This window comes from Vigna unguiculata, chromosome 3 (genome assembly GCF_004118075.2).
Source record: "Vigna unguiculata cultivar IT97K-499-35 chromosome 3, ASM411807v1, whole genome shotgun sequence".
Lineage (NCBI taxonomy): Eukaryota > Viridiplantae > Streptophyta > Magnoliopsida > Fabales > Fabaceae > Vigna > Vigna unguiculata.
The window spans coordinates 37,824,165-37,896,253 of NC_040281.1; the positions used below are offsets into that span (position 1 = coordinate 37,824,165).

General features: G+C 30.9%; 4 protein-coding genes across 4 annotated transcripts; all 4 read left to right on the forward strand.

Moving 5' to 3' along the window:
- The first annotated feature begins 2,226 nt into the window (after positions 1-2,226).
- On the forward strand, positions 2,227-7,458 carry LOC114176676 (rhamnogalacturonate lyase-like). Its single transcript, XM_028061786.1, has 17 exons — positions 2,227-2,395; positions 2,598-2,727; positions 3,710-3,791; positions 3,906-4,027; positions 4,163-4,213; positions 4,355-4,474; positions 4,553-4,669; positions 4,810-4,945; positions 5,075-5,251; positions 5,427-5,582; positions 5,686-5,792; positions 5,891-5,984; positions 6,068-6,209; positions 6,300-6,462; positions 6,572-6,688; positions 6,777-6,903; positions 7,004-7,458. Exons 2-17 carry the CDS (start codon positions 2,615-2,617, stop codon positions 7,247-7,249), a joined length of 2,070 nt encoding a protein of 689 aa, XP_027917587.1. The 5' UTR covers positions 2,227-2,395; positions 2,598-2,614; the 3' UTR covers positions 7,250-7,458.
- A 7,933-nt stretch (positions 7,459-15,391) lies between these two features.
- Positions 15,392-29,140, forward strand: LOC114175414 (rhamnogalacturonate lyase-like). Its single transcript, XM_028060180.1, has 17 exons — positions 15,392-15,471; positions 15,540-15,902; positions 25,278-25,353; positions 25,437-25,558; positions 25,702-25,752; positions 25,883-25,996; positions 26,090-26,209; positions 26,390-26,525; positions 26,613-26,795; positions 27,174-27,332; positions 27,423-27,529; positions 27,619-27,712; positions 27,821-27,962; positions 28,047-28,206; positions 28,303-28,419; positions 28,510-28,633; positions 28,712-29,140. The coding sequence occupies exons 1-17, from the start codon at positions 15,392-15,394 to the stop codon at positions 28,946-28,948; spliced, it is 2,385 nt and encodes a 794-aa protein (XP_027915981.1). The 3' UTR covers positions 28,949-29,140.
- Positions 29,141-50,301: 21,161 nt separating this feature from the next.
- Positions 50,302-52,685, forward strand: LOC114177535 (probable mannitol dehydrogenase). The gene is made up of 5 exons (XM_028062918.1): positions 50,302-50,611; positions 50,690-50,803; positions 51,310-51,823; positions 51,947-52,097; positions 52,270-52,685. Exons 1-5 carry the CDS (start codon positions 50,514-50,516, stop codon positions 52,473-52,475), a joined length of 1,083 nt encoding a protein of 360 aa, XP_027918719.1. The 5' UTR covers positions 50,302-50,513; the 3' UTR covers positions 52,476-52,685.
- A 15,357-nt stretch (positions 52,686-68,042) lies between these two features.
- On the forward strand, positions 68,043-70,298 carry LOC114177536 (probable mannitol dehydrogenase). The gene is made up of 5 exons (XM_028062919.1): positions 68,043-68,184; positions 68,264-68,377; positions 69,021-69,534; positions 69,626-69,776; positions 69,899-70,298. Exons 1-5 carry the CDS (start codon positions 68,087-68,089, stop codon positions 70,102-70,104), a joined length of 1,083 nt encoding a protein of 360 aa, XP_027918720.1. The 5' UTR covers positions 68,043-68,086; the 3' UTR covers positions 70,105-70,298.
- Positions 70,299-72,089: the final 1,791 nt, after the last annotated feature.

A 72,089-nucleotide genomic window follows, 5' to 3' on the forward strand; every position in this document is an offset into this window, starting at 1 on the left:
TAGTGTCACCGAGACCTAAAAATGATAAATTTGTTTTGCGTTTGTAACATTGTATATTTTCGTTTTTGGAACCGGGTATTTATGTATATGATGAAATCAGCGTCCATCCGATGATAATATAGCAAAACTTCACATATACAATTTTAATTGACTACTAATTATAGCAGTATATTTCCATTACAATTTTTTTTTAAAGCACATCAATAAATTAAATATAAATAATATATATTATTTTTCTCAACTCTAATTTATGCAAAAGTTTTCAACGCAACGGAATATTTGTTTACATAAGATGTCTTGAATAGCAAGGACCAGACAATAAAATATGATATGCAAAGAAACCAATGATAAACCTTTTGAGCTAATGGTGACCCCTTCATTCATACTTACGCACTTTTTTTATTATAGTGTAAGGCTTCGTGCCTAGTCCAAAACCTGAACCTTTAATCCACCAAGGACAAATCTGTTGGCCAATGTTACTTTCTTAATAGAAAAACACAAAAAGTTTCATGTCGTGTGCTAACCGCTAAGTGGCTCAGCATTCTAGAGCACACCAAAAAGTTCTCTCTGCCCCATTATTATATTTCTTTTGTAGTTGGTTCAATAACAAATCATCTCAACTATGTTTCCTCAGATTAAATAGTCCATTCCAACCCTGTTAATCACTATAATATATTATATACATACAGTAGGCTTTTAATTATCTCTCTAAACACTAAATGTGCTTTAACAATGTTCACAAGTCTTGGTTTAAATGCTTAAATTTCAACTACCATTTTCTTCATCAATTTATCAAATTTCAAATACTAATGGCAGCATCCCACTTTCAATTCATGATCATATTTCAACTCATATTTTCAAACATTAATCTTTTGAACGGAGCTTTGGATTATAGACTTGATTCTATAAATGGAAAAACATGAAAATTAAATAAAGGTTTAAATGATTTTACAGAACCTCCTAGTCCTAGCCTAGGTATCTCCGCAAACAAGAAATATAGTAGTTCAGAATTGAACAGTGGCATGAAGAAAAAGGCATCACGGGATGAAGTTTTGTTGGTAAACCGTGTCCAACAGGGAATAGTGGGTGCCATTCACACATGTAAAAGGGCACCATCACTTGAAGGTGGATTTGGTTACCAACTTTCTTTGGGAGGGGTTCCAATAACCATTTTTCTCAGCTTCAGAATGACTTTTGCTTACATTTTTTTTATATTTTCCCAAACTTTGAAGCCTCTCCCTTTTCCTTATCAAGTATCAACTCTTCCAAAACAATTCCTAATTTAATTAGACTATACCATTCATCATCTAGACCTGGGAAGAAATACATGTAAGTTAGGCCTTTAATCTTTCTATCATTGTATCATTAAGGATTAGGTACACACCAAACTCCGACAATTTACCACGAGGGTTATGATCAGAGTAAATGTTCTTCGGGGCATGTCTAATATCAATCACGTCTCTGTTTTTTTCAACATTTTGGTATAACGGCACAAACAACTTCATTAACCGAAACATATTTTATTTACAATAACTGCACATTTTTCGTCAATTTTGGCTAGTCATTAATCGTCAATGTTTTTGTTACTAGGAACATGATAACATTTCTGCTCGGATTCTTATTGTGAAAAAAAAATGTTTTTAAATCTTACCAACCATCGGACAACTTGCTTTTTAAGGATAATATATATAATCATTACAACAAATAAATTTTTATAATTATAAAGGAAAGAGAGAAAAAAATTATAGATATCAACTGAAAACATAATTTTCTTTAAGACAAATTATCATTACTCATTCTTATCCAGCCCAATATAGATAACATATTTTTAAGGATGATGTATATAATCATTAGAAAAAACTAAACTTTTGTAATTATAAAAGAAATAAAGAAGAATAATTTTGTTAAGACATCAAGATATCATTACTCATTCTTATTCAGCCTAATATAGATAAGGAAGGTAAATGTTGTCATACTTGATCACTATTTCAATGATCTCATGTGACACTTCCTTTCAATAATTTGTCCTTATGATAGGTTTTTGAAAGACTGTTATGCCCCCAAAGGGAAGACTTGCTTAATGTGAAATTGTGGAAACTGAGGGGCTGGGGTTTACCAAACCCATTTTAGCATTAAAAATTTAATTTAATTTTTTTTTAACATAAAAGAGAAGTTAGAGTTGGCCATTGATTTTGAGATGTATATATAAGGCCATTCGCTTGTCATTTCGAAAATGATAGTACTTTTTTTCAGCTTCCAAGGAAAACATTAGAAACGGAACGGGGATAACAGGATTAGACAAAGTATTCCGAGGGTGAAAAACGCTCGGAATATTGCGCCCTTCATCTCCCATCGTTTTGTATTTCACTACGAAATACATTTCTGATTCTTTAAGGTTCGTGCTTCCATTTCTTTCAAATTTCTCTTTCGACTGAAAATTCCTTTCATTCACATGCATGGAATGATGAGAGCATAGTTTTCTGCAATTTTAACAGAGCAATGTACGAGTTCGTTTTGAATTTTTTTTTATTTTTAAATTTGTTCATACGAGGCCTTGCATGAAGTTGTTTAGAAATGAAGGTAATGTGTTTTTGCAGGTTCGCCTTATTGAGAGATGAAGGGGAGGGTGGCGGGTTGGAGGAGCCAGAGGGTTTTCTTGCTTTTCTGGTTTGGAATTACCCTGCGCTTGTTTTTCTTACTCGGTGCCTGTTCTGAGAAGACAACAAGGTTCTAATCTACTCTTCTTTTGCTTCAAATTTTGGTGCATTTTATCTCCTACCATGTGTCAGAGAGAACAAAAAGGAAAGCAAGAGAGATAAGAGAAGCTTGAGACCAAAGTATTAAAAGGAAAACATTCTAAGTTTCATGTTGTTTGTTCTTTTCATTCTTTCTATATATGAAAAGTATATTTAAAAGAGTACCCATATTCAGCATCACACTCCTATAACTCTTTGTGTATTTATTCTTTTTTTTTTCCACAATAACGATTTTTACTGCTCCAACTTTTTAAACACCGTCCACATTTCTTATTTTTTATTTTTGAATGCATCACTAACTTTATCTCATGCTTTTTTTATTCTTAAAAAAAAACATTACTAGTTAAACTAAAGAAACGAGGAGAGAGAGAGAGAGTGTTGCATAAGCAGAAAGAGTCACGGTTTCTTTGTCTTTTGTGTCCCGTTTCTTATCACATGCAACCTTTTAGAATTCTATGTCCTCTGTAAGCTTTTAAGTTAAATCTATTTGTTATTTTTATGCTAACTTTTTTCCCTTCTGAGAGATGACTGCACTACTTTATGTTTGTGGTAATGAAAGGAATTGATTCTTGCACCCACGTCATCACCCCTGAACCATCTGACTTTAATTTCACATGTCTCCTCAATGTTCTTGACCATAACTCACAACCCAACTCAAATATTTTGTACTTTTAACCAATAACATAAAAAACTTATACTTTTACTCTGCATCAATAACAATGGTCTATACATTAATAACGACATATTCTGTCAAAGCATACGAATAAACATTAATGAATTTAACTAAATTGATACGTGAGGTCAATCTCACACATATTAAAATATTTGTACATAGTTTTCATGTACCTTCTTTTAATATTGCCCTGTTGCAAACGCAAACTATAGTTTCATAGCAATGGTTTCACTTCATTTCATAAAGATTTTTTCTTTCCATGCTTGCCTTTCAACTCCAGAAAACCTTTGAGGGAGACCCGCCCCACGCAACAGACAACTTCTAATCCTGGGATCATTCTGACTACACAGAACCGTCAACAGGTGATTGCAAGAGTTAATTTGATTCCCTCACAGGTTTATTAGATTTTCTCGTTTGGTCCGAAACGAGTGCGGCGTTTTTGACTCCGACAATTGTCTTTGACTTTCACTTTTCAGGTGGTGATTGACAATGGTATTGTTTCCGTCAAATTTTCAAGACCTGAGGGTTACATCCTTGGAATGTCATACAAAGGAATTGACAATATACTCGAAGATGACAACGAAGAACAAGATCGAGGGTATTTACCTACTTCACAAGAAATTTTTCAAGTTGATCAATTTTAAATTATCAAGTTTCGCATAAAGTCAAAGGGACTAATACATGGTTTAATTCTTAAATTGACCGAATAATACGTTTTCATATTTGTTTCCAGGTACCTGGATGTCGTTTGGAATACGCCAGGAAAGTCTAGTAATTTTCAGAGGTATAATTTTTTGTCTTCTTCATTATTATCGTGTATTAAATTATTGGTTCATTTATTGGTACACTTAATGACAAGCTAGTAGTAGTAGTAACAATCTGAAGTGATACACGAGACTAACTGATAATTGGAATCATGTTGCAGAATCTTCGGGACAAATTTTACAGTTATAGCAGCTGACGACAATACCGTTGAGCTCTCATTTTCAAGAACATGGACACCGTCCATGAATGGCTCGAGTGTCCCCATGAACATTGACATAAGGTCAAACTCTTTGTTAATGACAGTTATACTATGTTTATAAGCTAATTAACGTTACACCGAACAAACTTTTATACGCAGATACATTTTGCGAAGTGGTGATTCAGGATTTTATGCATATGCAATATTTGATCGCCCTGAAGGATGGCCTGCGGTGGAGATTGACCAAATTAGGATCGTTTTCAAACTCAAATCCAAGTAATGAAATGACTAATAATACCTTTAGTTTTATGCAAGATAAAAAAATTACTCTTTTTTTTATAGTTTAAAATTATTTTAGTTTAAATTTATAATGCTGATTATTATAAAAGTCAACAGTGAAAAAATGATGGGCGCAGGTTCAATTATATGGCGATGTCGGATGAAAGGCAAAGAACCATGCCAACAAGGAGAGATAGAGAAACTGGTCAAGTCTTGGCATACCCTGAAGCAGTTCTATTAACGAGACCAGCGAATCCAGAATTCAGAGGAGAGGTATTATGCGGCACATATTTGTATGGTTATCGTATATGGCAACGTTTGTTTGTCTGTCTTTTCCTTGGTTGGTTCAAAGTTGAAAATGCCCGTGAATGAAAGAAATGATGGTTTTTGTGTTGGGTTCAGGTGGATGACAAATACCAGTACTCATGTGAAAACAGGGATAACACTGTTCATGGATGGGTGAGTGTTGATTCCAATGCACCCGTGGGTTTCTGGGTGATAACCCCAAGCAACGAGTTCCGCAATGCTGGCCCCATCAAGCAAGACCTTACTTCACACGTTGGCCCCATTACCCTCGCGGTATGCCCCACTAATTCCTGTCTTAACCAGTCAAAACAAGCATAGCATCAATTTCGATCCAAGTTTTTCATAGTATCAAACACATGGCTGTATCAAATATTCAAAGAACTTCACCTGTTACATTATGCATGTTTGTGATTAGATGAAAATGTAAAACCATTTTGATTTTGTGTAGATGTTTGTGAGCACTCACTATGCTGGCAAGGAGGTAACCCTGTCCTTTCAAGAAGGGGAGGCTTACAAAAAAGTTTTCGGCCCTGTGTTCGCCTACGTTAACTCTGCTTCACGCGAGGATGGTACACTATCCCTCTGGTCAGACGCTGCGCAGCAGGTACCACTTACCCCTAACACCACCCAACTCTGCTTATTTATCAAAGATTACTAAAGCTCTTGTGTCATCACACATCATTTGATTTTGTTCTGTTACCAATCAGCAAGCCAAAGAAGAAAGAAGTTGGCCGTATGAATTTCCTAAATCAGTGGATTTCATTCCACCCAGTCAAAGGGGGATAGTTTTGGGAAGACTACTAGTGAAAGATAGGTAAATAATGCCAATGCTTTGTGCCCACTTTTTGTTTCTTTGATTTCTTACTACCTATAAAAGAGACTAATGTTCTTTTTATTCCCTTGCTTCACCAGTTACTTCAGAGGAGGTAGACTTCTGTATGCTGACAACGCTTACGTTGGTCTAGCTTTACCTGGAGAAGCAGGGTCATGGCAAATAGAAAGCAAGGTATATTTGGAATTGGCGTCAATGAAACTTATTTTATCTTGGTTAGGCACTAAAAATGGGTTTGAATTTTATGCTACTGACAGGGCTATCAGTTCTGGACTCAAGCTGATACAAAGGGTTTTTTCCTGATTAATAATATTGTGCCCGGTGACTATAATTTGTATGCATGGGTTCCTGGCTTCATCGGTGATTACAGATATAATGTTACAATCACCATCCCAATGGGTAGAATTTTCTTCCCGAATTTTCTTGTGGGTTCAGGTCAAAATTAGTTATGACTCGCCCAACTGAACAATTACTTGTTTGAACTTCTAGGAGGAGGAGTCATCACATTGGATTCACTTGTGTTTGTTCCACCAAGAAGTGGACCAACCATGTGGGAAATTGGGTTCCCAGATCGCACGGCTGCAGAATTCAATATACCAGACCCTTACCCTACGCTCATGAATAAATTATACAACGAACGGCACAGTGACAAGTAATCCAATACACATTAAATTATTACTTAACAGTTGCTTCTTCTGTTTCCCAGTCTTCAAAATTTTCACCTTTAGTAATTAATGTATTGGGGTCTCCACTTTTGACAGGTTTAGGCAATACGGGTTGTGGGAGCGTTACACTGATTTATATCCAAATGATGATCTTGTTTACACTGTTGGTGTTAGCAAGTATAACAAGGATTGGTTTTTCGCTCACGTTTCAAGGTAACGCACTCTTTTAAACACTCTTCCTATTAGATACACAAATTGACAAGCTTTGATGGGTTTTGACTCTAAATTGCGATGTATGCAGAAACGCAGGAAACAAGACATACCAGCCAACGACATGGCAGATTATATTTGAACATCCAAATGAAGTAGTAAGAGGAAACTACACATTGCAAGTGGCCTTGGCATGTACCAATGATGCTGACCTGCAGGTACATGGTTTGAAATCTGACATAGTTAAGCAATTTTCTGCTAAGAGAACGAGTTAATGATTTTTAATGAGATGTGTTTCGTGGATGATGATGATATTAGATTCGTTTGAACGACCCTGAAGCAAATCCCCCAGACTTTGCAACTGGGAAAATCGGAGGAGATAGTGCGATAGCAAGACATGGTGTGCATGGATTGCATAGGCTATTCAGCATTAGTGTAGGAAGTGATCGAATTTTGAAAGGAAGGAACACGATCTATCTGAAGCAGGCAAGATCCAGGAATCCTTTTCAAGGAGTAATGTATGATTATATCCGTTTAGAACGACCTCAATTGACAGTCATGTGATTTTGTCCAACAGTCGTTCACCACAGGGTGAAAATAGCAGTGTATAGAGAATTAGTGACCAAAACTTGGTTTTGTAAATCAGTGACTAATTTGGTAGCTGAATTTTTGCTTAAAAAAATCGGTGATCAAATTTGTCACTGTTATTAAAAAAGTGATAAATGGTGACCAAATTAAGTAATTAAAATATATAGTTATCGATTGAGCGACTATTTTTTCTAATTAGTGATTAATTTAATGACTAAATTTTTCAGTTACTTAAATCAATCATTAATTTAGTCACTATAATCAGTTAATAAATTAGTAACTAATTTGAGTCAATAAAAGAGTAATTAATTTCAATCATTAAGTTAGTCTCTAATTCATTTATGTTATCGGTAAGTAATGATAATAAAAATTATTTATTTATTCATAGACAACTTTTTTAATCTCATTATAATTAGAAATTGTTTCTAGTCATTTTTAATTTATTGAAATAATATTTTAATATTTTAAAAAATATGTATATATATTTTAAAACTATTCTCGAGTATAATTATTCAAATAGAAAATATATCTAATTTACATCCAACATCTTCAATCCACCACCATAAGAAGAGACGCTTGAGTTTTGCATCTAATGTCTCAAGGTCGATTTACTAAATTTAACAAAAATGATCTAATTGCATCATTTTTTCAAAAATTGAACCCTTATTGAGACTTCAAAAAATTGGGGAACCAATTTAAAATATATTTTGATGAAAATTGAGATCAAATGAGTATTTAATAGCATAATACTATTAAAATAAAACATTTAATTATAAATATTCAGAAAATAGATAATTCAATGTATATCATATAGTCTTACAAGATAAAACTATAGTAACATCACTCATATACATCAAGAGGGTGCTTCTACACATGCATCTCCATCTGCCCACACAAATAAAGTGATCATTGCAAAAAAAAAAATACAACACATACAAACAAGGGAGGGTAAGCTAATTTACAAAATGAATATATATATATATATATATATATATATATATATATATATATATATTTTTATATATAACATGTATCCAAATAGCTCTAAAAATGTCTCTAATCCATAAGATGTTATCTATTTGTTGAGATTTTTAGGACTTTTGGAAATATGAGATATATGAAAGATATATGGGATATGTTATACGAAGGAACATGTTTTTGTATTTTATTGATATACCCTATATATAGAGTAAAATATAATAAAATATCAAATATAAATATTTACAATATCTCACTCTTAATCTAAAATAATAATTAATTTCTAAAACTAAAACATGTTTCTAAAACTGAAATATTTCCTAGAAACTAATTTAAATAAAAAAAGATATTACGTAATATTTTCAACATTGTCTACACATAAAAACATCATACAAATGATTAAGACATATCATCATGATTATTGATCAACAGATACTCATATTAAAGATTAAAAAGACACATGCAAGCGGAAAAAAAAACTTACATGCAACAAAATATATAAGAGACAAAAAACAAGGGTCGAAACTTAACTTATGCAAAAGAAGAAATTGATTGGTCCAAATTAAAGAGTTTGTCGCGAATATCACTCTTACGATCTCAAATCTCCAATCAGGTGAACAGAGAACTAGAACTTCTATAAAGATGTTAGGGAGCTATAGAAAAGTGATTTCTAGACCGATGATTTGTTTTAAAATAATGAAATTCGTTTATAACAAAACTATTTATGTTAAGACCTTTTATTATTAAAATAATCAAGTTTCAACTATTTTTAAATAACTATTACTTCTAAAACATCATTTTCTAAAGTTTTTCATGAAATGTCATTTAATTTTATAAAATAGAATATTTATATTAAATTTTAATTAATGTTTTAAAAGCTTAAATTTATAATTATAAAAATAACTTATCTTTTAAAAGGTCCATATGCTTTCACATATGCAAATGCTAGCATAGATTAAATTGCTCATTTTAATTTAAATTTGTGTGTCCATATCAGACAATGAATAATTAAATATTTAAATATGTTTTTAGTCCTTAAATGTTAACGTGAAATTATAATTCTTTCATCTTCCATATTTGATACAATTTGGTCATTAAACTTTAAAAAGAAATAGATACAAGAAATGTATCTACAAGATGTTTTAAACTGATGTCACTACAAGAAATGTAACCTTTTGTGACAAATAAATAGTGCTAAGGATAAATTTTGTCACTATTAATATATTAGTTGTGACAAATTTTTTATTTGTTACAAATATTATTTATACTATTGACAAAATGAAAAAAAAATGTCACATTAAGTTTACTTTAAAATTAAGTTTACTTTAAAATTAAAATATATCTTACTAATTTATAAATTAATAATTATTATTTATTAAAATGCTAAAATCTTTGTTTGAATAATTTATGTAATAAATTTATTTTATATTTAATAAGAAATTAGATGTGAAATATTTTTTCAGTTATTATTTTATATATGTATAAGAAATTAGATGTGAAATATTTACCTATTAATTGTGACTAATTTTATATTTATCACAAATACTTTTCACAATAGTGATAAAATAAAAAAATGTCACAATAATTATATTTCAAAAAAATAAAAACACATGTTAAAAAAATATTACATTATAAAATTAGTTTTTTTGTAATAAAAATACAATCAATATAAAAAATATTAAATATCTATAAATTAATAATTATTTTTTATTATTGACAAATTAATAATACTTTACAAATTTGATATTAGTGGAAAAAAGTATTAAATTTATGTTATTTTAGTCGATATATTTTTATTGTTTTAATAATATAGTTAATAGTGATAAATTTTATATTTGTCATGAATTTTATTAAAATTGATCAAATATACATATCACAAATTCATTACTACAATGTTATATAATAAATTTTTTTATTTGATAAAAATATAATTAATAAAAACTTTATTAAAAATAATCATTTAATGGCAATTATTTTTATTAATTGTTAAAAACCCTTTATTTAAGATTTGAACTCATGACCTTATAATGATAAACAAAGTTAGACCACTCTACCACTCCACAATTGCTATATTCATTTTGATATTTTTTCTTATTTAAATATAGTCTTGTACTTTTTATTAATATTAGTAAATAATATATTTACTATAAATTTAGATTTAGTATGCAAAATATAAAGTGGTGCCTATATTATTTTCTCTATCTCCCTATCTCTTTATGTCTCTCTATATATAAATAAATATATAAAGTAAATAATATTTTCATAGATAAAAATAAATAGATAAATAGAATAAACATAACTAATAACAAAATAAATTTGTGTTACAAAATTATATAAAACAATAATCAATTATCATCTTCAACAATAATATTATTTTCTTCATCCTCTGTTAAATCAATATTTTCATCATTGCTTTCTTCATCGTCTTTGTCAATAACTTCCATAGGCATCATTGGATTTCCATCAGTTGTGGATTGGGTTAGGTCTTTTCTATATAAAGAAAACTCGTGTTCTTTATCAGACTCATTGGATATAAATGAGATTGAGCCAATCTCTTCATTTTCTTGGCATGCTTCATTTATAGCTTCTTTTGGCATATCATACCAATCTCGAGGCTTTGTTTTCACTACTACAAGCCAATTCGGGTCTTTGGTATCTTTAACATAATACACTTATTGAACTTGGCTAGCTAAGACATATGGCTCATTCGTCTTCAACTTGCGCTTACTATTAATAAGAATAAATCCATACTTATCTTCTTTGTATCCTCTCCCTTTAGAATACACATCCCACCAATCACATTTAAATAAAATGACATTATTTCCACCAGAGTAAATTAATTCAATAATATCTGTTAAGATGCCAAAATAATCTAGGTTACCTGCATTCTCGTCACCTTTAACTAAAACTCCACTATTTTGTGATTTCAAGTACATATCTCGATCCTTTACATTAAACCTCCAACCATTTACCAGATAACTTGTATATCGAAAAACACGTGAATGTGGTCCACAAGCCAAGTGAAACAATGACTCATTGTTTATGTTGCCTTCTCTTTTCAAATGTGCAACTTGATAAAAAATAATAATAAGAATGATAAATGTGGTTGAGTTATATAATAACAACTAAGCAAGTTTAATTGATTCTTACATATTTTTTGAACCACTGAAAAAATTCTTTTTGATATCTTTGTTCCAGATTTTGTGAGTTTGTTTTCTCCAATTCTTGTTTATGTAGTCTGATCACAAAAAGACATAATTATATTGAATTACATAAAACCACAATAATATAAATGTGCAATATAAGAAAATTACTTACCCAATAAAAGGCAAAACATCATCACAATTTTGGAGAACATAATTTCTTACTTGCTCTTGTTCGGCTATAGTTAACTCAACATACTTCTTTGCATGCAATGGTTTTCCAACTTGTAGAAAAAATTTTAACTTTGACTTATTTAACTTATGTACATCACCCTCATAATTTCTTCCACATCTATTTAATCTTGTCTCAACCCCATCCAAATACCTCGAACAAAAGTGCACACACTCCTGTGCAATATAAGCCTCAACTATACATCCTTCTGGACGAGCCTTATTTTTTACATATGATTTTAGCCTAGATACCTTTCAACTGGATACATCCAACGATATTGCACTGGGCCAGCAATCTTAGCCTCATTTGCTAAGTGAATGGGTAAATGGACCATTATGTCAAAAAAGGAAGGAGGGAATATTTTCTCTAGCTTGCACAAGGTTAAAACTATAGTTTTTTCTAGCAGGTGTAAAGTGTCTAGACTTAATGTTTTAGAGCATAGCTCTCTAAAAAAAAGACTAAGTTCAATTAGGGCTTCACAAACTTCCTTTCGAAGAACACCACGAATTGAAAGAGGGAGAAAGCGATGTAGAAATACATGACAATCATGACATTTCATCCCATATATTTTCCCCCCTTCAACGTCTATACACCGAGAAATATTGGTATTGATTTCTTTTTTCGAATTTAATTTAGATCAACGTGTAGTTAAAAAGAGAAGTGGACATACCATTAATGTAAAACTCCCAAGTAAAAGAGAAGAATTAACGGTATTGGGTAAAACTTTTGATATCCAATTTCCTCCTCCCTACTTCAAGCTTTGTGGAAAACATGCAAAGTATTTCAAGGCTGAAGCAACTGTATGTATACGTCACAAAGCCCCTTTAAAAGTTAAAACATGGAAAGAGATACCTGAGGATGATTTAACTATAATGTGGAAACATATGGAGGTTAGTATAACTTTATTAATGTGAATGTATTTAATTAATTTTTATTTATGTATTTGATGTATTTTGGCAATGATATATTTGAAACTTTTCATTTTTTTTATCACATTTAGGATGCATTATGTTTGAAGGAAGAGGATAAAGAACATGCAATGAAACAATTGCAAAAGCAATATAGGAATAGACATCACCACTTGTATCAAACATACATCCAAAATAAAGGTAGACCAAATCACGTACATCCTCAAGATTGGAATTGGTTAATAAATAACAAGTGGAATGATTAAAAGTTTAAGGTAAAGTTATTCTCTTTTTATATCTATATGTTAAAGTTGAATTTTAATTTTTTTGTAATTTTATATTATAATACTAAATTATTTCTACATTTATAGGAAAGGAGCTTGAAAAATAAAGCTAGCCGAAGTAAACAAGAGATTAAATCGGTTATTGGCACAAAATCAATTTGTCCAAAAGGCATTTGAGATGGTAAAGCTACTATTATGTTTTATATATACTAATTTGTGCAAATTTTAACTAGGTTTTATATGATTTGTTTTATATGTCACATATACAAGTTTGTTTTTGTTCTTTTATTTAATCTAACATCACATTATCTTTTTTTTTATTTTTTTAAAAGAAAGAAGAATCAAAAAGTGAGGAATGGCCAAGTGCAGTGGAAGTATGGAAGGCTACACGTATGAAATCTAATGGAAATTGGTGTATTCCCAATGGAGAAGAAATTATGGTAAGTAAAGAAAATACTCTAACTTCTATTTTAATATATACAAGTTATATTTTATTATTACAAATTTGTGCAAATATGTTTCTTTATTTGATCTAATCAAATTCAAAACGCTTTTATTTTACTATTACTAAATATTTTAAATGTTAATTATTTTGTCTTAATATTGTACAGGATAATTTGAAAAATGTGGGTGAGGTCTACGAGGAAGAAATTTCGAAAGCACATGTACCATTGGTTAAGCATTTTTCATTTGTACTAGAACAACACCAAATCATTCACAAGGTATGGGAACTATATCAATCACAAAGAAAAATATAGATAGACAAATTGTACAAAATGAAGTGGAGAATGCAGAAAAAAGAGCAAGTGATCTAGAGTTAGAAGTTCAAAAATTGAATAGCATCATTCAAAATCAAGAAGAAACCAACACTCAACTTCATAATGAATTGCAATCTCAACGACAATTAATTGAAGATCAAGAACTTACTTTGAGAACTCAACGTGATCAAATGAAGCAAGATATCGAACTAGAGATGAAACGTCAAATGGCTAATTTATTAGGAAACCTATCATTTAGTGGATCAAATGTTTCCTCAAAATGAAGTAAATTGTATTATTAATATTTAATTTTTTTAATTAATGTGTCTATAATTTCATCTTTATATATTTCTAAAGTATTATTAATTAATTCTTTTATTGATATTAATGGTTTACTTTGTTTTATTTTGCAGGATCAATATCCTTGGAGACAAGATCAAAATCTTTGAAGACAATATATATATATATATATATATATATATATATATATATATATATATATATATATATATATATATATATATATATATATATATTTATTGTTATTTTTAAGTAGCTATTTAGTTTAATTGCAATTAGATCTTATTTCACGTATTATTTAGATTTATTGTTCAACATTTTAGTTTATTATTTTAAATGTAATGGATACTTTGTAATTACATTTTATATTATTTTATTTTAATTGATACCTAATTTTTATTTAATTGATATTATCATTTTTAATAATAATAATAAATGATAAACTATTAATAATTAAAAATAATTATCATATAAAATTTTAAAATATAATAATATTAAGAATAACTATTATTATTATTATTATAATTAATAATAGTTACAACCAATTTATTTTTATTTTCTTTTATATTTGTGATATCTAGTTATTATCACTATTACATATAATACTCTAGTGACAATAAATGTATCACTATTGTCTTATATATTTGTGATATTTTATTATTGTCACTATTGCATAAAATTATTAGTGATAATTACTTTTGTCACAATAAACTTTGATTTTAGTGACATTTAAAATTATTGTCACAAGTACAATAATGACAAAGATAATAGTGACATCTTAATTATTGTCACAAGATGATATTAGTGACATATTTATAATTTTTAGTGATGAATATTAGTATCACTATAGTTACTTTTTCTTGTAGTGTGTTTGAGCCAATTACACTATTTGATATGTTCAAAGTCAAATATTTTTATGTTAAAATGACTATATTCATTATTTTGTAAGTTTATAAACAAAAATATACCTAAATTTAAAACATATACAGATTCTAATTTTTTTAGGAATTACAAAAGTTATTTAATCTATAATTAAAAATTGTTTTCTTTTATGGTTAAAAAAAATGCCACCGCCACTTCCTAAAACAATGAATCCACCACATAAAGGTGTTAATTGGGCTCTTGGCACACTCTTCATTAAGCCCCTTTTAGGGGGCAAAAAAAAGTCTCAGCCCCCAAAGCCCTTTCTCTAGTGGGTTAGGGCCATGGCTAAGGTGGGTTAGGCCCTATAAATAATATTACATTAAGCTAGAGTAAAGATCAAGACGAGCGACCTAGACAGGTCCGCAGACCCAGATAGGCCCGATGAGCCGGACGAGCCCTAAGACAGAACAAACCCAAAAACTCGAACGACTCTGACGATAAGGACAATCCCGACGACCAGGACGAGCCCTAAGACTCGAACCAACACAACAAATCGGATGGGCCCAAAGACCTAGATGTACTTGGCGACCCAAACGAGCCCGACAACACGGACGGACTCGACAACCCGATGATACAAACGACCACGACGACATGGACGGGCTTAACAACCAAAACAGGCCTAATGATCTGGACGGGTCTGACAACTCTGATAAGAATGACTATCTAAACGGGTCAGACGACCCGAATCACCCAAACGGTACCGACGAGGCGGACGGGCCTGACGAACACAACGAGACAGACGAGCCTACAATTCGGACAAGATTAATGACCTAAACAAGAATTACAACCCTAATGGACCCAACGACCCGGATGGGCCCGACGACCTGGACGAGCCCGACGATCAAGATGAGCCAAACTATTCAAATCGACCGGAGGAGCCAAACGACCCGGAGAAGCATTACAGTTCGGATGGGCCCGTTCACGTCGTAGGCTCCGTCAAGGTCGTATGGCTCGTTCGGGTTGTTGAGACTGTTTGGGTTGTTTTGGTCATCAAGTCCGTCCACGTTGTATGGGTCGTCGAGCCCGTCCAAGTTGTCCGGATCGTCAGTCTCGTATGGGTCGTTCAGGTCATCTGGGATTGTCCGATTCGTCAGGCTCGTCTGTATCGTTGGTCCAGTCCGAGTCGTTGGGCCCGTCCGAGTCGTCGGGCTCGTCCGAGTCGTTGGACCCGTTCGAGTCGTCTAACTTGTCCAAGTCATTGGGTCCATCCGAGTCGTCGGTATTGTCTTTATTATCGGTCAGTCTAAATCGTCAAGCTTGTCCAAGTCGTCGACCTCGCCCAACTTGTCCGAGTTGTTGGGCCCGCTTGGCCAATCCGGCTCGTCGGACACGTTTAGGTCGCCAAAATGTTTAAAATATATTTTTGATGTTGAAGATTAATGTTCATGGATTGGTCCTGACCCACAGGGCTTTTGTGAGGTTTTTGGTCCTGTAGACTTCTTTGATGAGAGATTTTTTTCAATGTAGGTTTTATTTCACCCTAACAATCATTACAAGAATATTTTAATTTCATTTTTCAATATTTTAATTCAAAATACTGATATATATTATCATATTATCAAAATAAGTTATAATTTGATATTTATTTTCTTTTTAAGAATCTAATAATTTTCTTTATATATATATATATATATATATATATATATATATATATATATATATATATATAATGAATGGGTTGTGCTCCTGTTAGTACATTAAAAAAACAATACGCGACGATATGATAAAGTAATAAAAAAGTGTTTTATAGATAATTTGTTAAACACGAAAACTATTTATTTCAAATATCAAAAGTACCTATGTTTTACGTAATAAATAAGGTAGATACTTTTAAATTTTAATATAACAATATTATTATTTTATAAAGGCTTAAATAGTCTATATTTTCGTTGTTTTTTTTAATTTGGTTATCATATTTTGATTCAGGGTTTAATTAGGTCCTAATTTTTGTTTATTTGTTGTTATTTTGGTTATTTTTGCTAATGGTATTTAAATAGTTAACGGTACATGTCACGTGTCACTTTTTGGTTTTTTATTTTTTTTAAAACAATAAAAAAAATTCTACAAAATTTTAAAATTTTGAAAAATTGACATGTGTCAAGACACCATTGTGCTTTAGGAATGTCAATGGGCAGGTAGGGTACGGGTAGTAGCTCCCTCGTACCTTATCCGCTGGATAAATATATGCTTTGTACCCGTACCCATATCCGTCGGTATCCATTATGCGGGTACCCGCATAATATTTTAATATCCAAGGATATCCACAGGTACTCGTGAATATTTACAAAAAAATAAAATTAAATATTTAACAACATCTTTTAATCGTAAATTCAAATAAATACAATACATAACATTCATAAATTTTAAACATAGTCCAAATAATCCATTTAAATATTATTAAATGACAATTTACAAATAAATGAATTTTTTTTAAAACTAATTGATAAAAAAAGAATTCATTCCAAATCACTATGTTAATATTTTAATCATGTTTTTTGTGATACCCCTTTTATTCTTCCCCTTCTCTTCTCATTCCATATACATTGAACCACTCACCAGCTTAACATTCCTCTCTTTCTCTCTTCACTGATCTCCCTCACTCTCTTCAACCAGAGAATTGGAACCCTTTTGATCCACATTTTCTTCCTGTTGCAGCAAGCAGGTCTGAAAATCAATACAGAACTTCTCTCCCTAACTAAGTCTCCTTCCCACCCATGTAAGTCAATTTCAATACTCCAATTCTCTTCATTTTCGAATTCTGGAAGTTCCTTTCTGGCTAAACCGAAATTAGGGTCCTATTCTCACTATGTGAACCTCTATTCTAGTTCTTTAGGTTGTGAGTTGGGGTGCCTCACTGTGAGAAATCATATTTGCTAGTTGGTGATCATTTGAGGTAAGGGAAGCTAACCTTTTACTCAAATTTCGCATAAAAATTGTTAATTAAAGCTAGGATTGAATGCTTTGGTGTTTGATTGATGAGTGGGATCAATTGTGTGTGGTAAATTGCGATTTTGGCATGAATTGTGGTTTTGCATGTGAAAACAGGTTGAAATTCTGATGGTTTCTGTAAGACCCGTGAAAATTAATTAATTAATTAATAAATGCGGGTAGAAAGAGCCTTTATGCAATTAATTATTGTTTGATGTGACGTGGAAAAGTACTAGCTTAAGTGTTTGAGGGTACTTTGATTGTGTGAGAGGACTTGGGTTCGAGTCCTATATATGCCTGTTGTGTGTTATTTAATTTATTATCCTTTTGTTAATATAATTGTGAGTACTGAGTGATATCATAATTATAGGATTATAATGGTTATCACTAAATGTGAATTGGCATAGTGGTGGTGCTTAGGCCTTATGAGTGGAAGGTCACGGGTTCAAACCTTGATAGATAGGAATTAATCTTTATTTTTGCTAAATATTAGTTGTGGTTTAGTGTAGGAGTCTGCATTTCTCGCTCTCGCTCAAGCGACGAGGGTTGGGTTTGAGCGACACGTTCACTCGCTCAGGCGAGTGGGGTTCGCCTAAGCGAGGTCAAGAGGAACGTTGAATTCTCGTTCAGGCGAGGTCTTGGTGGTTTGAGCGAAGGTATGGCTCGCTCAGACGAGTTGGGCTCGCCTAAGCGAGATGGTTTGGAACATCCACTGCTACGCACTCGCCCAAGCGAGACAGAGTAGCTTAAGCGAGACTGATAGACTAACTTAGGCGAGGGTCCCTGGCTTAAGCGAGTTGTTGCGAATTCTATGGTTGTGTGTGCCTTATGAGATGGTTTGGTTACTTTTCCAAAATATAGGAAATTATATGCTTGCATGTGTGGGGTTTGGGCTTGAAGGACTAATCTAGGATGTGCTTAATGGTGGGACGCATGATGGGCATGAAACTGTGTAGTTCCCGTCGGCTGCTAAGTGGCGAGGAGTCCTTAGTATGGTGATTACATGTGTCGGACGCACGATGGACAAGGAACTTTTGGTTCCCGTCGGCTACTATTGGGCGAGGAGTCCATAGTATGGTGATTGCGTGCGTGCCATGGTCCGAGCGAGGGAGGCTTGGATGTTTTACTACAGACGAGGAGTCTGTAGGGCAGGACTATGAGCAGGATAGGCTCATAGAGTTGGACCACGAATGGGTTAGTTTCGTGGGAGCACAGTGAAGTCCCAAGACCTAGTGCATTCATATGACTCATGAAGGACTATGAGATCATGGATGGGAAATTTGGAAACGATGAAATATGTAGTGATGTTTTCTTTTGGGATGAGTGGCATATTTATTTCATGTATATATGTTTATATATTGTGCATAGCTCACCCTATCTTGTGGCGATGATCAGATAACTTGTTACCCGGGAGCAGATGATTTGACAGGTGAGCCAGGAGATGCTTAGAGGCGGAGTGCAGGGGCTACCTGGGCTTTTGAAAGAGTTTTCGTATTTAGACTTTTGATGTAAAATTTATTATGTTGAATTTTGGTGGATTTTGGAACAATGTATTTATGAGCATATGAATTATGTTATAATAAAGTTTTTAATTTCCCGTGTTTGGGAAATGGTAGTATATTAAATGAAGTTTATTTTCATTTCCTATTTTATTTATAAAAAAAAAATAGTAATATTCTTTAGGGATGTTATAGTTTCGCCCAGGCGAGCAGCTCTCGCCTGAGCGAAAATACTAAAAATTCACCCTTGTTGTTGCGCGAGGTCTCGCCTAGGCGAGCTGGTTTCGCTTGAGCGAAAGTCACTATCGTCTAAGCGAAAAAACTTAGCCTGAGCGAGAATTCGCTCAAATTTGGGGTTGCTCTCTGTTTGGGGTCTCGCCCAGGCGAGAGTGACTCGCCTAAGCGAGACAACTCTCTAGCTTAGGCGAGATCCTCTAGCTTAAGCGAGTTTCACTGCAGAACTTAGTTACTTCTTTGTTTTAGATTAAATGAAGCTATACTAAGTGAATTGATGTGATATTTGTCCATTCTATGCTTGAGTTTTTATGAATGATAGTATACGTGATGGAATTGTGTGGATTTGGTTCATTAGAGAATGTGATTGAATTAGGATTTCAAGGGAAATTCTAAAAAGAAGGTTTTAGTGAATGTAAGTGTAAGAACTGTGAAAATTAATTAATTAATAAATGCGGGTAGTGAGAGCCTTTATGACATTAAATATTTATTGGTGTGATGTGGAAAAGTACTAGCTCAATTGGTTGAGAGTACTTTGATTGTGTGAGAGGACTTGGGTTCGAGTCCTATGTATGTCATTTTATGTTGTTTGATTATTATTAATTTTAATAATAAGCATAATCGTATTGGGTGATAACATACTTATAAGATTATGTAATTTTTCACGAAACATAAATTGCTTGAGTGGTTGTGCATTGATTTGATGATAAGCATGGTATGGGTTCGAACTTTGGTGAACCTAAAATTGACTCTCTTTTTGCTAACCATTAGTTGTGGCTTGAATGTGAAAAGGCAAGGAAACCCTAATTTTGTACCTTTTGAGTGGGGAGCGAATTGGAGAGGATTGAGAGACTACCTAAGGCAAATTGTGGGAGCACTAAGGGATTTTGTATTGGGCAAGAAGAAGAAGTGTAGCATTACACTTTTGCAAGAGGGAAATCACAGGTTAGGGGAGCTTCTGTGTTTGATTTCTTTTGGTTTATGAACTGATTGTATGCGTATGCTTATAAGCCATGGAATTTCGTGCTATGCATATATGATATGACTTGAAGGTTCATTGATTATTTTTGGGATGTTGTATGAGTGAAATTCAGTATGCAATTGTATGGAATTAATGAGGGTTTGGGTACTGTAATTGCGACTTATGCGTTAAACTTGGTTTTTGGGGATTATTTTGGGTCTGAATTATGTGTACATGTTTGGTGCATTATTCTAGATTGCTTGGCATGAATTGGATGTGGTTTGGTATGTGGTGCTGGTGTTTGCGTGCGTGAAACAATGCCAGAGTCTGCAATTCTCGCCCAAGCGAGTCGGACTCGCCTAGGCGAGATTAGCAGGGACTCGAATACTATTGCTGATCGAGCTTTTCACTCAGGCGAAGAACTTTGGTTCTGGGCGATAGACCATTTCGCTTAGGCGATTGGTTCTCGCTCAGGCGAGAATCCGTGAGTGTCAAGTTTGAATTAGGGGTCTCTCTCGCCCAGGCACGAAGTTAAAGTGTTGGGCGATAGAGTATCTCGCTCAAGCGAGAGTCTCTCGCCTAGGCGAGAAATGGAGGAAGGTCTTGCTGTTAAGTTTAACTTGTCGCCTAGACGAGAGATTTTGGCCTCTAGGCGAAAAGTGGTCTCGCCCAGGCGAGCAAGGCTTGCTCAAGCGAGAATGCCAGGTTTATTTTATGCGTGGTGCTCGCTCAAGTGAGGTAACCTAGCCTAAGCAAGATAAACTGGAGTGCTTAGGCGAGAGCTTGAAGTTTAAGCAAAGGATGAATGGATGATGGGTTTAAAGGCAATCAATTTTGCGGTATTGGATTGATTGGTGTTTGAATGGTGATGCGTGGTCTATAAGGCTTCTAAAGATATCTTAATGGTGGGCTTGCTGGTGTTCCTTGGGTTGTGGCCCGGAACGTATCCTTGAGTTGTGGCTCAAGATAGGGGTTAAGCACGTGGCATTCTATAGGTTGTGGCCCAGAATGACTTCCCTTGAGTTGTGGCTCGGAATAGCGGATGAACACGAGGAACTCTTGAGTTGTGGCTCGGGTTAGCGAGTGTTGCTGGTGTGAGTGTGCTGGTTGTGGCCAGTACGAATGAGTCTAGATGGATTGCCCTCCTCAGTATTTAGCTGACGAGTTTGGTAGTCTTGGGACGTTATGGACTATGTTCGTATTTGGGAACTCCACCTGGTGTTACAGTGTGTGATCTGTAGCATGGTTTTCGCACGTGCTCTATCGGTTATGGTTGATGGGTGTGGCAGTAAGGCGCCTTGAGCAGATGATATTGCAGGTGGAGCTGGTGAGACTTAGCCGCGGAGTGGGGGAAAGCCTGGGAGTTTTGTATCATTTTGATTTGAAATATCTTGTAAACTCTTATGAGAGGTTATATTATTATGTTCAGTTTTATAAACTATGGTTTTTGGTTTTTAATTGGAATTAATAAAATGTTTTAAATTTCCCGCGTCTTTGGGAAATGAGGTTCTATTAATTACGGCTTAATTACTTTTTTCTTTATTTTATTATATAAATCCATAATATCCGGTTGGGATGTTACAGTAAGGACATGAGGACTCGGTTTGGTGGTATCATGACGCTCCAATAACCATTAAGACTCGTATAGAGTATAATGGATTATGTTGGGAGAAGTAATAGGAGGTCCTAGTCTATGGACCCGATCTGTCATAGACGTAGAGGGGACTTACCCTGGGAGTGGTTGGGTGATAACCCCTTGTGCCCAAAACTCTACAGAGTTCGGGAACCGTCACAGGTGCAAGCCACCAAGAGCTCCAATGTCTCTTACATAATCCGGATATCGAGTCTAGAGTCATGAATATGTGTTGTGGTTGTGGTGGTTTGAATAATTCTGATAAATGTGATAAGCCTTGATTGATGTCTAATTAATAAGCTGCATGATTTCTCTTAATTAAGTTAGCTTACCCTTCTTGCATATGTTTGTTATTTTTGTGTCTTTTCTCTTTTGCAATGATCGCCTACATTTGGTGTGAGCAGATAAAAGTGCAGGTGCAGACACACCCCTCCTGGATAGGAGTTGAGTTGTGGCATGAGCGTTTCCAGCAGTAGTATTTACTCCTTGTTTTGCTTAGACGTTAGGTGTTTTGTAACCCCTTTCTTAGTGTAGGCTGTGATTATGTACAGTACATGTAGGACTATTTTGGGATGACTGTATTGATACTTTATACCAGCCTATTCCTATCATCTGCTTTGAATTATCATAATATAATGTTTTGTTTGATAGCGTAAAAACTATGAAAACGGGATGTAACATTTTTTTATTTTTTTATTTAAATTAGAGTATAACGGGTACATGTATCCACAGGTACAGATACCATGATACCCGTACCCGCCCCGTTAACATTCGGGTATTAAAAATACCCGTACTATTTACCTGCGGGTATCCATTTGCAATATTCATTTTCTATCCATTGCGGGTTTTATTCACGGATACTCGCGGCTATGGATTTTTTTGACATCCCTAATTGTGCTAGTGTTAATGTTAGTATCACATGTCAGTTTTTTGTTGTGTTATTTGCTTTTGTTCAATTTAGTCTCATATTCAATATTTTTGTTCAATTAAGTCTTTATGTTCGTTATTTTTGTTTAATTTAGTCTCACTTTTACTCTATACTAACATCATTAACTATTTAAACACGGTCAGCAAAAAATATCAAATTGACCAAAAAATGACGAAAATTAAAATCTAATTGAATAGTGAACTAAAATGAGGACTAAATTGAACAAAAACCACGAAAATAAAGACCAAATGTGTATAAAATATGTAATATATTTTTAAAAATATCACAGATTTTCTCTTTTGCATATCTTCTATTTATAGATATAGTACTAAGATATTTATGTAAAAAAATGAATTCTATTTGAAAATATATATTAAAAGAGATAAATTATATATATATATATATATATATATATATATATATATATATATATATATATATATATATATATATATATATATATATATATATATATATATATATAATAGCTTATCAAATTAGAACATATATTTGAAAAAAAAATGTTCAATGTCGGACCATATATGACCTAAAGGAGGTGATGCTGATATCAATAACATTCACTTCACACATTTTTTTTTTCTTAATGAAAAAATAAGAATAAAAATGTCAAATGTAATCAGTGTTAAAATAGTTTTTTCCTTCTATACTAATATAAATGCAGAAGCAATTATGCATTAAATATAAGTACTTCAAAAATACATCGAAAAAAGGAGGTATCAAAAATAGACTAATCAAATTATTAAATTCATATTAAGTAGGCAATTAAAAGAAATTAATTAATTATAATAAGGATGACAAGTTAGTTTAATAGTATTTGTAAATTCCACAGTTGGCGTTATTAGTTATTTCTACGTTGATCACATCACTACAAGTATTTTAACTAACTATCCAATAATATCTTAAGTTTAAAAAATATGAAAGGTAGTTAATTATTTGTATCCTGTTGAATGCAACTAGGCATGAACAAATAAAACGCAATTTTTGTTAAACGTATCTTAAAAAACTCAAAGCAAAGTTTGGCCCAGGGTGTGGTGAAGAGATAATATTATATAAATAAATAAAATGGTCAGATTTGGATACTGGTTATAATTTTGTAAGTATTTAACCTAATTTGATGGTGATATTTTAATGTTTATAAATTTGGAAGTATATTTTAACTTTTATTTTTGATATGATATTTTTTGAATAAAATTTAATAATAAACTAGATAAAGTTATAGTCTATTATAAAAGTAATTATTAATATCACATAATTGAATTTTTTTTGCTGACTATTCTGTATATTTATTTTATTTATTCAGTTTTTTTAAAATTGATCGCCTATAATCTGAATAATCGAATCAATTTAATTCCGAACAATTCGTCTAATTCGATAAGTTAAATAATCAAATATAAATTATAAAATATTAATTTTCAATTATATTGAATTAATCATATTAGGTTCGAATCCGACTCGACCAATCAATATTCAGGCCTAAATGCAATACAATTTGAATGATTATCTTGTTTCTATAAGATTATATTTTTTAATAAATTGATGAAAATACATTAGAGATATAAAGAACTGTTCAATTAATTATTATCTTAAGAAAATTGATATATCTATATGATAAATATCTTTTGTGGGAAAGAAAATCTTAACTTATCTCTACTACAGTATATATTTCGAACGCTAGTCCAACTTTTTTACATAGTTCTTTCTTTAACAAATTGGAGCATCTCACGACTAGGTTGAATTTGAAGGTTTGCTTGAACAAACAGAGATTAAGATAAAAATTATGGTTTTCACAAAGAAAACTGGTTTTCTCCTATTATGGGGAATAATACACTTCTGCAGCTTCTTACTCATTCGCTGTGCCTCAAGGTTTTTCTCTTACTGTAATTTTTTTTCTTAACCCAATAAGATCTATGTTTCTTTGTCTGTCCGCGTCTACATTCAATTTAAAACAGTAATTATTAACATGTTTTCCAATAAAAATTTACCATCTTTTCTTCAACAAGATTTTGTTTTTCATATATTAAACAAAAATTTATATATGATTTTATATTAATAACAATTTATTTAAAATTATATATATATATATATATATATATATATATATATATATGTTGACATAATATATAAGACTAAAAATTATAAAAAAATTACGTTTAGTTTTTATAATTTTCATATACCATTATCAACTATGCAATTGATTCTTCTTTTAAAATATAACCTTACAGATACAAAAAATCATAACTTATTGTTCACTCAAGTTATCTTTCCAATTGCAGGAATTTAAGTGAGTTCGAAAGTTCTGGCGTAACATTTAATGACCCTGAAGTTAAACTGCATATAGAAAAGAAGCAGGTATTAAATTTCCAATTTTAACATGAATTTTATCCAAATTTGGCCACTTTCATTAATTTATCTTCGATTGGGTATGTCCTCAGATCACAGTGCAAAATGGCATCATTCGTGTAACTTTCTCAAATCCAGAGGGCACTATCCTTGGAATATCATATAATGGAATAAACAATGTGCTTGAAGGTCGCAATAACTTCAATAACAGAGGGTATCCGTATATACCTTTATCGTCTTTAACTTATATAACTTCCTTTTAGTTCATCCCTTCTCAAACAAATTAAAAAGCTGAGCTTTTTTTAAAAACTAAAGAAAGAATCAAATGAAGCTAATATTTTACCCACAAATTTGCAGGTATTTTGACATTGTCTGGAATTCACCAGGAGCCCCTTCAAAACTTTGGGGGTAAGCCTTTCTCCATATTCATATCTATAAAAAAAATAAAAAAAATAAAATTTATGGGTTCATGATGTCATCATAAATTTGCCAATAACATAATGAATCATGAGTATTTAAGCATATGTTGGATCCGCAGAATTCAAGGGAATAGATTTTCAGTTATAGAGGCCAACGAGAATGAAATAGAACTTTCGTTTTCCAGAACGTGGAACAAGGACGACTCAAGTCCACCCTTAAACATAGACAAAAGGTAGTTTTGTTTAAGGTTTTGCTCAACTACATGTTTTATTTATAAGTAACTTAAGACATGAACAACAATTTATGAAATGGTCCAATTTTGCAGATACATTTTACGAAGAGGTAGTTCAGGATTATACATATACGCTATATTTGAGCATCCTGAAGATTTTCCTGCAATGGAGATTGATCACATTAGGATTGTTTTCAAGCTGCAGAAGGACAGGTAAATTGAAAAATAGTTATTTTTTTCATCAATTAATTGTTAATATGTGTAGAGTTAAATTCATGACCTTTCTTGTTTCTTTTCAAATTTTATTAAACCAACTTTATAAATAATAACGAAAGATAATATTAAATGATAATAAAAAAATATGATGACACTGATTAATAGTAAAATTCACAGGTTCCGGTACATGGCTATAGCAGATGATAGGCAGCGACTGATGCCAACAGCAGAAGATAGATCTACAGGGCAACGCCTTGATTACGATGAAGCTGCTCTGATCACCAATCCTAGTAACCCTCAACTTCAAGGAGAGGTACTCCTTTCTACTTTTTTCTAGAAAACCTTTTCACATTTTTTATACAAAAATTAGTGATGTTGTGTGTGATTGGACCACGATCAGGTTGATGACAAATATCAGTACTCTTGTGAGAACAAAGACAATAAAGTTCATGGGTGGATTAACTTGGACTCCAAGACCAATAAGTCAGTGGGCTTCTGGATGATCACACCAACTAATGAGTTTCGTAGTGGTGGCCCAACTAGGCAAGGCCTTACTTCTCACGTTGGCCCTGTCACCCTTAATGTAAGTTCACAACTTCTCAACGAGTAATGGATTAATTTAAAACTTTTTTTTTTCTCAAAAATTGGAATTCTGAATTTTATAATTTAATTGTTTTGAAACAAAAATACAATTTTCTAATTATACAATAAAAAAAATAAAGGCGGAATTGTTTTTATACGAAAGTGCAGGAAGAAAATTATGGCTGTGGGAAGAAGTTGTCACTATCTTGTTTAAAAAATAATTCATTATTGTTTTTAAACAAAACATTTTTATCATTATCCCTGTGTCCTATGGCATAAATTTGAGTTTGACAATATATTTTATCTTAATTTCTTGAGAGAAATAAAAATGTATGTTATTAGCTTTCATATATAATTTGATGATTTTATTTATGTCTAGATACTCCATACCACTCACTACTCTGGGAAGGAAGTAACCATGACATTGCACGAAGGGGACCCCTTCAAGAAAGTTTATGGTCCCGTTTTTGTATATCTCAACTCGGTTTCTAGGGTTCATGATTCAGAAAAAGTCCTCTGGAGTGATGCCGTACAACAGGTACCACAACTAACAACACTTCAATACCACCTTAAAAATCAACTTATATCAGACTTTAATGTGATTGATGAGTTTTTTTCATTCACGTAGCTATCAGAGGAAATCACTAGATGGCCTTATGATTTCCCTAAATCAGAGGATTTTGTCCCTACAAATAAAAGGGGGAGAGTGGAAGGAGAATTACTCGTTCAAGACAGGTCCATACATGTTCATTTATTTCATTTTGTCCATACATGTTCATTTATTTCTGATAAGAAATATTAATGTTGCTTGCCTTTACCACCAGACACATTAAAGGAGGGAAATTTTTGTATGGCCAAAATGCCTACATTGGTTTGGCTCTTCCTGGAGATGTGGGATCATGGCAGAGACAAAGCAAGGTATCTATTTATAGTTTCTATTACGTTCCGATCATTGAACACAAAAAATAAAAACTAGCCAATGAAACCCTAAAGAAACGTCTTCCTTTTACTAACCATTTCTTTCAGGGTTACCAATTCTGGACTCGAGCTGATAAACTTGGCCACTTCACAATTGCAAATATTGTTCCAGGGGACTACAATTTATATGCATGGATTCCTGGTATTTTTGGAGACTATAAATATAACACTACCATAACCATAACACCAGGTACGTAATTTTCCTCGAATTTCACCTATGATTATTGTGTGACAGATTATTGTCACTAACATGTTTTTGTTGTGTGTATTACAGGATCTATCATCCAATTGGGTTCACTCATATACAATCCTCCGAGAAATGGACCAACCGTATGGGAAATTGGAATCCCAGATCGCTCTGCTGCAGAGTTCCACGTTCCAAATCCTTATCCTAACCTCATAAACCGATTATACATTGGAAAACCATTACACAAGTTAGTCCAAAACTCAATCAACAACTGCTTAAGCTTTTCACCTGCATATATACACCATTTTTCAGTTTCTCTTAACATTGATTTTCCCACTAACAGTTTTAGACAATATGGAATATGGAAGCGTTACAACGAGTTATATCCAAATGAGGACCTCACTTACACTGTTGGTGTGAGTGATTATAGTAAAGACTGGTTTTATGCCCAGGTTCCCAGGTGATTAATGTAATTAATCTTATTGATCTAATAACTGTATATAGCTACTGATTGTTGAAATTTGATTCATTATTTTGAATCTAAATGCAGGAACATAGGAAACAACACATTTCATCCAACAGTATGGGAGATTAAATTCCATCTCCCATTTGTCATGAGAGGCATCTACACTCTGCGACTTGCATTGGCCTCAGCTACACGTTCTAACTTGATGGTAAGTTGAGATATGAGTGTGTTTATATATAGTTGTTGAGTTTGGTATGACCTATGATTTCACTTCGTGTTTTAATAGGTTAGGTTTAACAACCCTGTGGCTCGTCCTCCACACTTTTCTACGGGAGTAATTGGTCAAGATAATGCAGTAGCGAGACATGGCATCCATGGATTGTATTGGGCTTATAGTATTGAAGTAGAAAGCAATGTGTTGGTGGAAGGAAGCAACATCATGTATCTGAGGCAAGCAAAATGTACGAGTCCTTTTCAAGGCATTATGTATGACTACATCCGTTTGGAAAGACCAGAAACATAAAAGGACTTAATGGAACCGAAGATCTAGTTAAACTCAATTCAACGTTGTTTTATTAACACACACAATGTGTCTTTTCTTGTACCTTAGACCGAAAGAGGTGTTGCTATGAAGCACCCCCTTAGTACGCCATGTGTGTATTTATTATATGAGTCTGTATAAGCTTACTTTAACAAAGGTGTTTGTTTTAATAAAATCAGCAAATCTTAGCTTTTCTTTATGTGTTTCTATAATCTGTTCATTTTTAGATGTATATATTTCTTTTACTTATTTCAATGAACAAATATAATCTACTCTTAAATATATGATTGCTTTAAAAGCACTTATTTTAAATTTATCCAAACCGGGTTGTCATCTTGTTTTGAGTTTAACCAAACTAGGTCAATTTCTTGTAAATATTAGTTTTTCTTATAAATATATTATGGAACTTATTATAAATCGTTGACTTTTTTTTTCGTGATCAAAAGATTAAGGACATGATAAAAAAATAGCTTTATTATCATTTTGAATATGTAAAGAAAAAATTATGTTTTTATTGTGAATATATGAAGTGTTTCTAAGTGTTATTAATAAAAGTTTGAGAGATTAGATAGATAAAAATATAGACCGACATGGTTTAGGAACAGAATAAAATCTAAAAATTCCCTCAAGTTAAAAAAATATATAATTGTAATTCTGATAAAGAAAGTTTTCTTTAAATGTGAAAACAACCTTAATATTTATATACTATAATTAATGTACTTTTATGATAATAAACTAATAATTTTACATATTACATCAACATATAAAATAAAATTTGAAATTATCAAAGTAAAGGATAATTTAAAATAATTTACATTAATGATAAGATAATATGCAAGAGATAATCATAATCTGTCTAAATTAATTGGTATTATACATCGATTTTATTTATGTACAAGTTTATATCATAATATTAATAAATTGAATTACTATTATAATAATGAACTAAAAAATTAATTTCACCATATTAGCAATTTTTATGGAGAAATTTCACGTTATTAACATTATTTCAAATAAATTGTTCATCTCCGTCAATCAAATATAAATTACTGTAGTTGTTTTCGTAACGAAATGGGAATACTTTGGTTTTACTCCGACAACATTCACAAAATCTTACATTTGTCTATTGCAAGTTGTTCCTGTACATGCGCATTTCATTGCAGATGACGATAACGTTCTTCCTGGATTTTTTCCTCCCATCATCCTGATGACTATATCAATTTCTGGGTTGGCCCCACCTCTGCCGTATACTTTGAAAAGGAGGAGATTCAAACTCTTAACTTTACGTTTTGATATTCCATTCTCAGATTTCAAATATAATGACTATTAAATTTCTGACTCATTTCATCTTAATCGGATAACGAGTAAATCTTACCAGTCGTACCCACTTTTTTATTTGTATCATTTTTTTATTATTTTAATATTAATTAATTAAAATTTATAAAATAATAATAAATTATATAAAGAAAACATAATATTATTAAATATTTAATATTTAAAATATGATATTTTTATTTTTTAAATATTAATTTTTAGAACGAATTTATAATTATATACATTTTAAATTGAAATATTAAATAAAATTTTATCAAAATCAAAATATTTATTAAATTTACAAATGTTACCTAATAAAATTTAAAAATATATATATTTTCATATGTATCTCATATCTAATTAGAAAAAATAGGTATTCCTCGTATATATACCCATCAATCAATATGAGAATTCTTCATCAAAATAAAGATACGAATTTAAACAATATCTACAAAACGAATTTGTTTGTCATCCTTATTCAATCATCATAAAAAAGTTAGAATTTTATTCCTTTCATTTAAATTTTGACCTGCATTCGTGAAATATTTTGATGAAGCTCCATCAAAACAAATGAAAAAGAAAATATCAAATCCTCCAAAAATTCGAATCCAAAAATTGAATTCTAAGGAACCTTCCTCACTAAATGAAAAAAAAGACTGAAAATTCGATTTTCGAAACGTGAAATTCTCACGCGTAGATGTTATTCTGAAAAATAAATTTGCAAGCAGTTATTTGAAAACTTTTAATTAAAGTAATACTAGTGGTGAAAAAAATATCTGAATGTTGGCGCTCTCATTGCTTTTAGTGGGTGTTGTTGAATATTTGAATTGTCAAACCATGTACCAGACAAAAAGGGAAATCTTGTGTCGTATAATTTTTCTGGTTGATGATAATTATGAGTTTCTCTTTTGTTTGATAACTGTCGCTAGGATTGAGCCAATTTGTGATGTTGTCATTTTTCTCTATTCAAGGGTTCCTTTCATGTCATCTTTTTTGTTAGATATTTCTTCCATTCCTTGGTTGGAGATTATCGGGCAATAATAGGATCCCTTGGAAAGTCATTGACAATTACAAATTGTAACTGATAATTTACATGAAAATGCAAAGAATAGATAGATGTATAGTTTTATTTACAAAATAATCAGATGAAAAAAATAGCTAATTTTTATTATAACTTAAAACTATGATGCCTCCAAAATTATATCTCAAGCTTTACTTGTGTTTGAATGGAGCATTTCAACAATGCTTAAAAATTGAAATGTTTTACATTTGAATTGCTTGCAATTAAATTCTATTCATTTTTTAAATAATTTGTTTGGATAAGGAAATTAAAATACCTTATATTTCAATTTTTTGTTTGGAAAAAAATTTTAAATTTATTGTGAGATAAAATTTTATTTTAACAATATTTATTTTAGGCTTAATTATGTTTTGAATTCATGATAAATTTGGAAACCCGACAATCAAGAAGGGCCCGACGACACGGACGGGTCCGACGACTCAGACGAGCCTTCCAAACCGTCAGGCTCATCTGGGTCGTCGGGCTTGTTCGGATAGTTTGACCCGTCCGAGTCGTCAGGCCTGTCTGGATTGTCGGGCTTGACGGTTTGGAAGGGTATGTCCGGGTTATCGGGCCCGTCCAGGTCATTGGACCCGTCCAGGTTGTTGGGCCCATCCGGGTCGTCGGGCCCGAAGGTTTGGAAGGGCCCGTTCGGGTCGTCGGGCAGTCCGTGTCGTAGGGCCCGTCCGGGTCATCAAGCTCATCCGGGTCGTTGGGCCCATCTAGATCGTCGGGCCCGTTCGGGTCGTCGAACCCGTCTGGATTGTCGGGCCCGTCAAATCATTGGTCTTGTCCAGATAGTCTGCCCCGTCCGAGTCGCCGGGCCATTCTAGGTCGTCGGGCCCGTTCTGGTCTTAAGGCTCGTTCGGGTCGTCAGGCCCGTCCGGGTCGTTGTGCTCGTCCGGGTCGACGGACGGGCCCGTCCGGATCATCGAGCACATTCAGGTTGTCGGACCCGTCTGGGTCGTCGGGCCCGTCTTGATCATCGAGCCCATTTGGGTCATTGGACCCGTTTGGGTCGTCAGGCCTGTCTGGGTCATCGGACCCGTTTGGATCATCGAGCCCATTCAGGTCGTCGAACCCGTCTGGGTCGTCAAGCCCGTTTGGGTCGTCGGGCCTGTTTGGGTCGTCAGACCCATCCAAGTTGTCGAGCCCATTTGGGTCGTTGGACCCGTCTGGGTCGTCGGACCCTTCTGAATTGTCGGCCCCCTTTGTGTCATCGGGCCTACCAAAGAGTCTAGAATGTGAGGTTGAGTGAGAAGAATTTCAAATTCCACCTATTTTGAGGGTATTTGAATTTCTACTAATTTAGCTAATTGAAATCCCTCAAAAAAATGTTTGCATTTGAAATGATTTTTAATTTTTGTATCCAAACAAAGCATTTCAATATAAAGAAATCTAAATTCTTAAAAAAATGAATTATTTCATTAAAATACTCTATCCAAGCATACTCTTAATTCACGTCACATACTTCTTTAATAGTTCATTATATTTATAAAAATATCGTGATGTAATACCCGAAAATTTCAATCATAAAAATGTACTATTTGTACTATAATACGCTTTAAGTCGGTATCTAATGCTTACCTTGCAAGATTTATGTTAGTATCTATCTAATGCTTACCTGTCAAGATTTAAGATTAAAGGGGGTTGGAGATAAGATAGAGCTTCTTTTCTTAGTTTTCGCTAATTTGAATATTCTATCACGACTTAATTTGACAGTGAGTATATTTTATATTTGTTGTTTTTAAAATGTATAAATGTATGTTAAGTGTTTTGAAATGTTAGATGTTATATGGTTGAGTTCACTTTCATAAAACATTAAGAATAACACGTAAAGAAAAATAATTGATTATTTATATAGATAATCAATTACTGTATGTTTCTGAATTTTATTTAGAGGTCAATTATACATAAATAATCAATTATACTAAAAGAGAATCAATTATTATGAGTAATATTTAATTATTATAAGTGGTAATTTTTAATATAATATGTGGTTTTGTGTTTTTATCATCTAATTGATTATCAATCATGTTTAAATTGATTATATGATGAGTCTATTTAATAATTTATATATAATATTATATGCATAAAAAATTATGAAATTAATTGAATGATCATAATACTTAAGACTCTAGGTAAATGATAGACTAAGTGATACATCACATCTTTATCTTTATTCATCTAACTATGACTTGACTCTAAATAGATTGGATTCTCAAAATATTTATTGAAGAAAAATATTCAATATATACTTGAATAAATAAATCGGAATGTATTTTAACACGTTACAGTTTAAAATGGTAACCTTGTGTGATTATTATTATTGAAAGACATAATAAACCTCAAACTTCCTTAGGCGTAAGCTTGAAGGTGATGGACTATGTTATGCATGAATATTCGAAAAAAAAATATATAACACCTACAATATATATACTTATGTAAGTCCATTATCATTTAAATCTGCATTACGCCTAAATTTATATTTGAAAAGAAAAAATTCTCGAATCAAGTTTCGAATGACTTTTTCATCAATTATGTTTTGTCGAGCAATACTTCACATGTATTGCAGTTTAGATTGCTTCAATAAAGCAATAATCTAAGCTTTGACAATCATTCAGGCATAAACCTTAACTTTTGTGTTTCGTGCCTCCCTGATTGCCCATCTTTCGCAATGAGGTTAATTGTTTCTTCAATAATTATAGGGTTTATTATATGATCCTTATATTCCATATTTATATGATCCCTAATATTCCATAATTATATAATCCTTAATATTTCATAATTATACGGTCCCTAATATTCTATAATTATATGATCGATAATATTCTATCATTATATGACCCTTAATATTTTATAAGTCTACATCCCAGTTAAGTTTGCACCAAACTCCTTATATCAAAATACGAACTTAAGTGATTGTTTAGAGTAATGAAATGATGATGGAAAAGAACATGAATGTAATGGTTCTAGTTGTGTGATTATTGTGAAAGTCTACGTAACGAGAAAGATGTCTCCATATTGTGAAATTATTTTACGTGTTTGATATCGTTTAAATAAGGAACCCATATGTGTCCTAGAAGACTAATGTTATTGAGAGAATTATGTCATTGAGGAATTAATTCTGAAAAGTAAGAAATGAACATAACCTTGGGGTATGACACCGAGTGATGATTAAAGATAACATAAAAAGTTTGGAAACCCCAACATTAAATACAAATCATCATCAATTAGTGAGGGTGCATCTAAATAATGAGGAAAGGTTATATTCCCAGTAATCATCTAACTTAAATAAAGTAAGTCTATCTAGTTTTGGAAAATCCATTCACAATGAGATTGAGATATGATAAGTTAAGAACACAAGCAAATATGTGAATAATTTGATGATAAAGATAGGTATTGCAATTAGATCTTGTAGTAATGAATAATATGATGTATATGCAACCAACCATAAGGTCTTCGGTGTGACTTGAGAAAGAGTATGGAACTCACTACATACATAACATTATCAAAGTTAGATAGAGGATCACCAATTTGGTATTCACATATGGATAAAGTTCTTGATAGTAGGTGGACATATGACACTACCACAGATAAAGATAATTTTGTGGGTCATTTTTGGTTTCATACCATGTTGATAGATGATTAACCTGAAACTTTTGGCTGCCTTGTTTGGTTGACTCAATCGACATTATGATACTTATAGTATGCTACACCTATATGAAGAACATTAACTAAAACCTCAAGAAAATACCCAAAAGAAGAGCGTAAAGATGGCCCAAAGATGTTGATTAAGAAAGTGGAAATAACATTGAGATGCAAAAGAAATCTCAAGAGGTTTGTCCTATCTTTCTTTGAATTAGGAGCTTAGGTAACTAAGATTTTTGTGTTATATCCTTAAGGTGTTTCCACAAGTTTATATCCATGTATGTTAAACCTCTCAACCACCTTTTTTCAAATATCCATGCTAAAATAGATGTAATATCCCAAACTGGCTGACCTTTGTATATGCCCATCCCCAATGTTCACCTTGTGGAATCAAGATCCTTCATTTAAAACTTCAAGTTTAATTTTTTCTGGACCTCTTTCAATTCATTTTTATATTGGTTGGAAATAAGAATACCATCTACTTATAAGAGTAAACTATCATAACTAGTCCTCTAAAATCCTATTCTTTTAAGAAAATCATCAAGTTTTTTATACCACTACCTTAGATTATATTATAAATCTCATACAATGATTTTTTTTCAAGATACATACCTTTTGATGTGAATCCACATGGGTGGATTTGTTTTATAGATCTATCTAGGTTGGAATGTTAATAAGCAAGAAATTTGAGAAATTATTTAAACGAGAAAATAAAAATAGATAAGAAGATGGAGCGAAAATTGATAGACGTCACACTTCCAAGAATGAAAGATAAGTCTAAGAGTTTAAACACACAAAGAGAAAAAAGACCTTTGATAAAACTCAGGGATTTTTGAATCACTCAAGAACTTAGGTGAATCACTCTCACTAAGATAGAAGAGATAAAACTCTAATATTTTTTGAATAAAACTCAACTTGTTTCATTGATGAAAATGGTCCAGCTTATATAAAAACTTTAACCACTAGAATTACAAAAGATACATAAATTGAAATTACATATCACTTAAAACTATTAATGATCCTACTACTTAATGGCTGATTGTAACTGAAATTATGGCAACCCAAAAGTCACCCAAAATAATTCAGCTAAGCATCCTCTTGGTCTCCCAAATGCTGATGAGTAAGTTGCAATTGGACCATTATTACAACTTGAAATAAAACTAAACAAAAGCTCATTAATTGATTAAACCAAAACATAATTTGCTAAGCCAATTTTACAATGAATTGGGTCATATTTAAACAAACTAATAACTTTTAAAAAATAAAAAATAAAAATAATTGCAACAAAGTGGTGCATTAGTCCTTCTTCATTTGAGTTATGATGCAATTCATATCATATCCTTTCCCTCTAATAAACCCTTTGGGACATTGTATGTAAACAATTTTTTCCATATTTCCATGCAATATATATATATATATATATATATATATATATATATATATATATATATATATATATATATATATATATTCATATTCATATTCAATTGTTTTAACATTAGATTGTATTAGTTAATAATTGACATTAAAATTCTTATTGAACAATGTTTATTATAGGTGAGAAGATGTTATTATAGTCGACTGATTCCACTTGTGTAAAAAATCTGGTATCATCACTCTTGCCTTGAATCTCTGTCTTCCACACCTAGTATTCTCTTATTCTTCTTGAAAGCTCATTTGAACTTGTTGTTTCATAAAAATGATTTAAGCATATATAATATATCTTTTGACCAATTTTTTCCAAACTCTTAGTTTTGTCTAGAAAATGTTGAAAGGGGGAGCTATTTCAACCTATATGAAGATGGTTTTGATGATGTCTACCAATATAGAATTAGTCTTGTCTTTGTTAGGTTGTGTACTAGGGTGTTAGAGTGAAAATATCCTATGTAAAACAAGCTTACATTACGATGTATTAACCATCAAACTCTTGCTTGTGCATTCGTAAATCAATTGACTATTTAACTAATAGATTAACTGAGAGTACTGCACTAAGGCAGAGGCAGTTAAAACACACTCACGATAATCTATTAGGTAAATTCCTAATCCATTAATGACAACAGAGAACTTTGTATAAAAGTTGTTTCTGAAATCAGTTTCAAGTGTGGAACAATTACAAAATCCCTGAGAAATATTTCTGAGAAACTACCCTTTGAGATTCACAAAGTTCTTAAGCATTCTTGAAGATCATTCAAGTAAAGATTCAAGGAGATTGATGGTTGATTCAACCTTGATGGGTCTAGCTTGAATCTAGGAGCAAATTGTCAAATCTGCACAATAATAGGTGTATTCGTGTCTTGATTCTTTCTGATTGTATTTCTGATTACAGTTGATTCACTGTGTGAAGTGAAGGCCTGGGTGCAATTGTGTGGATGCATTGCTCCTAGGGGGAGTTCTTGATTGGTAGATCAAGCTCCTTAGTCTTTAGGTTCTTGAATTATATAGATGCTCTTGTAATTCTTGGATCTTTATTGAGTTAGTGGAATCCTCCTAAGTGGGTTTACTTAGGAGAAGACTTGACGTAGATTCATCTTGAATCGAACCAGTATAAACTGTTGTGTCTTGGTTTCTCTCTTCTCTTACAATCTTTCTTGATTTCTTTAAACAATTCATTAACACAGAACTACGAAATTGGTTAATTGGGTTATAAGATTTAAAGATACTTTCAAGATCCAACTTAACCAAGTGAAAGACTCATTAATCAATTCAGATCCCTTTCTGGGTTAAGCTATTAGACATACCTGTTTTAATAGAAAATCATTACGTCTTGTTCATTACTTAGATCAATCATAAAAGTCACTGGACAAGGTCCACTAGATTGTCTATTGAACTATTAGACCATCTATTCTAAGACACTTTAGATAGACAAAGATTCTTTTAACTATCACAAAAACATACACTTAATGTGTTTATTATCATCAAAACTAATCAATATTTTACTCGTGTTGGACCATCTAATTAGTAATAAAAATTAGACTGTTTAGGACTTTAACATTAATCTTATCACATTATAACCATCCAAGTCTCATCGGATAAAGCATCTAGCATCTCCAAGCTCTAATCTCATGCTTATACCCCTTCACACCTTCTTTGTATCAAATAAAGATACATCTCTTAGTCAATGCTTCTAGTTTATTCTTATCTCACCTTACAAGCTTCATTCTTCCCAAAAGTATTAGTTCACCTTCTTTTAGTTCCAAGGTCTCAAGGAACTCTTTCACAAGACATGTGATAAGTGCATCTTAAGTCCATGTTCTAACTTTTCTATGTATCAAACACATATGTCACTACCACCCTAGTAGAGTCGTTATCTTTCTTGTTTCTTTCAGTGTCTAGAAAATTCAACTTGAAGCGAACTTTCTTGTCACAATTGTAGCATTGCCCTATGTGAATATTTGTTTAGCATGTTCATTTCACCCCTTAGAGTACTAGTGCAACCTTGTTGTATAAAAAAGACCTTCATCTTGTTTCTCTAGAATCCAAATTTGGTGGTCAAAGTTGTTGTATAAAAGGGACATTCATCTTGTTTCACTTAACTCCATCTTGTTTAAAGTTGTTCTCTTAAAAAAAACTTTTCAATCTCAAGCTTAGTGGTCATGTCCTCAACTTCTTTTCTTTCTTTCTCTTGTAGTTTCTCAATGGACATAACGAAGAGATCGGATAACTAACATGAGATATGTGGATAAGATGAGTCTCAAGTCATAATCCAATCTATATACTAGAGACATTGACACCCCCTTCAATAAAAAATCTTAGGTTTGTGAATCTTTTTCCTTATATATTGTTCACGTGACTCATTTTCACACAATATGGAATTATTGATTCCATACTTAAATTCTTCATAATTCTCTAAAATATGAATATTCTCCACACATTGAGTAGAGATGAGTTAGATGAGCAATATATAAGAAAAAAATTTCAAAAATCTAATGCCTTAAGATTTTGGTCGAAAAATGTTGTCAATATTATATATATATATATATATATATATATATATATATATATATATATATATATATATATATATATATATATATATATGCTTTTGGCTCACAACTCATCAAATTTGCATCTTCCAGGTATAAACTTGTTTTTATATTCACCGAAGGAACTCAAAACTAACTTCATATTAGTTTAAATTACATAAACTAAAATATTAAGTGATTTAAACTAATATAAGTGATATATTATAATGAGTTATACCTATTTTTTCTCTTTTCATATCACTTAATATCCATATATATTATGTATCACTTTAAGCATTTGAAATGAGTTATATAAAAGTGATTATGTATATTATAAATTTATATAAATTTTATATAAAAGTGATTCAGGTATAACTCATAATACTACTTTTTAAGAAAATATAGGATATGTAACTAATATATTTATGTAATATACCATTTATATTAGTTGTTTAAATATCTAGTTCAGTACTTTAGGTTTATGTTTATGTAAACTTTTTTTTGTCAATAACTCATAAGAGAATAAGTAATAGAAAAAAATTCCGGAAAAAAGTTATAGTTTTTCTACTTTTTTATAATTATAAAAGATATTTTATAAATTAATTTGAAGACCCCTTATTGTTTTATATATATATATATATATATATATATATATATATATATATATATATATATATATATATATATTAATTTTACATGTATTATCCACAGCTAAGTATGCGATTTTATAATGTTACAAAAACGAGAGGAAGTATCATTATATTTTCATTAAATTAAAACCAAATATATGATTTTTACCTAAGCATTTAATTTAAAATATTAGTTTGTGAACAAGTGAAAAATATTCCTAAACGGAAAATGATTTTGTGTAATATTTTAAATAACATTGTTAATTTTGATCTAGTAGGTTTTAAATGATAGGTTTTTGCTAAATGGAATTCATAATGACATTCCTTCCTACCAAAGCAATCCATGGAAATCTGGAGAAAGAACTAATCACCCTCCAGCTATTTAATTATTTAATCACTATTATTGTGGATAATATAAATGATTTGACGTCAAAACGGCAAAAGATGGGGACTTGGATGAACATACTTTTCGATCTTTACATAAATGACAAATTTGTAGCTTTTTTTTTCTCTCTTTTCCTTTTTCCCCGCGAATAGTTGGTTTGTATACTTGTTTTCACAAAGAAAAGGTATTAACTTGATCAATGACTCATGAGTTAATCATGTTCTACCTTTTATTAAGTCTCTTTTAAAATGCTCCAAACGAAGGGATCAAATAAAAGTTCCAATCCTTAAAGCTTCATCTCAAATGGGTTAAGATCAAGATTAAGATGAGTTAAGGTCCCAAAAATAATGATCAGATCAAAGTAAAAGATTAACTAGAGTCATCTCATGTTAGTCATAACTGAAGATCAAGATTGAATAGTTAAGTTAGACCAAAACATGGAGACAAAACGGGTTGGATCCACGACCAAGAGCAACGACCCAAATGATCCAGTTGGTTCCGACGACCCAAACAGGTTGGACCAGCCTGGTCTGACGATCCAGACATCTCGACCCAACCCAAACGGTTCGGCCCAAACACCTAGACGGCTCAACCCGGCCCGAAAACCCAAATAAACCAGTCTGACTCGACCCGACGATCCCAACAATCTGGTTGACTCGATGACACATACGTGTAGACCCAGTCCGATGACCCTAGAAAATGGAAGAGAGAAAAAAACATCATTTACATTAAATAAAGACAATAAAAAATGGTAACTAATTTAACTAATGTAACAGAATTTTTTTTATAATATATTTAGAAAATAATTTTTAAATTAATATTTTAAAAATAATTAAAAATTAAAGATTAGTTGAAGAAATAGATTTAAAATAAAATTTAAGCTTTTAAGTGAAAAGTTATTATAAAATTTTAATAGATAAAAAATATATATTATAAAATGAAAATTTATTAAAATTAATTAACTAACATAAATAATATAGTTTAAATTAATTTAATATTTAATTTATTATTTTATTATAATAAAAATATAATTATTAATAAAATGTTAAAAATAATAATAATTCATTATATTAGAAATCATTAATTATTATAATAAAAAATTTATTATATTTTTTTTTCTTTCAAAGGACTGTATCTGGAAGAACTTAAACAAATAAACGAAGAGAAAAAATATTAAAAATTGGAAAATGAAGTAAAGTTTTTGTAATTATCTTTTTCGTATAATTGTGAAAATTTAAGAAGAAACTCGTACTATTTCTCAATTATTACAAATTTTATAATCGATAATTGATTGTATTACATAATCGATTATATTAAATATTTTAGGTTTTGTTGATTATATACAATTATTTACATAATATAATTTTCTTTAATTAAAACTATTTTATAATTGTTTAAAACATGTCATATTATTTAAATCATTCTTAAAAGTATACAAACTTTTAATTATGTATTCATTCTCAAAATTTTACAACTTTTCCAAACTTATAATTTTTCAATTTTTAGTAGAAAATATATATATATATATATATATATATATATATATATATATATATATAGGTAGAAAAGTAAAAATATAAAGGCTTAATTATGTTTGAGTTCTTGATAAATTTGGAAATTTTTAATTAAGTCTCTATTAAATTTTTGTAGTTTTTTGAGTTCTTATAATTTTAAAACTTTTCGTGTTAGATTTTATTGTTAATTTTATGACGTGGAGTACTCGTAGTTACCTTACATTATCATTCTGCTTAAAGTTGTGTTTGCTTTCAATGATGGATTTGAGAAAGAGAGTGAGTAGATGAATTTGAGGGGATGCAGATAGGAAAGTGAGGTTGTTTGTTTCAAAGGATGAAGAGGTGCAAGTGAAGGGATTTGAAGGTATAATTTGTGAAAGCGTGTGAATGATTTGATGGATATGACAAATATAAAATAATATTTTCATATATAAAATTATTAGATTACAAATTCATCCTTATATTTAAAATTAGTATAAAATAAAATATAATAATTATTATTAGTTTATTATTATTATTATATTAGTTTAAACATTATTATTATTATTATTATTATATTAGTAATAATAATATTATTATTAATCTAATTCATATTATTATTATTAATTATCCACAAGGTTTAGTAATAATTATTATTAATATTAATTTTTTAAATAATTTTAATTATTAGTTTGTGCATGTTATAATCAATAGCGGACCTTCAGGTAATATGTTGAGGCTGCCAAAATTCTGGTCGAATTACTCTTTGATCCATTTTTGTCTAAAAATATCATGTTGATCTTCTAGTTTTTTTTGTTTCAATTTGGTCTTAATTTTATAAAAATTAATACAATTTTATCTTTTTCGTTAAATTTCTTGAAGCGGAACAAGAATTTTTCATCAAAATTGATACTACGATTATGTCAATTACACCAACAAAGCAAATCAATCACAACTTCAATTTTGATGTAAAGTTCTTGATTTGATTCAATAAATTTAACGAAAAAAATGACAAAATTACATAATTTTTTAAAATTCAGACCAAATTGAGATTAAAAAAAACTAGAGGACCAACTTAATATTTTTGAACGAAAATGGGAACCAAAAGAGTAACCCTAAAATTTTTATATAAACTAGTCAAAACATTGTATTTACTTTTTTTATTATAGTAAAAAATAATAAAACTACAATTATTGTTATTATTATAATTATAAAATTAGATATAAATAATTTTTATAATTTTAGTATAATTAATTTTCATTTATAATGGTTCAATTTTAAAAAATAAAAAATGATTAAATTAAACAAATAATCATTTAAAAAATAATATTAATAAAATAATTATTTTTATTTAAAAAATGTTTAAAAGATTAAATTGAAAATAAATGTGAAAAAAAAACTTTTTCCTATATATAAATATAAATGTGTAAAAATTTATTAGAATATTAAATATATAAAATATATTAAAATATTAAATTTGAAAAAAAATTATTTAAAATCATATATTAAATTATATAAATGTAAAAAAAATTTGGGGGGGCCATGGCCCCCTTGGTCCAAACAATGTTCCGCCACTCGTTATAATTAAGTAACAACATTTTTATAACTAAAGAAAATTTTGCAGTAAAATTATAGAAAATTGTATTTTAGACGTGATAGTGGTTTAAAGATAGTGAGACTTAATTATTTCAATATTAAATGATTTTAATATCAATAGAATCATTATAAAAGTGTGTCATTATTTTAAACCAAAACCACTTCTTTAAGAGTGCTCTGAATTCTCTCTAAGAGTATGGTCTCTCTGGTTATCTGATTGAAGAACCGAAACCGTTGGATTGATTCTCGTGATGAGCTCTTTAATCTGGACCAATAAGTTTCTTTGTCCACGTAATTTAAGTTTCTGCTTCTTTTTTGTATATTTTTTCTATTTTCTGTTGCATGTGAGTCTTATTCCACTTGCATGCGTCGTTTTAATCGTAAATATGAGTATTTGCTGATCAATGATCATAATGGTATGTATTGATTGTTCTTGTGATGTTTTATTTGTAGATAGAGCATCATATAGAGTTAGAGACGTTTAAGCAACATAAAAACATAAAAGGTAAGGGAAGTTGATTGCATTATTTTTTTAAGTTATAAATTATAAATTGTATGGTTGTATTATGATTTGTTGGCACGATTGGTTGTATGATGAGATTTCTGAAATATTATATGATTTGTACTGAGAATTTGATGTTGTATCTGAGATGTGAAATGTTATGTGAAAGCTATGAAAATTAGATTTTTATCTACTTACTTGAGAATAATTGATGTTTTAATGTTTTAGTTGTGCATCTGAGATAAATTGATATTGGTATTCATGATGAATTTGTGTTTTGGTATTTGGCTGGTATTTATTAAGGTTTTTGGGAAGTTTGACCTAAGTGGCAGAACTTGGACAAAAAATTTAGGGGTGCCAAATTAGATTTTTTATATATAAATTTTGTTTAGTTAAAAAAAAAAAAAAACTCTTCATTTTCTCTACTTAAAACAATCACACATAATAGTAGAATTCAAAAAAAAAAAACTATCATTTGCTATTATATCATCATACAAAACCATGAATACTATTTTAGAGACCTCATCAATTTGATTTGGTGAATATTGTCAAATATGAGGACGCTTTTCATGAATCATGTTCTAATGAATTTTTAAATTCATTATATGTAATGTAACTTTACGAATTTTAGAGATATGTTTTTCATTGTCTTGAATTCTTGGTTCTCATGAAATTTCTCAAGTTTAGTTGTATTATTTCTCATCTTTATCACAAATCTTTCTCTTTAAAAAAAATCAATTATTTTACTCTTTATCATAATCTTTCTATTATAAATTTATCACCTCTCACCTATTTAGAAAAAGATAAAATTTATATTCACAAATCACAATTATCACATTTATATTGCAAAACCTAACAAAACTCATACCACCTTAATTAAATAAGCAACAACATTGTATAAATTCAAAAATTTCAAAAATTTACCATAGGCAGCGGAAAACACAAAATCCCTAAGTTTCACAATTAAGGGTTATACTAATTTGGGAAAAATTATAATTAGGGTTCATACCAATTTCATAAAATAATCCCTAAAATCATAATTAGGATTTATACTAATTTTGGATAAACTTGATCACAATAAGATACTAACCTTGATCTGTGAGAGATCATGTGAGAATGTATATTTCAATCTCAATTGTTTTTTAACCTCTGTTTTCCAATCTATCTCTTTGTGTTTCTTTCTCCTCACACACTTTTGTGATAACTTACATGGTAGAAAGATCTTATAACAAAAAAAAAACCCTAGTCTCTTTTATAAATCAATGTCTCCATTAAATTTTTTATTTTATCTTTGGTTTAATTTTTATTATTATTTTCCATAATATAAACTTAATATGAATAATATATAAATATAATTTTAAAAAATATAAAGATATATAAAAAATAAATTTCAAAAAATTTGGGGGAGTCGTGGCTCCCCCTGACACTTTTTCTGCCACTGTTTGGCCTGGTTTCGTAATGTAGAATTATGCCGAAAACATGTTATGCATATTTATGCAGACTCATTGGGCGAGTTTTCAAGTCAGAAGATCCCAGACTTTTGAAGTCGTTGGGCGAGGCTACTCCTCTTGGCAAGTTTCAAAGTTAGTAGCTTTCTGAATTGGGAAACGCTATGCGAGCAATTCTCGTTGGACGAATTATTTGAAAGATTTTCCCTACAATTCCAATGATAACCTCATTGAACAAGCCATTTAGTCTCTGGTCAAAAAGGAAAATTTTGCACTTCTTGCCCAACGAGAAGATGTGCTCGTTGAGTGAGTGAATCAGAACCTGAGCAAATGCTAATTGATCTATTTTAAGAAACTTTGTAAATTTTATGAATGATTGATTTAGAAAGATAAGATGTATATGAGATTGTTTATATGAAACTCAGTTGAGATTGGTTTATACTAATTCAAGGAGAATTAGTAGTGGTTATTGTAGTGTAAGCATTGATGTGAGAGTTCATTTGGAAGTTATCCTGACGCTCTAATGACCATCAATTTCTCAAGTAGAGAAGGATGAGGCACATGGTGAGAGGATCCTAGGGGTTTTACCTTGACTAAAGATGTTAACGGACTAACCTTTTGTGTGATATTGTCTACCGCTCTATAGAGCACTAGATGTCACCACAAGTGCATAACTTACCAAGACTCGACATCAATGCTCGTATCTGGATAATTGAGTCGTAATCTTAATTCTTTATATGAAATATAGTGATGGATTTTGTATGATCGATATAACTGTATTACTAAATTATTTGATCTTTTAAATCTTTTGTAAATTAGGTTACCCTTCTTCTGTGATTTTGTCTTGTGTTGTTTGTTTTTCTTTTGCGATGATCAACTTTCAGTGGGAGTAGAGGTGGTTGCAGGTTTAGAGGCACGTCTGGAGGATGAGGAGTCATGAGTTAGTTTAGTGGAAGGTAGCGAGGAGCTATTGTAAGTGGTTAATTTATGTATAGAGTTAGATTTGAGTTTTAGTTGGTTTGTATAAAGGTTATATTCTTATAGTCCTATCGTTTATAAGACTTATCAATATGTTTTATACATTGGAGTATTTGTGTGAACACTAGAGTGAGACATCCTATTGTATTAAGTTGTTTAAGTTTTTAGGCTGCTTAATTTGAGATGTTACATTTGCATAAGTACATATTTGCATAAGTACATAGTATGAGATCGAAAAAAAAATAATAATTCAAACGATATTTAAGTAAAAGCATAATATTTGTTAAGTTTAAATTTAAAAGAAACTTATGGATATTTACGTAAATGTGTATGTGCTCAGGTGTTTTTTCCTCAATCATCTCTCCATTCATGTAAAAAATGAGAATATTTCATTATCCTTCAAATCCATTTGTGTAAATTGTGTCTGATCCATGGAAGCAAATAAGATTCACCCATCCTTTTATAAACAGTAAATTCCTACAAGGAAACACAATCTAGTTCACATAATACTTTATTGCAAGAGAAAAGAGACTTTGAGGAAGATCTCATGATATTTAACAAAAATTAATCTTAAAAAACAAATAAAAATTATAAAATTAAAAATATAAAATTAGATAATTATATCATAATAAAATTATTAAATATTAAATAAAAATATAATCTTATAATTTTAATTTCATAACTTTTTAATTATTTAATTATGTAGTTAATATTTTTATATTTTATAATTAAGTTATTATAAATTTATAAAAATATATAATTATATAATATAATTATAAAATTATAAAATTACAAAAAACAATAAAAATACGAAATTATAAGATTAAAAAATGAAATTTTAAAATAATGATATAGTGACATTATGAAATTACGAAATTCGAAAAATATAAAATTATGTGGTTAAGACATGAAATTAAATCTAAAAAATTATATTTTTTATTTTATATTTAATAATTTCATATTTATTATTATCTAATTTTATATTTTATATATCTTTTTATCTTTTAATTTTATAATAATAATTTACTTTAAAATAATTTTTATTAAATACATTAAATCTTTGAAAAGTCATCATTACATTTTTTTAAGTATTATATAGCAACACTTAAAGAAAATTATCAGCATATCTCGACATTTATATCTTTTTGTTTTTTATCAATTGCAATAATTTATTTTATTTTATTTTCATTCTTTAATACAAGCATATCTCGACACCCGTGCAAAGCATTATTTACTCGTTGCTTTTCAGCTTTTATCTGTCTTAATTTGAATTTTAAAGGTTTTTCTTTAAAACTTGACCTATTGAAAGAGAAACAAAAGTATCAGACCAATATGTATTATTTTTGGAATATCAAAACTATTTTTAAATTTATGGATACATGCTTCAGATATTTAAATATTTATATTTAATTATATTTAAATTTCAATGTAAAAATACTATAATAATTGTTTAAATTATCAAATTATAATAAATTTTTATTTTATTATATCAAATAATTATTTACAAACTTTTATTGATTTTCATTCTTATTTTTTTAATATAAATAATTATATTTTCTTTTACTTTATTCGTCTGTCTTTTATTTTTATTGTTTTTTATTTTAGTATTTTTATTGACATCTCAATGAAATACAATAAAATACGTGAACATTGGTAATTAAACGTAAAAACGAATTATAATATTTTCAAATACTAAAATTTTATCTAATAATATTTAAATGTTTAATTTATTTATTTATTAAATTATATATATTAATACTTTGATTTTTAATTATTATTTTTATAATAATATTTTGAAGATTAAATAAACATTTTAATCTCATCATTATAAAAAAACAAATTAAGTTAATTTATCTTTAATACAATAAATATATAAAATAAATTAAAAAATTATAAATAAACTAATCCATCTATCTAAAATAAATTAAATCAAATTACAAAATTTTTAAGTCATAAAAAATAAACCGGATTGAAGCAATCCTTTCTTAGGTTGTGTTCGTTTATAAAGATAGATGTGGGAGAGAGTGTGAAGATGAATTTGTGTTAATTTGAGTGAATGAATATGTGTGTTTTTTTGAGTTGATGTAGATAGGGGTGGCAAAACGGGCTGGGCCCAACGGGCCAGCCGTCAGCCCGTGCTAAAAGGAACGGGCTGGGTTGAAGATTTCAATCCGTCAGCCCATTCTGGCCCGTCCCGTCCAGCCCGTCAACTTGACGGGCCAAAGTACGGGCCAGCCCGTCCTGACCCGTTGGTCCGTTTTAAAAAAGTAAAATAAAATAAAAATAATTAAAAAGATTAATTTTTAGATTATATATTTTAAATGTATAAATATATAATAATATTGTAATTTAAATCATTAACACCTACAAATTAAGTTTGAATTATTAGTTATAATTGAATAATTTAATATGTAAATTTAATAATAATTTTAACTTATCTAATTAAAAACATTAACTAATCAATTAAAGTTAAAATAATATTTTATTTGATTAAATATGACTTTAATAATAATTTATATGTATATATAAACAAATTTAAAAAATAAAAAAATTAAAAAATTTGAAAACTAATTAAAAATAAAAAAACTAGACGGGCCAGCCTGGCCCGGCCCGTTAGCCCGTCCTATACGGGACGGGTTGTGACTATTGGCCTGTTTCTGTTTGACGGGTCAGGCCCGGCCCGACCCGTTTTTTGACAGGCCACATACGGGCCGGGCCAAAACGGGCCGGACTGGCCCGTTTGTCAACCCTAGATGTAGAGTGTAAAGTGAGTAAATTTGAAGATAAATTTTGTGTAAGTTAGTGAATGATTTGAATGATGTGATAGATTAAAAAAAACTTTTAATAAATAAAATTTGAAAATTACTAAAATATCCTTGATGATAAAAAAAATAAAATGATTAATAAATCAGTTAAAAATATTAAAGTTTATTAATATTTTAATTATTATAAAAATTTATATATTTTTATTATTTTTAATTATTATATACATATATTAATAATAATAAAATTAAGGGTTAAATATGTTTTTGGTCCCTCAAGTTTCAGTGATTTTTGGAATTAGTCCCTCATCAAAACTTTATACCAATTTAGTCCTTCATATTTTAAAATGCGTGAATTTAGTCCTTTTAACCAAATTTTGTTAAGTTTATTTGACGTTTCAAACACATTTCATGATAGTATTTAAGTTAACATTGAAACAAAAATGTGTCAAACAGTGTAAATAATTTAAATACTATCATGAAATGCGCTTGAAACGTCAGATAAACTTAACAAAATTTGGTTAAAAAGACTAAATCGATGCATTTTGAAAGATGAAAGACTAAATTGGTCAAAAGTTTTGATGAATAACTAATTCTAAATTTCGCTGAAACTTGAGGGAGCAAAAACATATTTAACCCTAAAATTAATTGTATGTACATAATTATATTTTTAATGGTATTTTAATTATTATTAATTATTATATACGTATAGTATTAATTTATACATTAATGTATTAATCATAATATTTATAACAATATTTTAATTATTATATAAAAAACATTAAAAATAAGTATTATTATATATATATATATATATATATATATATATATATATATATATATATATATATATATATATATATATATATATATATAGTTGAAGATACATTTATCATACAAATAGAAGAAAGAATTACCAGGACTTTACAATAGTAATTAAATATTAATAAGATCATAAAAATAAATTTAGTGGAAATCACTCTAAATCTATATTTGAGAAGGAATGAGATTTGGCTATTCAATCACAGACCCATCGCCTCAAATCTATTTGTGAGAACATGTGAAAAGTGAGAACATCATCACAAATCTACAAATTTATAACATCTGCGCATACGAACACTGCCTTAGATTAACCCGTGACCAACATGTAAGTCGGTTGACCGGCTCTTGTATCTATTGTAAATCTGATAAATATTTTTATTTTAAAATTATTTATAGGTACTATGTTTTTTTAAAGATAAAGGTATAATGTTCTGACACAATGTCTCACACGTGTATGAGGAACAACCAATAGTTGTTCCGTTCCAGACTCTTCTAATTGGATTCTCGGACAGATAATGTAATCGACAGTGATATCCAATTTGAGTGTAGTATCTTATTCAATGTGACCAAATTTAATATTCCACAAAATAAGATATTTTATATTTTATAGCCATATATACCGCACCATTTGTTCTGTACCCCGCGCAGTTCCTAAATGTTTGCTTATTAATACCAACGTGTATAATATTCACAATCTCTGCCGTACACTTATATTTCCATAATTAATTTAGTATTCGTGCATTTTTATACATTGCTACATGTGAAAATACAGTAAAAAAGAGAAAGCGTGAAAGAAAAGTACGCAGTGTCCCACCCACGTGGGCCTCACAATAATAATTTTTTACAAGAAAAACTATGAACTACGTCTCTCTGGGCGCTGGGCCTTTAATTACTCCATGCTGCTTCACCTCCTTCACATCACAATTCTGAGTCCAACACATTGAGATGGCTGCTACACCAGGACTCGAGCATTCTAGGAAGGCTTTGGGATGGGCTGCTAGAGACAAATCTGGGGTTCTCTCCCCCTTCGACTTCACCAGAAGGTATTCATTTCAACCTCTTCAATTCCTCAACCTTAGAACTACTTCATGCTTCTCATGTTCTGTTTTCTAATGGAGCAGGGAAACTGGAGAAAAAGATGTTGCAATCAAAGTCTTATTCTGTGGTATATGCCACACTGACCTCCATATTATTAAGAGTGAATGGAGTGAGTCCACTTATCCACTGATACCCGGGTAAGCCTCCTACTCTTTCTCACCTATTTTTCAAACACAAGATCTTGTCTTAACTTTTACCTTGGATAGCTGAAACAAGAAAGAGTTCTGAAAGTTTGTTGATATAATGAATTTGTAGTATGACATTCAAAATATGAATTAAAATGACTAAGCTTTAACTCAAATTTGGAGGGTGCGCACGCACAGAAAGAAGAAACAAGATTTTTTGTAGTCACTGCGAGATAACCATTCGAAGTAAGTTATATAAATATAGAACACGTAAGACATTACATCTGTTGTTTAGATGTAGATCTGCTAAACGGTAAGTTGGAAAGTAAAGAGAGGGTGAGGTACCACCGTGTGCATGGAACAGAGTTGACCTTAGTGGACAAATACCTTTGATGCAGACAATTTATTTGATAAATTGTTAGCTACCTTTTCAATAAAAGATGTTATTAGTTGTTTATCATTGACAAGTTATTAGTGTTAATGATAGATTGAATTCTGATTTAAGCAACAAAACGCAGGCACGAGATTGCAGGTGAAGTGATTGAGGTTGGAAGCAAGGTACAGAAGTACAAGGTGGGAGATAGGGTGGGTGTGGGTTGCATGGTTAATTCCTGCAGGTCGTGCAATAGCTGCGATGAGGATCTTGAGAATTACTGTCCAAAATCAATTCCGACGTATGGGGCGAAGGATATTGATGGGAGCATCACACAAGGAGGCTACTCCGATCTGGTGGTTGTAGATGAACACTTTGTGATCAGTATTCCTGATAACCTACCTCTTGAGGCTGCTGGTCCTCTCTTATGTGCTGGGATCACAGTTTATAGCCCTCTCATATTTTTTGGAATTGACAAACCAGGCCTGCATGTGGGTGTGGTTGGTCTTGGTGGCCTTGGTCATATGGCTGTTAAGTTTGCCAAAGCTTTTGGGGCTAAGGTCACTGTAATCAGCACATCTCCAAACAAAAAGAAGGAAGCTATCGAGCGTCTTGGAGCTGACTCATTTTTGGTCAGTCGTAATCAAGATGAGTTGGAGGTACTTTCCCTTTCTCTTTCTGAACCTTTCTACAACTATTTTATGAAAGTAGTATGGTTTAGTTTGTGTGTCTGTGAGGCAAAGTCATTGTTTAACTATTGTAATTGCCATTTTTCTGTTCAGGCTGCAAAGGGCACCCTGGATGGTATAATAGACTCCGTATCTGCACACCATTCTCTGGTCCCTCTCATCAATTTGTTGAAGACTGGTGGGAAACTTGTGATGGTTGGTCTACCTGATCTTCCTTTGGAGCTACCCGTCTTTCCTATACTACGTATGTATATGCACATCAAAAATTATTACACTTGTATAAACAACCTTCCCGCTATATAAACTAGATGTAAAATTAACTTGTATATAGTTCATGATAAAATACATTTTGTTTTTCTTAAAGACGTACAGTTTTTTTCATAACGTTGATGATAAATATTGTGTTTGGGTTGCAGCGAGAAAGAGTGTAGCTGGCAGTAACATTGGAGGAATAAAGGAGACTCAAGAGATGATTAATTATGCTGCCAAACACAATATACATCCTGACATCGAGATTATTCCTGTTGATTATGTAAACACGGCAATGGAGCGTCTCCGCAAAGCAGATGTGAAATATCGATTCGTTATCGACATCGGGAAGACAATGAAGCCCAGCTCTTAAATTTTCATCATCTATGTAGCTGACTGAGGAAGGAAGAAATTGGAGGAAGATATGGTTGTTGCTTTAAATAAAGGAATTTACCCATGTTGTCGCTAGTGAATGTGTAGTTTGATTGGAAGTTTTACTGTGTGCTTTTGGATTTTAGCAGTGAATGAAATGATGTAGTTGCTATCATTATCTTTAACTTTAATATTATGGGATTAATATTTATCTTTTTCTTATACTGCTAAGGAAAAACTGAGGAGAAATTTTCTTTAACTAAAAATTTTATAAACGGCCAAGGAAACTAATATAATAAGCGTACATCGCCTAACAGGTTGAAGGGAACACAAAGCACATCGCCTTTCTCTGCTTTCGATTAACGGGTTGAACGGATTGTGGAGAATGGACTAGGTTGAAGCAAATGAAACCCTTGGAAAGAGGGAGGTTGAAGAATGGTTGTGTAAGGAGAATAAATGTTTTCGAAAATCACGTCTTTCTTTATCTCTCCATCAATGCCACCGTGTTTTACTAAAAATATTTCAAATATAAAAAAGTAAAAGCTAGATAAGCTGTCACGTAAGGTTGTCAAATTTGTTGTCAAAATTTGATTTTTACGATATCATTATCCATTTTAATATTCTTCTACCACTTTTCTTGGGCCAGAGACATTTGTAATGACGGAGTTTGAAAGAAATAAATTTGATTTGAGATTCAATTAAATATTTTGTTAATACAAATTCAAATTGCGTATAAGTTGGATCTGACAAATTTAGTTTAGATATTCTTAGGCAACTTTTTTCAAATGAAAAATTACCAATTTTAGTTCTCTTTTGAAACATTCAATTACAAGTAACGGAAAAGAGCTTGGGTATTATAATATATTTGTATTGAATTAATTTTCCAAAAATTAAGTTTTTGAAGAAATTATTTTACTTATAAAAGTTTACTAATAATAAATGTTACAATCTCATATTTGTTTTTAAAATATGGATAATAAAGTTTCATTATTTTTTTTATTTAGGTTCACAACATTATTGTCTTAGGATTATCCAGTGATATATAATCAATCATACATGTTTTTTTTGGATATCTATAACATATTGTCTTTGAATCACAACATTATGTTTTGTTCGAGCTATTTCAATACCAACCTGTGTGTAAGGCTTCCAAGATCTATAGTTTGAAAATGTTTGCACAAGTGTCCCTTTAACTAAGATATTAGAACAACATTCCTTATAATAACTTTATTGTCAACATGAACTGTTAAGTGAACACATTTTCTAAGAGATGTATAAATGTATAATAGTAAAAGCAAGACGATCTCGTTCACTGTGTTTTAGCCAAAATGTTTGAACAATGTAGCTATTTTCTAAACCAAACACTTAAATATTGTTGGGATCATAGAGAAAGTGGTGAAACTTATAAACCAAATTGGACTTCTTTGAAGTAACGAACGCAAGAAGTTTCTCCACATTTTTCTTATATATTGTTTAGGGATGTCAACGGGCGGTAGGGTATGGATAGTAGCTCCCTGCTGGATAAATATTCGCCCCGTACCCGTATCTATATCCGTCGGATATCCGTTATGCGGCCCGTCTATTTTGTTCATATCCGCGGGTATCCACTGGTACCCGCGAGTATTTACAAAAATATTTTAAAAAATAAATGTTTAACCATAATTAGTGTTTGGATCAACAAGTCTTCTTTCTCTGTGAAAAACAAACAAATAAAAAATCACTATCAATTTATATTGTAGTTTATTTTTGAATAAAATATTTAAAAAATTACTAACTTCATCCATGTCCACCTCTTGCAACATTCTATACAGTTTCATGTTGTCCAATTTTAATTTAGAAGAGCCTGAAAACATAAGAAGTTCATTAAAAATTTCCAACAATCACTTAATTAAAATATCTAAGTAAAAGTGTTAATTTCATTACCTTTCATGTTGGTCCATAACCAGTTTTGGAGACACATCAATGCCTCCACAGTATTTGGAAGTAATTTATTCCGTTGTTGGGTAAGAATCTGAGCACATTATTGAATAAAGACTCATAATGTTTTTTACTAATATATATATATATATATATATATATATATATATATATAAGGGTATTTTTCTGAATTAAAGTTTAACGGGTACAGGTATCCACGGGTACGGATATTATGATACCCGTACCCACAGGTAGCGGGTATCCATTTTTAATATCCATTTTCTACCTGTTGCGAGTTTTATCCGCAGATACCCGCGGGTACGAATTTTTTTGACATCCCTGATATTGTCATTAAGAAAAACATTTTTAATATCCAATTAATGAAGTGATCATCGATGACTACCTGTCAATGAACAAAAAAGGACCAACAATAGTCATTGGAGAAAAAAAATAACATTGCAATTAAGACCACTTATATAAGTGTATGCTTTGACAACTAAACATGCTAAAAACTAATAAATTTCATCATTAGGGCCAACATTAATGCCATAAACCCATCAACATCCAATCGTATTCTTGCGTGGAAGCAAAAGTAACTCCAATATTTTACTATTTTACCACCAAGATGCAAAATAATAAATGTGTGGTGCAGTGAGCAACAAGTGAGAGGTATTTGTAGTGAATATAGAGGTGTATCGAGTAAACACAGGAAACAAGTCCAACAACAATAAACAAGCCGTAGGGGGCGCGAGATTATCACATGGGTTACATAATGTAAAATAAAACAAGTTCAAACATAAGGGCCGTGGGTTAACAGAATATGGAGGTTCACGAAGGAAATAAGACAGCAAGCCTGACAATGTTATGTAAAGGAGGTGTATGAAAGGTGAAAACCGGGGTGGACGAAGAAATGGTGGATTCAGGCCCGAAGCCCTTCTTCTGTCTTTTGCAGAAAATCCTTAAGGGGTTTCTTCTTCTTTCGTGGAACGTGGGGTTCCTTCCCCCGTTCTCTTCTCCAACGCGCGGCACCAAGGGAGTGGCACCAGGTTACCTCGCAGGACCTTCTCCACCATGCCAACTACTTCCGTTCAGCCAAACCGCCGTCGTTAGGACTGTTGCTGGCAACGCTTCTCGTGGCCGGAGGAGCCACCAGAGGCGCCGTCGCGGTCGCTCCAAGTCCGGCCAGAGCCTCCGTTTGTCACCGCGCTCGCGGCCAAAGATACCGCGTGCACCGCCGGCGGCATTCCCCCTCTTCGCTGTAGTCTTTCCAACACTCCTTCTCATCCATTCGAAATCGGGATTGGGGCTTGGCAGCCACTCCACCGCCACTGTGCGACCTGCGTTCGAAGCTCAGATTCGCCGGCGGCAATGTCGCCGGATATTGGCTCTCCTCCTTCTTCTGTTTCCTGTTGGGTGTTGGAATGGTTGGGGATGAATGATTGTGTTGGTTCGAATGAACGAAGATGATGCTGCAATGAGTTTTGGTAAGGGAGAAGATAAATGATGGCAAAATAGAGGGGATGGTGATAACGTGTGGGTTTTGTGATGGTGGGAAGGTGATTCTCTCTGTGTTGAGGGCTGGATGATGGGTTTGATTATGAATTCAAAATAGATTATAAAGCATCAAATAGTAGTGTGCGAAAACGATATAATAGTAGTATGCGAAATGTAGCTCTTCAGTAATCAAAAACAATATAAATTAGAAATGTGAAAATATTTCGACCCGTGACCTATCATGTCGTCGAGAAAAATTCAACTTTTTAAAATTCAATTTTTTTAAAAGTGAGTTGAACTCAATTCGATTCATTTAATTTATGGATTAAACGAGTTTGAGCCGGGTTGAAAGTAGGTTGGGCTACTTAACCCACCAACATTTTTTATAATTTTTTTATAATTTTTTAAAATTTTCTTTTAATTTTCTTTTATTTTTTAATAATTATTTACTATCCCTATTATATTTGTTCACAATTTCATATTTTTAAATGTTAGAATGTTGTTTAATTATATTTGAATAGTTTGAATGTTTAATTAATTTGATTGTCAAATTATATATATATATATATGTTGATACTTTAATCTTTAACTATAATCTTTATAGTAAATTACTCAAGTAATCGTCTTATAAAATTTTTTTCTAAATTAGCATGAAAAAAATGTATAGTTTTTTTATTTATATTTTGTTGAATAGCATGACAGAAAATTTGTAATATTAGCCATGCTTCCTTAGACTAATGGATACTTTCTTGGAAATAATTCTTTATATATTGGTGGTGAACATGATCAAAACATTGGTTCTTGATTTTATTATGATTGTCATTTCATGGGTTACTTAAAAATTTATTTAAATATTTGAATACTAAAAAAAATAAAAAAATTAGGTGGGTTGGTGAGCCAACCCACTTAACCCACCACCAACCCGTGGTGGGTTGAGCTGGGTTACAAAATTTCTGGCTCACCAGAAAGTGAGCCGGGTTGGGTTCACTCATTTTCAATCCAACTCGTGGTGAGCCAACCTGTGTGAACCGGGTTGGCTCACTTTGACATGTCTAAAAATGGAGATTGGTACCTGATTTTTCAAATAAAATTAATTAAAGATTAAAATTGTTTACTTATGAGACAATATTATTCTCTTTATGTGATAACTTTTTTTATAACATATCTTACAAGATGTATTTTTATGTCTTTTTATAAGACTAACTAATGGGACATTAGTTTTATGGTTAAGTATATTTTTAGTTCCTGAACTTGGACCCAAAATTGGAATTCTTCTTTGTCCAAAACTTTAATATATTTTGGCCCTAAACTTTAAAAATGAATAAATATAGTCCTTTTAACTCAATTAAATTAATTTTTTTTTGAAGTGTCGAACATATTTCTCAGTAGATATTGAGCCAATAATGTGTCAAACAGTTTCCTCCAGAATATCCATGGCATACTTTCTTTGAGATATAACAATATCATCATTGGACTGTGCCACCTCAATACCCAAGAAATTTCTGACATGGACGAATTTCAATTTTGAGTCAAAGTTCGGAGACTAAAAACATACTTAACCCTTAGTTTGATATCTTTACCGGTAGAGATCATGAACCTTTTAACAAGTTCATGAATACTTAAGTATATCACATACCGTTCATTGAATAATCTAACCTATCACGAACTGTTAATCAGAAATCCAATATGTATTATCTATGAATTAATAACAATTGTGCACTATAATTGTTATTTACAAATAATATAATTTATTAATTAATATTATTCTATAATAATAATAAAATAGAGAATAATAATTTTATATAATAAAATTATATAAAATAAACATGACAATGGAGGGGCTAAAGAAAAGGAATCAAGGTTGGGAATTGTAGTGGGGTTCGTGAAGTGTGTTGGCCGTGACTAATAGAGAATGGTGGTCCCCCTGATGGTTGAAATCAGGTTCTGTTTCTAGTTATGTGTTATGAATAGTGCTTGTTGAAGATGATCAATGAAGGAGGAGAGGTGTGCTCTATCTGTGAGCTTGTGAATTTTTGTGCAGAAAGAATGGTGGCGGAAGGAATGGAGGATGAAGGTGATGAAATGAAAAACTTGATGTAATGGAGTGTTGTGATGAATGCTAGTGTGTTGGTTGGAGGGAGAAGAATAGTCCATGATGAAGGGCATATGGAAACTTATGTCAGCAAAGTCGTTCTCCTTGTGCTTATGATAGTGTGGTTGTGTTGAATGTAGTCTTCGGTCGGGGTGGAAGGGAGAACTCCATTGTAGTGAGATAGCCTTCGTCATGGATTCGTGGGACCCCAAAAAACCTGACTTAGGCTTGGTAATGTAACGTTCTCCATAGGAAAATGTTTCTTGCCATTTAGCCACCCTACCTTCTCGGTCCAAACTAGTGACATGCAATGTATTTTCGGGAATTTATTCCTACATCTTCGAGATTTCTTTTTAAAATCCAAAAATATCTTTTAACCATTTAAGAAAAGTTACGCAGATCATACTTTCAAATTTACTATTGAATGTCGACTTTTGATAAAAGTATTTTCGGATATCCACATCCAACGAAGAATTTTAACTTCTAAATATAAAAATATATATCAGAAGTCAAATATATTGGAAGTCAACTTCCACACACACACACACACACACATATATATATATATATATATATATATATATATATATATAATATATATATATATATTACTTTTTTAATTTAAAGTTTATTTTCTTCAATTATACATAAAATTAAAATTAATATTTTATTTTATTTTTAAAATATATATTAAGAACTATGAAAACATAAAAAATAAATAAAAAGAAAAAGTTGTTTAAAATTTAAAAAACATAAACTTTAAATAAAATTAAAAAAATTAAAATTTAAGTATTTTAATTTAATTTATTTCTTAAGTATTTTTAATATATATTTAAAAAATAAAAATAAACATTAATATATATATATATATATATATATGTATATATATATAATATATATTCTTTAAAAATTGACTTTTGGTAATATTTATGTGAGGCCCATTTTTACTACTCCTTCTTTCTCTCTTCTACAACTCACAGAACAATACTCTCTCACCCTCACTCTATATCATTCATTCTCTCCCTGTTTCCTCCAATTTTTCTCTAACAAAAAGGGCTTGAGCTCTAGTCCAAATTCTGATCACTTCCTCCCTTCCTGTAATAGCAATCAAGCCTGAGGCTAGTGCAAAATCTCTTCCTCAAGTTGTACATCTCCTCCCACGTGTAAGTTAACTCCAATTTCTTCTTTGTCTTCAAATTTTTGAATTTTGGATGCTTCAATCTTTCTGAGTCGAGTTAGGGTCCCATTCTTACTCTTGGTATCTGTAAATCCAGCTCCTTAGGTTCTGAAATTGAGGTATCTCCCTATTGAGAGCTGAACTTACAAGTGGTAATTTCAAAAGGTAAGGGAAGCTAACCTTTTTCTTAAAATTCGTATGGAAATATGTTCTGTTGGCTCTGGATTGCGTGTTTGAGTGTTGAATTGATGTTTGAACTGCATAATTGGGTGTGTTTGAAATTGTGTGAAGAATTTGAGCTTCTGCATGTGGGAATAGGTGCGTAATTTGGTATTTTCGCCTAGGCAAGTGGCTCTCGCCTGAGCAAAAACACTAGAGGACACACTCCTATTCCTTTGTGAAGTCTCGCCTAGGCGAGCTGAGGTCGCTTGTGCAAGAGACACTCTCGTCTAAGCGAACCAGCTTAGCCTGAGCCAGAGTTCGCCCAGATTTTTATTTTGCCCACTGTTAGAGCCTCGCTCAGGCGAGAATGACCTGCCTAAGCGAGATGGCCTCTCGTCTGGGCTAGATCTTCTAGCTTGAGCGAGAACCACTGTAGTTGGGCGTTTGATGTTCTGTTTTAATGGATGAGATTATATATTTGAATATGAACTTGTGCAATTAGCCCCTTATATGTTTGGAATGTTGTTGCTAATATTGTGAGTGGTGAAATTGGATGCATATGAAATAAGAGGAGATGTGGTTGAATTAGAATTTCAAGGGAAATTCAAAAGAGTATGTTAGTGTGTGTAAGGACGTGAGGACTCCGTATTGGTTGGTATCCTGAAACTCCAATAATCATTCACACTCAGATAGAGTAGAATGGATTATGTCGTGAGGAGTAGCAAGAGGTCCTAGTCTTTGGACTTGATCAAGTCTTAGACGCGAAGGGGACTTATCCTGGGAGTGATCGGGTGATAACCCCTTGCGCCCAAACTCTGCAGAGTTTGGGGACCGTCACAAGTGCACGTCACCAAGAGATCTAATGTCGCTTATACAATCCGGATATTGAGTCTAGAGTCTTATATATTTGTGCTATGATGTGATGGTTTAAGTAATTCTGATAATTGTGAACATAATTGATTAATACTCATAATTGGAACTGCATGATTCTTCTTATTTAAGTTAGCTTACCCTTCTTGTCTATGTTGTTATCTTTGTATGTTCTCTCCTTTGCAATGATCACCTTACAATTGATGTGAGCAGAGAAAGAATCAGGTGAAGATGCTCGCCTCTTAGACAGGAGTTAATCTTGACATGGAAATCCAATAATGGTTGTTGGGTTAGACTCTATGGAGTTTTGTGATGTATAAATTAACTCTTCATTGTATAGACTCTACATGTCGATAGGGACTTATATGGTTATTTTGGATGATTGTATCAGCACTCTATAATAGTTTATTCCTACTATCTATTTTGTTTGATCATGATATAATATTTTATTTAGTAGCGTGAAAACTATTAAATGAGATGTTATAATTTATATTCTAAAAATTGACATCTTTATTTATATATATATATATATATATATATATATATATATATATATATATATATATATATATATATATATATATATATATATATATATATATATATATATATATCGAAAGTTGATTTTTGATAATATCTTTTGACATTCGAATGTATTTTTTACCGAAAGTTGACATCTGAAATTAATTTTGAAGATATGATTTGCGTGATTTTACTTAAATGATTAAAAAATATTTTTGAGATTTGAAAAAATTTGGAAAAAAATTGGAAGTGCAGAACAAATTTTGGAGATGCAGTAAGAAAACTCATGTATTTTCTCTTTCATGAATAATCCCACAACATCACATGGGTTGACCATAAGGGAAGATGAGGAAAAGGTAGGTCCGCTAGACATGGTTGTTAGTGTGTGTGTGTCATGTTCTCTTCACTTTAATCAATTGTGTGCTATGTTCTCTTCACTTTAATCACTCATTTCATTCATTTTCTTTTTAATGAAATAAAATAATATAGATAAAATAAAATAAAGTAAGAAGAAAATAATAAAATAAGACAAAACGAAAAAATAAAATTGAATAAAAAAACTAAATTAAAAGTAAAATAAAAACAAATTAAAAGTAAAATAAAAACGTATTCTTTTATTTTCTTATTTCCTTCTTTTTTATTTTTTAATTAATTTTTATCTCTTATTATCATTTTTACTGTCACTACATGGACAAAACCAAGTGTTGATAAACAATAATAAAAGACACAAAAGAACAATAGAAAATAGACAACCTGATACTTAAGGGATTCTCCATGGAGCATTAGACTAGCAAGACATTTAATTTGACTAGTGATTTGAGTGATGATTGAGAAGAACTTAAATAAAGATTCAACAAGGAACATTGGATTAGCCATATGCAGGTAATAAAACAAGGTGATCATGGTTAGAAATGTCAAAATGAGTTTTAACTCATGAGTCAATCCAGTTCATTATGGGTTTAAGTCGAGTTGGGTTGAGAAAATTTCACTTTTTTCAAAAGTGAGTTAAATTGAACCTGACTTACTTAACTCACAGGTTAGACAAATTCGAGTCAGGTTAAAAGTGAGTTGACCCACCAACAATTTTTAATTTTTTTTTGCTATACCTTAGGTCCCTATTTTCGTAGCAAAATATCAATTTGGTCCCTTAATTTTTTTTATCTCAATTTGGTCCCTATTTTGAGAAATTTGATGCAATCAAGTCCTTTCCGTTAGTGGTGTAGTAACGACGTTAAATGGGGTGCCACGTGTCAGTTCCTAGATTTTGTTTTTATTTTTTTAAAATTAAAAAATTACCACATGTCAGCTGACATCGTGCCTCGTGGCAGTGATAGTGCCACGTGTCACTATTATGCAGGTATCATTTCCCTATTCTCAATTTGATCCTAGTATTTTAATTTTTGTCTAAACTTAGTCCCAATTTTTGTAAAAATTGTGCAATTTTGTCCCTCTCAAAATTGAAACCAAATTTAATTTCTATATAAATATGCACAAATATTTCTATCAAAATTGATATCTCAAGTAAATATTTTTAACAAGATTAAGTTTATTTTAATTTATATTTTACATTAAACTTTATTTAAAATTGTTTTAAATTTGTTAATAGAAAATAATGCTAATAACAAAAAATATTCATAAATTATATTGATATTTTATTACATCATACTTTAATATTGTTTTTATTTGAATTTATATTTTAAATAATTACATATTTTTAAAATGTGTAAAATTCAATAATTTCTATACAAATGTTTTAGTTGGTGTAAAAATAACAATTATATAATTTAAGAAAAATTATCTAGTTTATGTAACAATAAAAAGCAAATAAATTTAAAATTTGAAAACAATTTTAAGTAAAATTGAATGTGAAACAAATTTAAATAAACTTAGTTTTGTTGAAAATATATAATAAAAATATCATTTTGAATAAAAAAATCAAATTTAATAAAAATATTTGTATAACATTTATATAAAAGTTAATTTGTTTTAATTTGGAGGGGGATGAAATTGCACAATTTTTACAAAAATTGGGACTAAATTGAGACAAAAATTAAAATACAGAGACCAAATTGAGAATGAGAAAAATGACACCTTGCATAATAGTGCCACGTGGCACGATCTCAACTTGACACGTGGCAAATTTTTAACTTTTTTTAAAATTCAAAAAAAAATTCAAAAAATCCAGAAACTGACACGTGACACCATATTTAACACTGTTACTACACTACTAACGAAAAAGACTTGATTGAATTAAATTTCCCAAAATAGGGACCAAATTGAGATAAAAAAAATAGAGGGACCAAATTGATATTTTGCTACAAAAATAGGGACCAAAGGTATAATTTAACCAATTATTTATTACTTCTAATTATATAGGTTCACAATTTCATATTTTTAAATACTAGAATCTTGTTATATAATATTTGAATAGTTTGAATATTTGATTTATTTGTTTGTGAAGCTATATACGTTGATACTTTAATTTTTAACTACTATCTTACAATAATATTTCGAGAATTAAGTGAACACTTTGATTCTACTATTATACAAATAAATTGGTTAAGGATTAAATATGTTTTGGGTCCCTCAAGTTTCAATAAAATTTGGAATTAGTTATTGTTCAAAACTTTTGACCAATTTAGTCTTTCATATTTATAAATGTGCGGATGTAGTCTTCTTAATCATATCTTGTTAAGTTTATCTGACGTTTCAAAGACATTTCATGATAATATTTTATTTAACATTAAAGACAAAATGTGTCAAATGGTGTAAACAATTCACATGAAATTTGCTTGAAACATCAGATAAATTTAACAAAATTTGGTTAATAGAACTAAATTCACGTATTTTTAAGGATGAATGACTAAATTGATAAAAGAAGAAATACTAATTCTAAATTTCACTTAACCTTACGGAACCAAAAACATATTTAACCTAGTCAATTCACTCTCATTATAATACAATAACTATATAAAATAAATTGCAAAAAAAAAAAATTGTAAGTGGGTCAACCCACAAACTCACCAACCAGTGGTAGATCGGGCCAAATTGTAAAATTTCTAGTTCACCAAAAAAGTGAATCAGGTTGAACTGATTTTTTTTAGCTCAACTCGTAGTGCCGGGTTGCTCACTTTGACACCATGGCTCATGTGAATTTTAAATACGGTTGGGATTAGGATAAAAAAATCTCACTAATGGTATAGGGAGGATTTGTTGGTCATAATAAACACCTTGGACAAACGAAAAGAAGAAAGGAGATTGTTTAAAAAATGTGACATTAGAGATCATAATATATACTTAGTGAAACACATTTAACAACACGTATATAGAGTTCATCCTGTAGCACCCAAAGTCTGAAAATACAATACTTTTCTTATAAAATACATTAGAGTTATATTATATATTTTATTATTTTACAATAATATATATATATATATATATATATATATATATATAAGATAATTAAAGATGATGTTTTTTTACTAAAGAAAATAATAATAATAATTAAGTGTAGTAAAAATAAAAATGATAAAATAATAATCTTTATAAAGATATAATAGCATAATAATAGTAATATTAATAAGTAATATATTAGTTATAATAGTTATAAATAAACTTTCAGTTATTATTATTATTATTATTATATGAATATTATATATATATATATATATATATATATATATATATATATATATATATAAAATAGTGTTACTAATTATACTCTAATGTTGCATATAATTTTATATTAAGAACAATTTATTTAAAATTTTATTTATATATATTCAAAATTGTCCTAAGTTGTAAATAGACTTAAAAAAATACTTTTATTTTGATAATTTTGATATTATCAACTATATGCAATTGATTCTTCTTTTGAAAATAACCTTACACATACAAAATAATCATGATAACTTATTGTTCACTCAACATTGTCTTTCCAATTTCAGGGGGTTTAAGTGAGTTCGAAAGTTCTGATGTAGCATTTAATGATCCTGAAGTTAAACTTCACATAGAAAAGAAGCAGGTATTAAATTTCAAATTTTAACATGGATTGTATCCAAATTTGGCCACTTTCATGAATTTATCTTCGATTGGGTATGTCCTAAGATCACAGTGCAAAATGGCATCATTCGTGTAACTTTCTCAAATCCGGAGGTCCCTATCCTTGGAATATCATATAATGGAATAAACAATATGCTTGAAGGTCGCAGTAACTTCAAGAACAGAGGGTACGTATATATCTATGGCATCTTTAACTTATATTCAATAACTTCCTTTTAGTTCATAAAAATTAAAAAGTTGAGCTTTTCAATAACTAAAGAATTGAAATCATTTCTCAATAAGTGTAGTTGTACATAGTAGTACTATAGTAGTACTAACAAATGTCGTATCTATAAGGATTTAGTAAATAAATTGATAGTTGAATTTTTGGGTTTTTTGATTGATAAAGAGTGCAAGTAAATAAAAATAGTAGAAATTAGATAGATTGAGTGAAGTAGGAGCTATGAATTGATTTCACCTTCTTCTACTATACTACTACCATCTTGGTTACTTACTATGCAAATCATTTAGTGTCCTGGGAGTACTCTTTCTATGTAGATCTAGGTTCATCTCTGATACACTAGAACCTAAGGACTCCAAACCCAGTGTGATTCCTTAACTCTTGGTAGAATGAGTCCTTGCTTTAATGTGCAAGACTCTTTTCTCCAACGTTCACTTTGGTATGCCATGGAGCATCAGTACATGTATGATGATTTGATTAGACCATAATTTGACATTGGTTTCCCAAATCAATTCAAACTTGTTAAATAGATGAGTGATCAATCATCATCAAGCATAAATCAAACCACAAACAATTGAATGAAAGCAGAGATAAATACCCAATGAGTAGAAGTGAATATAATCAAAATTGATTACATCAAACCTGGACACAAAGGAGTTCAACTACTTATAGAATATTACAATGCAATTTCAGCATCATCTACACATAAGATTTACACTAAGAGCACCTCCCTCGTGCCTCAAAGACCTTATTCTATTCTACTGCTACATTCTGGAGCCTTCACTCAATGCTTGAAATGAGAACCCAAGGTCTTTCTTGTAAAAGTGTTTGGGCGGTGCTCAACCCAACTTTTGGCGCTCAGTCATGCACCGCCTTAAGTGCTGAGACATTCTCTTGTGGCTCAGCCATGAACCGCCTTACGTGCTGAGCACATATCTCTCATGGCTCAGTCATGCACCGCCTTAAGTGTTGAGCACCATTTTGTTGTGGCTCAGCTCCAAAAGTCATGTTATGGATCCTTCCTTGACCGCCTTACTATAGCTCGATAATGAATTTTGGAGCTCAACTGCATCATTTTTAATTCTTCGAATAATTGCTGCAAAATCACTAAAATTCATTAATTTCTTATTTTTCTTCTTTTTAGTATCTCATTCTGTAATTATAAGCTAAAATGGGTAGTTTACTTACAAAATATTATCAATTAAAGTATTAAAGTATGATAGGTTTATATGAAAATTTTACGCGTTCTAGACACTTATCACAATATTTTCTAAGTTATCCACAATCTTAAAAATGATGGAGAAAACAATTCCATTTCTATTTGCCAACAAGAACTAAGATATGCGAACAAAATGTAAAGGTTGCAAAATACTTCTATAGCAGCAACATCGTTATCAAATTTCAAAAGAAACTTATATATCAATTTAACATGAACTTTTCCATGGCAAAAAAAAAAAAAAAAACTTCCTACATTTAGTGTCCACAACCTCGTCATTTAAATAAAATGTTTTTCTCCCAATACCCTCAGCCCTAACCCTAAACACACATCTAATAAATTAAATTCCACTACTTTGCCACCAAGATCGAAATCACCCCTCCTTTCAAGTCATTTATTACATAATTGAGATAACAGATTCCCACTTATCTTTACCAATTCGTTTAACACTGTGAACCACCAAAACGGTGTGTCTGCAATATATTATTTATGTTCCACACTTAATCTTTCATTCACAACACCAAAATACTTCGTTTTGCAAGAATGACGGAAACAAATTTGTATAAACAATTTTGAAGTTAGGTCCTTAAAAGTGAAAAAGAAAGTGCAGATGTACAAACGCACATACTTCTTCTCCTCACTACATTGACTAATTTCCCCACCTTTACTCCCCATTCTTCTACTCCTCTTGACAAACAAAACAAAAACTAAATGCAGACGTACAAATGCGTAAATGCCCTAGGATATCTGAATGAAGACCAACAAAGAGTATGAACCAAGAATGGAAGAGTTGTCCATGATTGCAGGAAGGGAACGATAGCAAAACCACACTAAAAAACCATCGAATGTTGTGGAGAAAACAAACTAGATACCTTGCTTTTCACTTTTGTCAAAGATGAAATCTTTTCGATTTTCTCTACCAAATATGAAATGTTTTGCCTCCAATACCACTTGAATGATTAAAGACCAATTATAATTTTTTATTTGTTATAGTGAACTATTTTAATAACCAATAATTTTTTATTTTATAAATTAGTATCTAGATTGATTATAATGATTAACAATTTTTTATCACTAAAATACTAAAATTGGTTATTAATGAAGAATTTTTTTATTGTGATTGTGATTGATTACCCCATTGGACACAAAGGATATAAATTACTTGATCTGTTTACTAACATAACTTTCACTTCTTGGGATCAAGTTCTATAAAAATGTTTTTCCATTCAAAAGTTAAGTTTTTCTACACTTTGACAATGATATCTCTTATCCTGTTCTTCCTAACATTGAACATTCTAATGTTTTTTATGGCGTATAAACTTTTATAATTTTTTTGAAAATAATATAAAAAGTTTTATTCTTTATTCTTTGCTCTATGTTAGACTCAATATAGGATTTTATCCCAAAAGAAGGTTTTTCCACGCAAGACACCTTAGAACAATCTGGCCTCTCCTTCCCTAGAACAATCTGGCCTCTCCTTTCCTAGAACAATCTCGCTTCTACTAAATATTTTATTAATGAATCATTAGAGACATTCATATTTGCTTTATTTTAAAATTAATCATATTTGTTCTGTTGTACCTACATCTTTGGTTGATTAATACCAACGTGTATAATGTTCACAATCTCAACCGTACACATTTTTGAATAATGAATTTGATTATTTGTGCCTTTTTATTATACGTTGCTACGTGTGTAAATACAGTAAAAAAAGAGAAAGCGCGAAAAGAAAAGTAAGCAGTGTCCCCACCCACGTGGGCCTCATAATTATTGTTTGCGTACGTGAAGCATTATGAACCACATATCTCTGGGCGTAGGTGCCTTTAATTACACCCATGCTGCTTCACACCCTTCACAATTCTTGAGACCAACACACTGAGATGGCTGCTACACCAGGACTAGAGCATTCTAGGAAGGCTTTCGGATGGGCTGCTAGAGACAAATCTGGGGTTCTCTCCCCCTTCGACTTCACCAGAAGGTATGCATTTCAAACCTCTTCAATTCCTCAACCTTAGAACTACTTCATGCTTCTCATGTTCTGTTTTCTAATGGTGCAGGGAAACAGGAGACAAAGATGTGGCAATCAAAGTGTTATTCTGTGGAATATGCCACACTGACCTCCACAACATTAAGAGTGAATGGGGTCAGTCCTTTTATCCACTGGTACCCGGGTAAGCTTCCTACGCTCTTTGATCCTACGTTACAAACACAAGATTTTCACTTTTACCTTTGATTTCTCAAACAAAAAAGACTTCTTGAAATTTATTCATATACTTACTATGTAGTATGCCTTTCAAATTATAAGAGAAAATGGCTATTCTTAACTCAAATTTGGAGTGTGCACACACAAAATGTGACCCCTCATTGGATGGTCCCCTCAGAAGAAGCAAGATTTTTTGTAGTACCTACATGATAACTATTTGAAATATATTATATATATATATATATATATATATATATATATATATATATATATATATATATATATATATATATATATATACAAAACAAAAATCAAGCAATAAGATCTGCTGCATAGACGAAGTTGTAGATCTGCTAAACGGTAAGTTGGAGAATAAAGAACAGAAATTTAGACCGGTTTGCTTGAGGTACGTGTTGCACTGGGCGGAGGTACAACCATATGTATGGAACAAGTTTAGCTCATAGACAAACACCTTTGATGTAGATAATTTGTTTAATAAATTATTATTAGCCACCTTTCCAATTAAAGATATGTTATTTATTGTTTATTAATGTCAAGTTATTAGTGTTCATGATAGAATAATGCATTCTAATTTAAGTACCAAAACGTAGGCACGAGATTGCAGGTGAAGTGGTAGAGGTCGGAAGCAAGGTACAGAAATACAAGGTGGGAGATAGGGTGGGTGTGGGGTGCTTGGTAAATTCCTGCAGGTCGTGCAATAGCTGCGATGAAAATCTTGAGAATTACTGTTCAAAATCGGTTCTGACGTATGGAGCGAAGGATATTGATGGGAGCATCACACAAGGAGGCTACTCAGATCTGGTGGTTGTAGATGAACACTTTGTGATAGGCATTCCTGATAACCTACCTCTTGAGGCTGCTGCACCTCTCTTATGTGCTGGGATCACAGTGTATAGCCCTCTCATATATTTTGGAATTGGCAAACCAGACTTGCATGTGGGTGTGGTTGGTCTTGGTGGCGTTGGCCATATGGCTGTTAAGTTTGCCAAAGCTTTTGGGGCTAAGGTCACTGTAATCAGCACATCTCCAAACAAAAAGAAGGAAGCTATCGAGCGTCTTGGAGCTGACTCATTTTTGGTCAGTCGTAATCAAGATGAGTTGGAGGTACTTCAACTTTCCCTTTCCGAACCTTTCCACAGTTATTATTTGAAAGTATTTTTGTTTAGAATCTGCGTTGTATATTTTTTCTGTTCAGGCTGCAAAGGGCACCTTGGATGGTATAATAGACACAGTGTCTGCAGTTCACTCTCTGGTCCCTCTGATTGATTTGTTGAAGACTGGTGGGAAACTTGTGGTTGTTGGTCTACCTGATCATCCTTTGGAGCTACCCATCTTTCCTATACTACGTATGTATATGCACGTAAAAAATTATTACATTTGCATAAACAACCTTCACGCGATATAAATTAGATGTAAAATTAAGTGGAATATTGTTCATGAAAAAATATATTTTATGTTTGGTTTGCAGCGAGAAAGAGTGTAGCTGGCAGTTGCATTGGAGGAATAAAGGAGACTCAAGAGATGATTAATTATGCTGCCAAACACGATATACATCCTGACATCGAGATTATTCCTGTTGATTATGTAAACACGGCAATGGAGCGTCTCCTCAAAGCAGATGTGAAATATCGATTTGTTATCGACATTGGAAAGACATTGAAGCCCAGCTCTTAAATTTTCATCATCTATGTAGCAGAGGATATGGTTGTTGCTTTAAATAAGGAATTTGTCTATTGTCAATTGGATGTGTAGTTTGATTGGAAGTTTTACTGTGTACTTTTGCATTTAGGCAGTGAACGGATGATGTACTTGCAATCTTTAATATTCTGTGATTAATAAACATCTCTTTTCTAGTATTATGGGATTAATAATTATCTTTTATTTTATACTTCTATGGAAATAAATTAGGAGATATTTTCTCTTGCTAAAATTTGTATAACCCGGCAATAAAACTAACATAAATGTGCATCAAAAATTTTAGAAGAGCGTTTATGTTTGCACTATGATAAGTTGACAACAGGTCGAACACGTTCAGGAAATTGGATTTGTTACTCGTTTCGTTATTTGTAAAAACTATTTACGGGTTTTTTTTTGAACCCGTAGATATTCCCATAGATATTTTAAAAAAGAATAGCTTATAAATTTTTTAAATGAAAAATAAATAAAATTAAAAAATTAAAAAAAAATGTAAATTAAATTTTAATTTTAATTTTATTTAGATTTAAGTTAATAAAATATAAAATAAATTTTTAATTTTAATTTTTATGGATAATGAATATTCGTGACATTTTTTTCATCTCTAAGCGTCAAATTTAAGATCATAGGTCTGTGGAAGCAAGTCAAGTAGTGTACTTGTACATTCTTAATTACATACTTGTATATCATCTAGCACCTGTGAATTCAAATATATGATATTAAGAGAGGACAATATAAAATTTTTTCAGTTACCTAGTAATAATTTTAACAAAATCAGAGGTGTACATGTATACTCTCGAATGTATATAGGTTCGCTAATGTCCCTAATGATAAGTGGTATTCACCTTTGTTGTAATATCTACGGTCTATTTATTTTGTTTACTATTACAATATGAGTGTCAAAGTGAGTCAACTCGACTCACATGAATTGGGCTAAAAAAGAACAATTCAACCCAACTTATTTGTTGGTGAGTCAGAAATTTTGTAACTTACCCATCACAAGTTGGTAGGTTAATGGATTGACTCACTTACAAATGTTTTGATTTTTAAATTTATTTTATATATTTATTGTGAAAAAATAAATTGATTAATATTTTTGTAATAGTAAAATCAAAATGTATATTTACTTTTTTAAATATTATTATAAATATAATAATTAAAAATTAAAATATGAACGTATATAATTTAGAAAACAAATAAATTAAATAATTTAAGCATCTAATCTATATAAATATTGAGCAATATTTGCAATATGATAAGTAGTGTTCTAACTAATTGACTTATTGTTGCAATCTATTTATTATTAGCTTTGACTTATTGTTATTTTTTTTTCTCTTTATATCAATTAATCTATTATATTAGTTTCTTTCTTTTCTCTCTAACTAATTGACTACTACATTTAAGTGATTAACAATAGAGTATTATCATTATATTACTTTTGTGATTTTAACTTGGTTGCATAGGTACATTCTACCTCGGGTGCTCAAATTATTTATTTGATTAATGATCTTGAGTTAATTGAAAGAGATAATATGTTTCAGATACTTTGAATAATTTCTTTTCATGTTCTTTTATTCGTACTAATAAAAATCTTTGATACAATAACTAAAAAGATCAGAGATCATAAGACATAATTAGAGTTTTAGGTATAGGATAGGTACAACGAGAGTTTTCTATTAAGACTACTTAATGTCTATATTTAATCTTTCTAGCACTTTTTTCTTAGGTCTGAGACTTTGTAAAGACTAAGTTTGAAAGAAATAAATTTGATTAGAAATTCAATTACAGATTTTGTTAATACTAATTCAAGTTGCATAGATCTGACCAATTTAGTTTAGATATTCTTAGACAACTTTTTTCAACAAAAAATTACCAATTTTAGTTCTCTTTTGAAACATTCAATTGAAATTAACGGAAAACAACTTGGTTTTTATAATATATTTTTAATAATATATTTTTATTAT

Excerpts from the sequence above, each read along its gene's own strand:
- LOC114176676 (XM_028061786.1), top strand. The coding sequence starts at position 2,615 with ATGAAGGGGAGGGTGGCGGGTTGGAGGAGCCAGAGGGTTTTCTTGCTT. Across the intron at positions 4,028-4,162 it reads AACGAAGAACAAGATCGAGG|GTACCTGGATGTCGTTTGGA; the intron begins GTATTTACCTAC and ends ATTTGTTTCCAG. Across the intron at positions 5,985-6,067 it reads CATGGCAAATAGAAAGCAAG|GGCTATCAGTTCTGGACTCA; the intron begins GTATATTTGGAA and ends TGCTACTGACAG.
- LOC114175414 (XM_028060180.1), top strand. The coding sequence starts at position 15,392 with ATGGACGGGCTTAACAACCAAAACAGGCCTAATGATCTGGACGGGTCT. Across the intron at positions 27,530-27,618 it reads GAATTACTCGTTCAAGACAG|ACACATTAAAGGAGGGAAAT; the intron begins GTCCATACATGT and ends CTTTACCACCAG. Across the intron at positions 28,207-28,302 it reads ATTGGAAAACCATTACACAA|TTTTAGACAATATGGAATAT; the intron begins GTTAGTCCAAAA and ends TCCCACTAACAG.
- LOC114177535 (XM_028062918.1), top strand. The coding sequence starts at position 50,514 with ATGGCTGCTACACCAGGACTCGAGCATTCTAGGAAGGCTTTGGGATGG. Across the intron at positions 50,612-50,689 it reads CCCTTCGACTTCACCAGAAG|GGAAACTGGAGAAAAAGATG; the intron begins GTATTCATTTCA and ends CTAATGGAGCAG. Across the intron at positions 51,824-51,946 it reads GTAATCAAGATGAGTTGGAG|GCTGCAAAGGGCACCCTGGA; the intron begins GTACTTTCCCTT and ends TTTTCTGTTCAG.
- LOC114177536 (XM_028062919.1), top strand. The coding sequence starts at position 68,087 with ATGGCTGCTACACCAGGACTAGAGCATTCTAGGAAGGCTTTCGGATGG. Across the intron at positions 68,378-69,020 it reads TTTTATCCACTGGTACCCGG|GCACGAGATTGCAGGTGAAG; the intron begins GTAAGCTTCCTA and ends ACCAAAACGTAG. Across the intron at positions 69,535-69,625 it reads GTAATCAAGATGAGTTGGAG|GCTGCAAAGGGCACCTTGGA; the intron begins GTACTTCAACTT and ends TTTTCTGTTCAG.